Genomic DNA, 70,993 nt, shown 5'->3' with positions numbered 1-70,993 from the left:
TGGTGTCAGAGGGTCATCCATTGGCGTCTAATGGCCATCAGAAGGCCCAAAAACATGATCCTCAGCTGGCGTCCAACGGTCCTCAGCTGACGTCAAGAGGCCCTCAAAAGGCCTCAAAGGCCCCTCGACTGCTCAAAGGGCCCTTAGAAGGCCTCAATGGGAACTCAAGAGACGTTAAACGGCCCTCAAAAGGCTTGAAAGGGCCCTCTGCTGATGGCAAAGGGCTCGCACCTGAGTCAATAAGAGCCTTGTCAAAAAACGGACCTGAGAAACCTTGCCGGCCCTTCTGCGGGATTCCTACACTTACCTGAGTGACCCCCGTTTACTGAGGGGCCCTGGTTATTGATGGGGTTCCTCGTTACTTAAGGGGCGCCTGGTTACCAGAGGGGCCCATGGTTACCTGGTGGGCCCCTGATCAATTGAAAACCCCTGGTCATCTGAAACACCCCTGATTACCTAAAAGGCCCCTAATCGCTTGGATTCAGTGACATAGCAAGGGAGCGAGGGGGTACAGTAGGTCTACTAAAAAAGTCCCCCGCTCCAGAGGCGGCCGGCCGGCCGAACCCCCGGATTCCAGCCCCGACTCTATTGCGCAGGCCGCGGCAGTGACACGGGTCAGGTCGCGGCGCCCGGCGAGTGGGTCAGTTGGCGGCGGCCGGCCGTGGAGTGAGGACGCCGTGTGTGGGGCGCAGCGATGCCGCAGTGCAGAGGAGGGGAAGATAGTGACTGCACGATGCCGGAAATGATGCCCTTGTGATCTAAATTAAACACCTGCACTGCAGTGCATATCCTCCCTTGCCCCATTCCTGTTATGTATATCATAATCCTTCAATAATCCGTAATGACCATTCAACGCAAGCAAGCAAACAAAACAACCCGTTTAGCGGCGACATCATCTCGGATAAAAAAGCGACAGTGATGATTAGAATTGACTTAGCGCGAGGGCAAATCGAGGGGTATATATGTAGAATATGCCGAGTATTTTATTCCCATCTAGCAAATTAGGATTGCGGATCTTGTCCAACAAGTCAGCGGCCGTTCTAGACACAGATAAATACTTTGTTTTCGGTCGCATCATTATCTGCAATAATTCGAAACGAGGTTTAACCCTCGCCGGCCGAGAAAAAAGGGTGGCTACCGCCACCTTGTATTTTTTTTTTTGTGGTAGCTCAAAGCACACTGATGATGGAAGGCTGACATTTCACATGCCTTACATTTGATTCAAGCCGTATCATTTGAAATCAACCACGTTTTCATGTCAGGTCACTTAACCCGCGCGGGGCTGGGGTCTCCAGCCGAAGCCGGTCCCGTAGCTCAGTTGGTGGAGCGTTGGACTCCGCGTGGTGAGAGCACGCGTTCCCGGTTACAACAGTCCGGGTTCGAAGCGCGACGGGCGCTTGACATTTATGGGCCTCCTGACAGGTATGGTTGCGGTTGGTGGCAGGCCGTAACCAGACGAAGTCAGCGAGGGGACCGGCCGTGCGCGGCTATGTGCGCACGTTAAACTTTGGACTCTAAATTCTGCCATAGAACTGGAATTGCGCGATCGGAGGGTAGAGGGCAGGGTCACCGCAACAAGCTTCGCTTAGCGGTGGCTCTGTCCTTGTGAATCCTTCCTAGCAAAAGGTTCGGACTAAATTTATAAAAAAAGGCGCGGGGCTGGGGGGGGGGGTTAATTTTACCCCCCTGTTATCTCCCGAACTAATGGTCCGATTTGGAAAATTCAAACGCCAATCGAAAGATCTCATCACGAACAACTAAAAACATGTACTTAATTTAATGTTTGAGGTCAAGATCAAGGTCAGGTCAAGGGTACAAATTGCAAGTTCCTAGAGTATCGGCCTTGCACCGTAGTTGCCGAAGAATGGAGTCATGGACTGAGACTGATTGCCCAAAACATGTTCTTAGGCGACCAAGACAATATTCGCTGCATACAATATCATTCAGAGGTCAAGGTCAAGGTCAGGTCAGGTCAGGTCACCAAAAGCAAAATATAGAAAAGGGCATATGCGACACATGTTTTATGGGTCATTTTACTCATAGAATTCAATAGGCACACTCAATAAGTGATATGGACCACCTCTGGATGAATTTCAGGTCGAGGTCAGGTCAAGGTCAGGTCAAGTGAGGTCAAATTTTGAAGTTGGTTGTTAAGGCCTAAAAAGGTGTCTATCTGATGCAGTTTTTCACGGCGAATCGAATGGTGCTATTTTTGTTTCCGTACGAGGTCTAGAACTTCCAAAAAAATCATTTTTTTAATTTGTGTGTGTCGTGACGTCATACAATTTTGAATAAATCCCACATTTTTGAACCGATTCTTCTGAAAATTGGTATGTAGGTTCACATAGACCACTTCTGACATATATTCCGGTTTTTTGGATACACTCAAAATTTTGAATTTTATAATTATTTTCCCAAAAAAAATCAGTTTTTTGAAAAAATTTGGGCCAAAATCCAAAATTTTCAAAAAGCCGACATAGCCATTTGATAGACAAAGTAGAATTACGTATAACCTTTTTGTTACGTCTTGATTCCTTTAAAAATGAAGATGTTAGCGGCGTTTGAAATTTTGCCGTTTTTGAGGCGAAAATGGCGAACATGACGTCACTAAAACGTCAATTTCTCAAAAAATTCCGACGGATTTCGCTCAAATTTTCAAGGAACGTGTCCAATTGATGTAAGAAAAGGTACTGAAAGTTTGGCGGCGCTGCGCGCCGCCGTTTTCGAGATATTGCAAAAATTCGCGAGGGGGGGGGGTAAAATTTACCCCCCAGCCCCGCGCGGGTTAACTATGACGTCTTAAGTAAACCTCTTTAGACTCCACGGTTGTCGGTTATAAAATAATGCAAATCCGTAATGCACTTAGTCTCATATAAGCATACTGGGAAAATATGGAAACTGTTAATTTGGCGTCGGAAATGACCTAAAACTGTACCTCAAGCACATGAAATCGTGACTTCATACAACAATCTTGGCAAGGTTTAAAGGGACCCACCCTCCCACCTTAACATTAGATTTTAGTTGAGATAGCCAAAATGGGGTCCCTGGCTCACAATTACCGGTTTCGGCACTCACAACATCGAGAAATGGCTTAACCCGCGAGTTGCTGGGGGGGGGGCGTTAAACACCCCCACTTTTTTCGCCGGGCCATAGCATCAAAACGGCGCGCCGCAGGCGTGCCAAACTTTGGGTACCTGTAGGGAATTGATTGATGTTTATTGTGACAAAGTTTCAAAAAAATCGGTCTGAAAATTTTTGAGATATCGAGGTTTTAGTGACGTCATGATTTCTGAGTTTTCGACCAAAAACGGTATATGTTCAAAAAATCATATAAAATCACAGAATAGACATACAGACATGCCGTAAACGCCATTAGACTGCCAATACCATGATCAATCAAATGGCTATCTTCGATTATTGATTATCGTTCCGCTTTTTTCATAATCTTGAACTGAATCTTGGCAATTTTTCGTGACTACTTTACGACCATGATACATGAATTTATTAAATTGAACTTTTTGAGCCAAACACGTACACATATGATAAAATGAATGTCACCATCGTGTTCTGCGCCCCAAATTACCTATAAAACATGTGTCACAGGCTGCGAATATCAGTTTTGATTTTCGGGGATATGTGCCTACCCGGTTGACCTGACCTTGACCCTGACCTATGCTTGACTGACCCCTACATGGAGCTGACACTCTTGTAGGACTTATAAGATGGATTGTGCACCGTTTTGACAGAGTTTATGGCGAGAGGCGCCCATTGCGAAGTCCTGAAGTCCATGCTACTGAAAGCCCGATTTCAGGTGTTTGACCTGACCTTGACCCGACCTGTGACCTCAAAATTCAACTTTAAAGTACTCATCTGAAGCGTCTCGTCGCGTTCTTTCGTTTTCCGCCTCGTGCGTTTCGCTGCGCCTATTGGTTCTCGAGTTATCGGCTGGGGGCGTTTAACGCCCCCCCCCCAGCAAACGGTGGGTGGCGAAATACCCCAGCAACTGCCGGGTTAAATCGGAAATATTGAATTTCAAAATTGCAGCATTTTGATTCAGAGGGGTTAATGCATAGAAATACCCCTCTGAATGTGTGACGTCAGCGCAGATATCTAACGATTTTTAAATGTTTGACTAAAACGTTTTGTAGCACGCGGTGGTATATGTTGCTTTGCGCGCAACAAGTGCCGCACTTTCAAATAAAGTCGCTAGGAACAGCGGAGATTCCAAAAAGTAAACAAAAGTAAAAGTCTAATATCTTGAAAACCGGTGGATATTTTTCGATGAAATTTGGTAGATATTCGTTTCCACTCTTTCTGAACCGAGCGACATCAATTTCATGCCAATTCATTAACTTTTTTGAAGGTGGGAGGGTCCCTTTAATGCTTCACTTTTGCATTGTTCACCTTGCGTGACGGAGTGCTCGTCAATAGGAGTGCTTCGTCAATAACTCCCGATCAAAATGAGCTAGCCAGTCGGGTCAGCCATCAATGGACTCTGCAAGACTTGCCGAATCAAATGTTATGCAACATGTCCTCCTTTCAACAGCTTCGTGACCTGTGTTGCCCTAACATGACATTGACCTAAACATCCTAAATTGCTTCACCTAAGCAAAAAAGCACATAAATCGACGCGTCTGAGAACAGAAAACACGATTGTATCGAAATGACGATAATTCAACCATTTTTTGCGAAGTTTTTCACTAAAAACCAATCCAATGCCGTGGGGCCCTTGACCTGCCCTAAGAGGTCACTGATATTTTAAAATGGGGTAACAGTCGCTGCGTCACGTAACGACGCAAACGCTCGTTTTTTTCCGCGAGGCTCTAGCAGTTAGCTCAATTATAGGAGCTAAACATGGGGTTGGGGAATCACTCCCTTCTCACTCACTATTTGGCCGGGATAGTGTTCGCAATTATTGTTAAAATCTAGCATTTTAAGATTTCAAATGACCCATTTGTTTCCGCCCAAGTCTTTCAATTGAAGGTCATAACACCAGGTCACGTCAAGTGACCTTACCTCAAGGAAAGTTCCTGTGCTCATCATATCTAAATGCATCGACTAACCGATCGCTTTAGAACCTTCAGCGATTTTAATGGGCAACAGTATATGTATTTGAAACGTTTACTTTGCAAGTTTAACATTGCTGACAGAAATATGTTTCAACGCTAACTTGAGACATTGTAACAAATAGTAAGAAAATTAACCTCACTCTCATTCTATCTAAAAGTAAATTCCGGATTCGAAATAAAACAAACTTTTTGAGAAGCTTTCGGCATTGCGCCATCATCAGCTCTCTGATGATGGCGCAATGCCGAAAGCTTCTCAAAAAGTTTGTTTTATTTCGAATCCGGAATTTACTTTTAGATAGAATGAGAGTGAGGTTAATTTTCTTACTATTTGCTGACAGAAAGGTCGAGTCAATTTTGAGATCGCTAAAGTCAATGGGAGAAAGTTGAACTGCGCTTTTTTTGACGGAACGCATAATAAACACTCTGAAGTCTGAAAACATGTGGTGCCTGATGAGATACAACACTGAATGAGAAAATTGTTTGTTTTGTTGGGAGCCATCTTTTTCGGTCTGAGAAGGCCCTTGCAGAGCTATGACATAACTATGCTCTGGTGTAGAAATTTGGTTGTGCGAGCCAGCGAAAGTGATCTGCGGAAGCGTGACTGTTCCCGTGGGACGATTGCCCTGTCGGGGCGTTCCAGTCGTCTCCCCAACGGTCACCCGAAGAGGATTATGTGTCCTGGAATGGATCCGACATCAACTACTGGTTGGCTGGTGGGGTGACCTCCAGTCCAGAGAGGGAAGCATGAAGACTAGGGGCGATGCGGATTGGTTTTTCCTGAGGATAGCGAGGACGGAAGGAATCTAGCACCCTTGACCCTTCCTTATACTGAATGTATCTCAGGCTGTTAAATCTCCTAAGCGTTTTTTTTCTCGACATCGTCAAGGTGTCATTAATAAAAATATGAAATCCGGGAGGATAAATTAAATATAGAAATTGTGGCCAACAGAACATTATCAATTGCGTTCAACATACTCGTAAGCATGATCACACACCCAGCTTACACGTGAGCCATGTAATAAATATTTTTGATAGACATGCTTAAGTTATGAAATCATCTAAAGTGTTTGTAAAGTTCCACGATACGGATCTAATATCCTGCTATGCATCATGACCATTTCTGGTCAGGTCATGTCTTTGAACATCGGCCAAATTATTCAAATGACCTTTAAAGATCAACTTTTGATTCATTCAAAGCGTTTTGATAAGAGGAACACGAGGCTGGTAAAATTAATTTCATGCAAGTTTTAAGCTAAACACTTTTAAATGTTTGTGGAAAAGCAATTGGTTTTCTCATAGGTAGACTGCCACCATAGACATAGGTAGACTGCCACCTTTTTTCCACAAAACGGTTTTCACTAGAGCTGAGCCACCTATGTCCCAGACTGAAGTCGGTTTTCCGAAATTCGAACCCGTTTGCGAGAAATCGGAGACCAAAGTTCAGTTTGATGCCATTTTTTTAGTCCAAGAAAACCGACATCTCTACTGTTTATCGATAACTTTGAAACATGAATTTTCTTATCTTTTGGTAAATATATGTCAAAACTTTGATTGTTTCGAGATCAGAGAAGAATTTTGGAGAGTCAAAATAAAAGTTAAACTTATATATTCAGTAGTTCATTTTTTCCAAAAAAGTGTGGGAAATGGGGTTTAACATGGGCCAGACCCATTCCAAATGAGTCATGATTTTTAAATGTTTTACGAACTTAAATGCAAAATAAATTAAACATGGCCAATTTCTTATGAAATCATATATATTAGTAAATCATAAAATACCTTACTTTTTCAAATAAAATGTAATAATCTTATGACCTTGAAGTCTAGTGATGTGTAAACATTGTCGCTAGACATTAACCGATTGATAATTGTATGATAATCGACAATTTTTTTCGCGATTCACGTGATGCTACTTTGTCAGGTGAATTCTAAAATTTTGTTTTGTCCAGGGAATAAATCATAGGCCGATCTGAGAAAACTTTTTGAAGGTGGCAGTCTTCCTTTAAAGATCAACTTTTGATTCATTCGAAGCGTTTCGATGAGAGGAACACGAGGCTGGTAAAATTAATTTCATGCAAGTTTAGCTTGAAACTTTTAGTGTCTCTGGAAAAGCAATTGGTTTTCTCATAATACCGATGATGGCAGTTGCTGTTATTTACGTGCTTAGCCGTTGACCTTAATTAAATCTGACAATATTATTCAGACATAGCGGTTAACGAGCTGCTTGTTGTGTTAGGTTAGGCTCTTTCGGTCACTTTCAGAGTGGTAAGGATGACAGGAATTAGGGGGAGACAGGGGGCCAGGGCGGGAGTCCTGGGCCTCATGCTCCACTGGGGCCGAGCCCATCACGTGGGCGGTGTTTCACGGCCCCTCGCTGCAGCACGCTGCGCTGCGCTGCCATGCATTGTTGCGGCGGTTGATATGAATTCGGCTCCACGCTAGCGTTATGAGCTTCCGAGTGTGTTGATGCATCCATGGAAATTGGAAACCCGATGCACCGGTGCGCGCAACGCACCCTGTCCAAGCAAAATTTTATCATCGATGACCTCTGGTGACATGATCTTTTGCTCTGACCGATCTAAAATTGGCTGAAGTATCTTTTCTTCTTTTTGCTACTTTTGACGCTACTTCAAATACCACTTAAATGCCCAAAGCTGAGTTATAAGAATGATGCTCAATCCCCATTTCCACTCCAACAGGGCTTGAGAGTCTAACCCCGCGTTCGATGTCTCCCGGACGGCGAAGATTCTATGCCGTCCGGGCCCAAAATGCCGTTCGATGTCGCACGGACGGCAAAGATTCTACGTGACGTCACGTAGAATCTTTGCCGTCCGCGCAGAATCTTTTGAGCGTACTACGGTGGGCAGAGAGGCAATGATGGCGCGTATTTCAAAAGCAGCGCAGCAGCTGTTTACAGAAGTTGTTGACATTTGTGCGCGGTCTCTATGGAAACGTAAACTTGGGCCTTTTTCGAAACTAACGCCCATTGCGTAAGTGCCGCACAAAATGGTCGTTCTCGTCGTCCGACTGTGTGCTTCATCGAACGCAAAATAGAATATTCTGCGTAGAATGTTCTTCGTCCGAGGAGACATCGAACGCGGCCTAGGCATTCCTGTGGGGCACGGGCTAACAATGACTATCTCATAATCATTGTGGCCATGAACATCTACTGCCATTCATTAACACCGGTTTCGCTGCGCTGAGCGGTGGCCGTCCCGTTTGTTGGATTCTACAGCTGGCTGGCGGAAAGCGTTACGGCCGCCCGTCCACCGCCCGCGGGCCGGACCGAGCGGTCCCGCTGACCCTACCTGACCTGATACCGGCGCGATATGGGACGGGCAGACGGGGGTTCGGCTCAGCGAAGGCAGCGCCCACTGGTGCTGGGGACTTTTTTAATAGACCTACTGTACGTGCCCGTTCTCGGGTTTAGGGTTCCTTCGAAACCGAGGGGCCCCATGCGGCGCCAGTTGGTAGCAGAGGGTTCGCGCTGGCCGCACTTCAACTCGGAAGGACACCACAGGGCTTGTGGGGGCACGTTATTGGCTCCTATGTAGCCACAATTATCTTCATAAAGGCCCAATGCCGGTTTCTGAGAGACCTCGCCGGCCGCTCAGGGCCCTAGTGACGGCCAACGAGGGATTGGCTGCTATGGCTCCACATCCGTCTGTGATAGACACACAGTCCACACCAGTGTTTCTAAAGGCACCCACAACGGCAACTGCGAGGCCCCTTGCCCCACCTCCAAGGGACCCCCACCAGCGCATCTTACGGGCCTACATCGGCGGCTCTGAGAGTCCCCACACCGACGCCTCTGAGGGCCACGTACCAGTGACTCTGAGGGCCTCTTACCAGCCTCCGAGTGTCCTTGCCAGCCTATGACGGGCGACTTTCCACTTGCAGGCCATTTTGCAGGGCCACACACATGCCAATGATGGCCCCACCAGTGTCTCTAAGCCTTAAGACCCCGCAACGGCGCCTGTGAGGACCCAACACCCGCGCATCTGACGGCCTTTCACTGTCACCTCTGAGCGCGCCACACACCGGTGACTCTGAGGAGCTCGCTCGCTCGTAAAATACCATGTAAATTAGGCATTAGTGTACATTATGCACACTCCTCGGGCATAAATGATACTTTTGCTTGCCGATTTTCCACATTTTCTCATGCAAAGACCGTTTTAACCCTCGCCCGTAAACGGCGATCTGCCACCTTCGCCCATGCAGGGGGGGGGGGGGTTGGTGCGACCCCCCCCCTTGGCGTTTGAAAACGGAGCGTCGTAGAGCTTAGCGGAAAAGACCAACGGATTGCTCTCGCCGAGATCTCGCGATTGGTGGTATATTTCTTGGTCCTAGGTCAACATTTGACCTACTTTTGACCGGTCAAAGGTCAAATTTTCGGAAAAATAGACTTTTTTCAACTTTCAGCGGCGATTGCGGCAAAACGGTGGGAGATATCGACCTGAAACCTTCACTATCGTGTTCCTTGATCAATTCTCTATCGTTTGGTATGTATTTCGTTTTCCTAGCTCTAAAAATGGCGCGTTGGGAGCGCCGGAAGTCGGCAAGGTCACAGTCGGCGGCAGAAATTCGAAAAATCAAAATTTAAATTGTTGAAATCTGATTGTATTTTTGGATTTGGGAGGTCCATTTGATCCCTATAGAAGCTAATGTTGCTGCATATTCCCATTGAGGTGACAAGAATTAGCAAAATAGTGGTTCGGGCGCTTTTCAAAAATAGTACCGGACGCTGTTCCTCTTGTGACGTCATAGCTCCGTGACCTGACCTGACCCGGTCAAGTTTCTTATACGATATGATAGCCAATACTTGCCCCAACATGCATGGGAAGTTTCATCACGATCCATCAACCGATCTCCGTACCACCGGCAGGAAACCTCGGGCGTTAGCACTCAGTTTGTGAAAATCCGGCCGGAGGCTGTTCCCTTTGTGACGTCATAACTCCGTGACCTGACATGACCCGGTCAATTTTTTTTTTATCAAAAGATGCGCAAGGCTTGCCCCATAAGGTACCCAAAATTTGGCGGCGCTGCGCGCCGCCGTTTTTGCACTATTTCCGAAAAACCTCAGGGGGGGGGGGGTTGCACCAACCCCCCCCCCTACATGGGCGAGGGTTAAAGAGACCCGTCTGCCAGTGAGACTGGACCCACCGTGCCTTCCTCCTCCCATCGAAAGGTCCTGGATACATCCTTGCCTGAGCTGACCCAGGGCCCCCGGGTGACTCGCGGGCCCGGGGTCCGCGAAAAAAACATGCTAAAAAACATGCTAGCGTAAAAATATATGTTTTGAAAATTAAGCTGGTACCGAAATAATTGTTTTACCTACCATGCATCGACAAACCAATTGCTCAAGCTTCAAACCAACAGAAATACAGCCCCGCGGGCCGTATTTTTTTTTTTTTTGGGGGGGGGGCCTTCGGCATGGGGGGCCCAGTTCGAAGGTCGTGCCCCCCCCATTCAAAAATCCTGTGTGCGCGCCTGACTAGCCCTATGTAAACGGGGCTAGTGATTCTCCTAACAATTTGATAGCAAGAAGCTTGGATAGGTAGTTCTCGAAAAAACGTTAAGGGGGTCGCATCGACCCCCCCCCCTTGCCAGGGCGAGGGTTAAAATTGGGTATCATCGGCTTCCTCTCGTGACGGGCAACACGCTCGTTTTTTCCGCAAGCTCTAGCTTCAGGCCGGCCAAACGCGAGGGGGGTCGTACCTCCCCCCTTGTGCCGTCGAAAGACGCAAAACGGCCTGTGCCGGCGAGGGTTAACCCGGCCGGGCCTTACGAGATGATTCTAAAGCACCCAAAATTTTTGAACTCAGGTCAATTTTCAAGGTCAGAGGTCAAGGTCAAAGACAAAAACCGGCACATGTGTAGTGATCTCAAAGTATGCGTTCTGGAGGACGGCAGGATGCATAAAACCGGTAAAATTAAGAGTCAAACGAAAGAAGAGAGTCTGAGGATTCCAAAAATGTACTCAACATCAAAGGTTAAGTTCAAGGTCATGCGCAAAATTGACCTCAAACTTTGCACTTTTTCATACATCTTGCCTGCTAATTTCCAAGATGTTTTGAAATGTTTTGAGGCTTATCAGCTCCCTATTTGTGGTTCATCTTACGATACAAGGCTGCTCAAAGGTCAAGGTCACAGAAGAGTGTCCTTGCTAGAGGCTATTTCACTGATTCAAGTTAGCAATAATAAATAAGGAAATTTTGCCATCTGGAGGCTCTAAATGAAGACTTAGAGGAAAATAGATGCCAGATTCGTGATCAGCGGGAACGAATCCATCATAAACGACCTTGCATGTATCAAGGTCAACCAAAGTTCATTCGAGGTCACGTGATGTCAACATAAAACTTGAACCTTTTCCAAACAAGATATAGACCATTCGACGAGGCTTGACAAGGCGAGTGCGATAGTACCATTGCCTATCTAGGATCATTTTTGCCGAAGTTATTTGCGAAAAAAACTAAAACCACAGCTTGGGGTCGTTGAACTGACCTCTGACCTCCGGTCACCAAAACTATTTTTCCATTTTCCTCTAGGCCAAACGCTACACAACTGTGCTTGCAATTTGTCTTTATCTCTAAAACTCTATTTTCAGCAGCTATTTGAAGTTTGCGTCTGTGACGCCGAAGTTTGCCGTGCAGGGGTCTAGAAAAATCGACCCTGTGACGTCATCAATGGGGCAAGATCCAATTTTTTTTACTTCAGAAGATGTCAAATTGATGGGAAAAAGGTACTGAAAGTTTCACTTTCCTATCCCTAAGAGTTCGGGAGCTATCGCAAATATTCACCGGGGGGGGGGCGAAAAACGCCCCCCCCGGGCCCGCGAGGGTTAATGGTCTAAACACATTCGAACCTCGCATGTGAATCTGTCATTTTACATGTCTCCATCAAAAGTTATTGTTGAAAAACTCCCGGTGACCCTGTATGACCTAACATGGCCTTGGCTTTTGAGTGACCGCCGGCCATCAACTACAACCTGTCCATTGCATATGGGTAGAACATTCATGTTTCTGTATAAATATCTTCACCTTGATCAGCAAAAGGATAGCTTCCGCACGTAAAGAGTCGACGACAAAACTCAATTTGCTACCTAGTGCCTGAGGCTGTATATGTACATAATTACATCTGATACGGCACTGGTTCACCGATTGTTCATGTGAATAAAATTCGATATACACGTTTTTCATCGTGTCACGTGTTACCGTAATTACTTGGTGAAAGTTAAAGCCAATCGTTCAGACGGTGTAGCTGTGGCGAACTACACCCTTGAGGCGAACTAGCCTTCTCTTCTTGAGGTGAATCAATTGATGTGAACTGGTGACCTGACCTTAGATGGCCTGGTTCTGAATATCACCACGATTGACACGCGGAAAGATACCTAAAGTAGAAAATATATAGGTAGTTAGTAAGATGTGGCAGAAAAGAGCCGCTAGCTCATGCTATTTTAGAAATATTCCAGAAATCCTGATATAGGGGGGGGGGAGTAAAAAAATTGCTTCCCGCGGGTCAGCTGGCATCTGCGTGTACGAACAGTTTCTCGTAACAATTTGATGTTGGAACGGCACATTTCTTATTACGTTACAATTCATATAAACGGCCATTTCCTTTTCTACAGGTCATCCTACAGTGGAACGAAAGATTGGAACGGTTTATCCACGAACAGCGAACCCCTCTGCAACCATCACCAGGTCCGGTTCAACCTTTTGTGTAGAATATGTCAAAAGTGACTGTCGCCTGGTCTGCTCACCTTCCCAGGAACCCGGGATGGTCCTGAGCCATTCGCTCAACCTTTAGCTTTGTTTCGTCAGCCGTGTGTTTTCTGCTTTGTCACATATATGATTCACCGGTGTTCAACTGTCATTAGTTCGTGTGTTTCACCTTCTGTCGTCACACAATTGTTAAATGTTGGCTGGGAGGTGTCGCATGTATGTATTTTACGTGCTTCGCATGTGGATAGAGAGAACCTCACGTATGTATGTATACTTAGGTAGGTATACGCATACAAATATGGTTCCCTCTCGTATGTGAGAAGTTAGCTGTTACAGGTTAAAAGAATCAAAGTAAGCTGGCTCATTGTTGTAATTATATTGTGGCAACAATCTAAAAACACCAGAACTGTTAAAACCTTTTAAAATGATACAGCTAAAAAAGACGAATTACTCGATCAAGGTGCTTCCAGCATCCCCAACTAATCGACGATAAACAGACAACGGTCATGTTAACTCGTAACCTATCGGCTTTTTGTCACCCACTCGACCACTTGGCCAAACGACATTGAAGCCTACGACGGATCGTTCACATGTGCAGCAAAAAGAACACTCTTCAGCTTTTTGTGATAGACAAATGCAAAGAACGGTCTGTTCACAATGAAAGGTAGTGATGCAGACTTTGTCATCAGCACAACACCAGCAGCCGCCGCAGTTGTTCCCTCCTCGTTCACTTCGATCATTGCCTTCTGAATGATATCTTTCACATAAATTCTTTCTCGAGACATGCCACTAAAGTCAGCCGAGGATTTAAAGATCTTCTTGATTCCGAGTTCAATGTAATATTGAGGCATTTTGTATTTTGCCTCTACTTTGAAACGTGGCATTATGACTGTCTGTTCTCTTTTGCGAAGCTGCCCATATATCTTCCCTATATCTAGCGAAGAGAGCGCACTTTGGAGACCCTTTACAGCAGCCAAGGTTCGTTGGTGAGGCTGCACAACGATCAGCGAGTAGTCTTGGTCTTTATAGGGCAGAGCAACAGCTTGATAGTCCCTGAAGTATCCGGCGAGCACCTCTGTCTTCAGTTCCATCATTGTTACGGCCCTTTCACCGTTAGGTGTCAGAAAGTTCATTTTGTCGGCCGTTTTGAAGCGATACAACCACGTTCCTTTGAAATAGATAGCTCCAAAAAGTACCATGACCACGTTTTCGAGATCCTTCGGGGTAACTAGATCCTTGATATTTCCCTGAGTTTTCTCAGATGCAAGATCGTTTATCTCTTTCGCTGCCGCGACCGTGTCGCGCGGAAGAACCTTTGGCCGCGATCCGAAGTAGTTTAGCAGTAAGCCCGTGTAAGATGGTTTGACGCTGAAGCTGCTGAGGTGGTAGATCCTGTTGAACACAGAAGTGGTGACGCCCGTTTTGGCATTCCCTAACTGCTGCAGTGCGCTTTTGTACGCAGCCATGTGCTGCGAAGACATCCCCAGGGTTGTTGACATCTGGCGACAAACAGAAAGATGGAATATGACTGCGTGGTAACGTTTTAGCACACTTTTATGATAACTAATGCGTCGACTTTTCTCGATAAACGTATACCTTGCAAGTAAACATTCAACCGTACGCAATAATGCTTTGATGTTATTTATTTTAATTTGCCCTTAGCTAAAATTTGATGAGCCTTACAAATTCATATATAAGGTGGTGGTACTGGTATCACTCGGCTTCCATGAAACCATCCGTTTATGATATAAAGGAAATCCAAAAAATAAGGTTGACCGAAACAGGTAACGAGTCCTGCCATCCTCTCACCTCATTCCTCGTGCTGCCTCTGGCGCCCAGCCAGACCTGCGACATGAGCATGGACATGAGGAAGGGCGACGTGACGTGGTTGGCCAGCGGCTGGTCGGTGACCATCTTCTGGAGCAGTGCCATGTCGGACCGGGTCGGCAGCGAGCCGGTGGTAGTGTCGAACAGACATGACCCGCTCAGCAGACATAGGATGATGCCCGGACCTGGCAGATAGAGACGAGGTGTAGCTCGGGTCATGTGCGCAGAATGCACACACGCAACGAGCCATGACATAAATCACAATGCTACAATCACTCATCTCTGAAATCCGATGTAAGTTTCTGCAGCCTTTTCCCCTGCAGAAAACGTGACATATAGGGATGCTCAATTATTGGCTGTCTAGAAATTATATATTTCATGTTTAGAGTGCATATTACATAAGGAATTTATGCCTGTTTTTGTGCCATTTAGGTATGTACCTACATTCTGAAATGATCGAAAGTCATTCATAGCTGGTGCCGATAAAACATTTTAAATGTCTAGGGCAAGCAATGTATTGTTAAATGGCGATGCTTGTTACTTCGATGAGCGCTCAAACATGCCAGCAGCTAGCCATATACCAATGCGTCTTTTGGATAAAATCCCAGACTGAGCCGGTATTCCCCTACCCTGCCCGGATAAAATGCACAGTCCTATACGCTAACCCTTTTCGCAACGGAACTTTGAAAGCCATCGGGCTTAGAGCATTCCTTACCTGGACCCACCGAAGCTGGCATGGTGACGACTGACGATGCGACCGAGCGTGTGTTTGGGGTTTCTCCTTGTGGCCGAATGCGACTTTGTCTGGGTTTAGATGACTGTAAATACAGGTTTGACATTCCAATTACCAGGTCGACATGGATGGGTGGGGCCACTTGCAATGTTTTCTGGTTTATTTTAGCTGTTTTGGTTAAAATTGTATAATTTTATCGGTTTACATGTTACGTCGTCCAAAGTTGCTATACCATTTAGTATTTGATGCTTATGTTATGCGGTTATTTCATAAGACAACATAATTTTTAAACGTGTTTCTCGCGTCAAAATCAATTGTTGTATGAAGAGATAAGAGAAAATGCTCCCCAATAGTTGATAAATCGACTTACGTGTGGACCTCACCTCACAGCACAGTCACTGTCCGCCCTCTGACGGTGTACTGCCCTCTACAGCCGTGGTCGTCGAGCGGTACTGTTACGGCAGAGTGCAAAACCCCAACCTTTCGTCAGCATTGGAGGGGGCGAGGGAGCGAGTAAAAGGTCTGTCGGTCATCGGAATTCCCCGGATTGACAGACTGGCTAGTCAGTAGTCACTGGCTGACCGAGTTTTGACTCATTCATGAATAAGTTTTTTAACCGTCAGTTTGACAGCTTAGAAAACAGGATCCGGTGTGCAAGAAAGTCAAAAGCACTCGGTTTATGTTTGAGGGATGTGGACAAATAAAGTGCTCTCAAATAAAGTGCTCAGAATTTAAAGATCTGCCTACGACGGCCTACGCTCCCTCTCGGGGACCGCACTACATGCTGTGCTGTCTGGTTTCGTTCCGCGGACCTTGCACACATTAACAAGGGGCTACATTCCACTCTCTCAACTAGCATTTGGTATGTTTGGGTCCCATGCAACCTACAATCTCGCCAGCCAGCGGCGTATTTAGAAAATCGCGAAGGGGGGGGGGGGCAAGGGTTTGGAGGGCGCCACCTCACCCAAGGAGGGCGCCATACGGTCGCGAGATAAAAAATCGCTCAGTGGGGGTTGGGGGGTTGGGAGGCGTTTTTTACCATGCCACCAGTTTCTTTTTTTGCGTAACCTCGTATAGGTCGTGCTGCATTGATTTTGCATCGTGTGTATTCTTTATACTCCAGGTCACAAAAGGTCAAGTGTTCTTGAAATGCTGCGCCGAAGGCGCGCGAAATTTTTGAAAACAACCTTTTCCTCCGCTTTTTAGGCACGCCTTTTATACGATCACTGTTCAAAGCTCCTCTCGCTCTTTTACCAACTTTGAAGGTGTAAAAAATACCTAAGATTTGGTCGGGCCGCTGCCACACAAACTGTACAGAAAGCTTGGCTCATGGGTGTCGATGTATAAAAGTTTATTGGCGGTGGCATATCTACGCACCAGATCACCGTATCGGATTGATACCGGAGCGCGAGATGCGTAAACATCATCCAAATTACCTCAGACCAGCCTTCATAGCCTTCTCACAGATGCATACATTGTACCCACATAACCAGTTTCAATCACCGAAACTTCAGATGCCTGCTGTTGCGCCCGAACCTGTTGACAATACTTAACCCGCGCCCCACTGGGGGGGGGGGGGCTATTTATAGCCCCCCCCTCCCGTTTTTCTGCAATAACTTCCAAACCGCTTGACGTATCGACGCCAAACTTTCAGTACCTTCGGCTGCATCAATTTGACACCTTGTGTCAAAATTTGAACTTCGTACCTACCATAGGTCGGCCGGAAATGACGTCAGAGTGACGTCATGTTCGGCCGATTTCGACGCAAAACATTGAACCACGGCAATCGCTCCCAAGAGCTGAGTTTTTAAGCTAGATCCAATTTCTTTGCATGAGAGGACTCAGAATAGACTGCGCTATCAAACTGCTATCTCGGATTTTCGAAATTTTGAAAATTTCGAAAATTTTATATAATAAAATTCAAAATTTATATTTTTACATTTTTTTCAAAAACTTTTTGACTTTTCGAAAAAACCGGAATATATATGATAGAACGCATTATTATGACTAACTCTAGCAAGTTTTAGCTAAATATCTTCAAAAATGGCCAAGTTATACGCATTATTGCAAAAAATTAACAATTATTAATTTTTCAAATCAATTTTTCAGCACGAATTTGACATCGTACGCCAATATAAATAGCACCATCGTGTTCCTGAGCTCAAACTAACTGCATCCAATAGACACCTTTTTTGTTGAAAAATTTTAACTTCAAAATTTGACCTTTTTTGACCTGAAAGTGACCTGACCTCAACTAAATTTGACTCAAAATGACCTCGAATGACACAGACGACATCAAATTCGAAATGTTTGGCCTAAATGGACCATAAAACATGTGTCACGTGACCGACGGATGATATAATATTTTCGTGACCTGTGATGACCTGACCTTGACCTGAAAATCAAAGTACAAGTTTGGTACCCTCAGAGTATCTAGAACATCTGCTCACGAGTGTGTGAACCAAAAATGAGCCTGATCTGACTTGTAAGACGGCGGCCAGAGCCCAAAAAGTGAAGAAGCCAAAATGCTAATAATTTTTACTTTGACCTGACCTGTGACGTCATCGGTGACCTCGAGGTCAATGAAATTAGGTTTCGCTCGACAGTTTTTCCGGGGCTATCAGACGCCGTTTGAATTTTGACGATCGGCCCAGTAGTTTCGGAGTTAGGAGGGGGGGCTATGAATAGCCCCCCCCCCCCCCAGTAGGGCGTGTTATACGCAGACCCCAGTGGGGCGCGGGTTAATCGTAATCCATATAGATGCCATGATGCACGTAAAGTAGGATCAATCCGTTAAGACCAAAGACGTGTTTTATGCATCGTAGAGCGTAGATAGTTTTGGTAGGTATAGATACTTCATTCATTGTGCTGAATGCACGTTCATTTGTGGCAGTTTTCACAGGCAAGACATCAACTATGTGCAATAGAACGACTAAGTTGAAAAACATGCCAAAGGAGTAAATAAATGATAGGAGGGCAGCGATCAACGGATGTTGCCAATAGGTAGAAGGGCTGCGATCCACAGGAGGGCACTAATAGGTAGAAGAGCCCCGATCAACATCCCGAGTTTCGACAGTAGGGCACCGATAGGTAGGAAGTTGGCGAGCAGCAGGAGGGCGCCAATGGATAGAAGGGCAGCGATCAACAGGAGGGCACCAATAGGTAGGAGGGCGCCGATCAACAATCAACAGGAGGGCGCCACCAGGTAAGAGGGTGGCGAGGAACAGGAGAGCACCAATAGGAGGGTGGCGATCAACAAGAGGTCGCCAATAGGTGGGAGGGCGGTCATCAACTGGAAGTCGCCAATGAGCGGAAGGGTGACGATTAAAATGGGGGTGGCAATGGTGAGGAGGGCGCCTTTGCTCAAGAGGATGACACGAACAGGAGGGCGTCTGTGCGGAGGACGCTGGTCAACAGGAAGGTGCCAGTGGATAGGAGGGCGGTGATCAACAGGAGGGTGCCAGTGGTTAGGAGGGCGGCGATCTACACGAGGGCGCCAATAGGAGAAGGGCCCCGATTAACATTCAACAGGAAGGACTAGGGAACCAATAGGTAGGAGGGCGGCACTGAACAAGAGGGTGCCAAAAGGGAGAAAGGCGGCCTTCAAAATTTCACATGAGGGCTCAATAGGTAGGAGAGCGCCAATAATTATGAGGACGCCGATCAGCAGAAGGGCGGTAATGTGTAGCAGGGTGGTGACCTACAGGAGGGCGCCTTCGGGTGAGAGGGCGCTTATTTACAGGACAGCGGCTTACATAGGCGACCACCGTTACGCTTAGAGAGCTACAGCCTACAAATGTGGTTGGAGGGCGCCCGAGGGAGCCCTCCAACCGTATTTGGAGGGCGTATTTGGAATGGGCGTCCTCCGAGGGCGCCCTCCATCCGTATTTTCCCTGTAAACACATTCGCGATTGGAGGGCGCCCTCCAGTCGCGATTGTTTTTCGATTCGATTATATCACAATTGCATTTGCGATTGGAGGGCGCCTTCGGCGCCCTCCAATCGCAAAGGGCGCCTTCGGCGCCCAAGGGGGGGCCATGGCCCAGTGGCCCCCCCCCCTGCCTACGCCCCTGTCGCCAGCCCACCACATTTACCAATGCACCGTGCGCTGAGCAGTGTGCCCTGTGTACACGATGCACGTTGCTTAGCTCGTGCTGCCCTCTGCCAGTGGGTGTGTAGCGCCACCTGTGAATGACATTGAAACGCCAACAAAACGGGGCACTTATGCCCTGAAAGACTTCATGGAACATCGAGGACATGGGGTATCTAAGTGTGACAGAGAAGGGATGCCTTACCGTTAGTCTGGTGAGGATAACAGAGAGCATCCATCTGTAGAAATCCAATCGTACTGAAATCCGTGAACGTCTGTAAAATACGAGTCGCGTAGTGACTAGTGTTTTTGGTGCACCTTTTCAAACATCTTTTCTGTAGGTACGGTTGATAAAAATAGGTCATAGTTCAACTAAGTTTAAGTCACCAAGACCCACAAAATGACCCTAAACGTAAGATATAGGTACTATCGATTTGTATGACCTCAAAAGGTCATTAAAAGCCAAGAAGGTGATTTTGAAGGTCAGATCAGATTGAGCATACCTATAGCTAATCGAAGGTCATTTTTTTCGATTCAGACATTCTTCGAAAAATTGACTAACAGATATTGATTTTTTTTGCTTCTTCTTCTTTAGCTAGAACATTGCAAGAACAACATTCGACACCATACGGGTAGGCATGAGGTATCGTTGCATATGTCATCGTCTCCCTTCTGTTCTATTTCGAAACACATGGAGGCGAAAGTTGGCATTTTTATGGAGAGTGCACCGGTTGTAACTCATCATGCTGTATACAATTTGTTTATACCATTCGATAGTCTTCCCCGTTTTCAAGCTTATTGCTTGGTCTTAGTCAGGTCACTGAAGGCTCTTTGTGACGAGTTGTCCATCCTCCATCGGAAATCATGTCCGTCTTCATTTCCGCCTCCGTCTTCATACCCCGTGATCAAATCACTGGTTTATACGGGGGAGGGGGGCATTTGGGGCAAATGTCCCCCCTACATATAGCCCAGAATAGACGAAAATTTTCGTTTTTCCCAGAAGAAAACGAAATCTCAACCACTTTTATCGGGGGTTTATTTCAAATGGCACGGCAGTGCGTAAAGAATCGGTCAGATAAGCTTTTTGGAATTTTGGGAAACTTTTTTTCGGGTATGCCACCCGCAGCGTCCTCGACCGGCTGTCTGTACTAACGAATAGTGTTTGTCTAATGAAGAAACAACCTGCGGTTAGCCACCAATGGATCAATTCACTATGGGGTAATATAAGTATAGGATTAGGGATCATGCAATCATCCCCACAGTTGATAGAACGTGAAAACATATCGAATCTGTTGAATTATCCAAATAATGTGCTTTTCTGCGATCAAATAAACAGATAAACAACTTAGGTATCCAGACAGCTCGCATAAAATGCTCAATGCTCATCTTTATAATGGGTGCTGTGCACAATGAGCTAGTGACACGCAGACTGCATTCAATATTTATTCCGCTGGGCTTCGATCTCATAGTTAATTTATGACTAATTTATGAGTTATGACATCGCTATATTCAATTTTGAATGATTTCATGTTGCATTTAAACATCAACCGTTAAAAAATGAAGAGATGGCGGAACAAGATGGCGGCCGTCCGGACATCGATTGGCCAGTGCGGTGGCCGGTCCAGTCTAGTGGCGCAGAAAAACGACCGGCCGGCTGGCGACGGCGACCGAGAGCGGGCACCGACGGTCGTCGACAGTCGACTGACCGGTCCGGCAGCTTAAAATGGCCGCCGACTGACCGGTCCGAGTCCTACAGCAAAATGGCCGGTATCACAGCACCAAAGTGATTCAGATACGGACAGGGATGAGCCTTCCTCAGCATTTGTTAACCAGTCCAATGGATTATATACCCTTATTCTAAGAAAATTATGGAATCGTGATGTAAAATTGAAATGAATAGGTTAACTTGACTTTTAAAATGTATCCTCTAGAAACGATCTTGGACTGTTGGAAGTGTGGCTGCCCAGCTATGCACGTTCTTATTGAAATACACTAACGGCCATTGCCTTTTCTTTTGCTCAGTTTCCGTCTCGTGAACCTTATCAATGCGTTGCATTAGCATGGCGAACTGTGAAGGATGCAAGGCCCTATATAGAAGGTATGCTCATTAGGCCAAAGCAGCGATTTCCGTGACGTCACAGGTACGAAGCGTCGGACGGCTGTAATGCAATCCTATGGAAAATGACCCAACTTTAGGGCTCTCCCACATAGCTGCCAGACTCGACACCAAGGTAAAAATCGTATCATATAAAAGCTCAAATCAAGACGAACAAGAAACCTATCTGACGTTTTTACGTATTACTACCGGCTTAGACACTATTCAAGTATATTCAGAGCTCTGCATTAGCTCACTTTTTCTGCCGTCAATGCCACTACAAATGCCTATAGTCGGTGCACGTGCGCTTGTCGAGCGGGGACCACCAGTCGGGCGATTCGGAGCTGCCGCCCAATCAGAACGCCGCAATGCCGTGACGTCATTGGTCGCACACGACACGTTACGGAGATAGGGATGAGACAGCCCTGTGAAGGATGCAACACCAAGTAGGCATGGTGAAATGTGGAATCCCTGTAGGAACTGAAGACCAAGCGTTCCTCTCCCCGGCCGGTTTTCGACATTTGGGTCATCCGTCAGGGAGCGTCCTCAAATTACGCGCCCGTCCTGTTATTGATGGGTGTTTTATGCAGGCCCCGGTCGCTGAGCGCTGGCCGCGCGCCGCCAACGTCGCCGCCGCGCCGATATTGCCGCAGCGTCAGATGACAAATACGCCGCAGGGACGCCCACCGTCCGCGTCCAGCCGACGGCGGCCAGGCGTCAGTAATGCGGAGGGATATGGCGCTGTCATTTACAGTCCACGGAAAGGTCTGAGGGAAGGAGTGGAACACCCGTCGTAAGGAAGATGCGGGGAAATGCAGGCATTGAGGTCAAAAGTTGCATAATGCGTAGGTACAGCCCTCTGCAAACTGCGTGGTAGGTATTCTTTTTTCGACAAAAAAGAGAATAACGCGAATACCATGCTATCGGTCACTCGAAAATCGTAACAGCAAGACGCGTGAGACTCCGTACCTTAGGTTGGCATCATCACCGTATTCATTATCCATCTAGTTCGGCAACAAAACCCAAAAGTTTATATTTGCCCCCAAAACAACCTTTTGCATTTTGTTGCCACACAAGGCGTATAGTTTGTTTATTGATAGACCTAATCGAAGGAGTGGAGCATGGCGCATCTATGTGCAATGAGTTCCGACCGACTGATAGCTTAGCCTTTGAGCTATTATCGGTTTTGTCGAAAAAAGAATACCTACCACGCAGTCTGCTGAGGGCTGTACGCTAGGCGGAAAGTTGCAGGCTTGGAGTGTGTTGAAAATTCAAGAATTAGTTTGAATCTAAAAGGCACAGGTGGATAGTTATGATATATCTACCTACGTAGGTACTCTGCGGCCAACATCGCGGTTTTATTAGCCGATGGATTGGCTATATATCTTCATCCTGACACCCACAGGTTCCGGTTCGTGACTGCAAAAATATCCAATGTCATTCGTTTTTAATTAAGATCGCCAAACAGCTGTGCCTTATATACTTTGTCATGCCGTTCCCTCTCCTGACGTCATACGTTGAGCGACGCACCTGCTGGGGCGCTGCCTTTCGTTACCACAAGTGTGCCCTCACCACGGCCAGTGGCGTCCGCTCGTGTATCGCGCAGAGGCCAGTGACAGCTCGTCAGAGTCGTACTTCACCGACAGGCGAGAGGGTGTGTCAAGACACATCATCTAAGACATCATGAGACTCAGCGCTATCACCATTGTATTCCTGTGTAGCAGTACGTTGGCCGCACCATCGCCCAGTCTCTACTCAGCGTCCAGCAGCTCCTGTCGCTGCGGTATCGTCCGGAGCAGCTCGTCCAACAGGATCGTGGGTGGCAGAGAGACGGACCCGCAGGATCTGCCGTGGCAGGCGGCGCTGATGTGGCGAGGTCACGGCTGGGCCGGCTGCGGAGCGACCGTGATCGGCAGGCGACTCGTGCTCACCGCTGCACACTGCACCAGCGGGAAGACCGCCGACCGGCTCGCTGTGATGGTGCGGTCTGACCGCGTCTTCAACCCGGACGCGGAGTCGCTGCGGTTCGACGTCACAGAGATCATTCAGCACAGTGGCTACAGCGAGGTCCACAACGGTAATGACTTCTCCCTGCTTCGTCTCTCAGAGCCCATCGAGTTCCCTGCCGACGGTTCTATCGCGCCCGCCTGCCTACCAGCACCCGGAGACACGTATCTCAGCGCGAACGCAACAGTCAGTGGATACGGCATGCTCAGCTGGAAGGGTGAGTTGTCCGTCACTCTGCGCTCTGCGCACGTGTCTGTCATCTCGAACGCCGCCTGCGAAAGGGCCTATCCTGGTAGCATCAAAGACTCGATGTTGTGTGCTGACGGCGCCGGAGAGCGAGATGCGTGCCAAGGGGACAGCGGAGGGCCACTAGTCGCCGAGAGGAACGGCAGGTTCAGCCTGATCGGCGTGGTCTCCTGGGGTAAGGAGTGTGCCGAGCCTGACTACCCGGGGGTATACGCCAGAGTCACCGAGGCGCTTGACTGGATCAGAGAGAACGCCTCGGATGATGATTTCTGTGATTAAATTCAGCAGTTGAAGTAGATAAAAAGTATTTTTCGCCCATTTTTTAAAGTAAGATTTTCATCGATTACATAGATGATAGACTTTAAACAAAATGAATGCTTTTAAGAAAACTCGAGAAAATTTTTGAAAGTATACTGAATTGAGGAAGAGAAGGGCGACCAAACTATGTCTAAATTGATATTCATCTGTGAAACAATACAAATACACTATCAAACATCCCTGGACTGCTTTGTAGCCGCATTCTTAATGACGCTGTTTACAATGAAAACAAACGGTGGGTTTGCATTTTTTATTGCCGTGCTTTCCATTTACATGTTCCCTACATTTACGTTTCTCATCTTTAGAGAGGACGTAAATTCAACGTGTTGCTTTTACTTCATCTATTGGAAACTCAAGTATGTGAATGAACTTCAAACTTGGTGAGCTATTTACAAACTGCATCTAGCACATATTCTATAAGTAATTGAGAGTTAAAATGAACACTCTTCTACCGAACACCCGCAAATGCTCCTTACAGAACACTTCTAGTGAGCAGCCTCCTAAAGTCAACACGTAGGCACTCAACTCCAAGTAAAAACCACATTCACATGCGTGCGCATTTTTGGTTATCGGCAAAGTGACCTTAAAGCTGATGAGTTCCTAATACTGCGTGCGAACGTTGTACTTTGTCAGCACACACTCCAATACTAACTCTCCTTGGTGCGGTATCGGGCACTGGACTCGCTGTCACCACACTCCCCAATGTTCCCGACGAATCCTATTCACACATTCTTTGCACACATGACGTGGAACGAGCGACAACCTTCCTGCGTCAGGACTCTGACGTCATACTGTTCGCCTATGAATCACAGTGTAGTCATTGTTCTCGCTCTGCCATATTTCCCGCACAAACGTACACACTTGTGACATCACAGAACACCATCGTCATGGATAGGGTTGTAAGAACATTACCGAAGCACGCGCACAAGCGTCCCCAATAACGCCACCTAATCACACTGTAAACACTGTTCTCGTTCTTGTTCTCATGACTGGCCAGGAAGCACTGACGGCATGAACGAGGCCTTGCTGGCTTTGCTGACAACACACTTCCGCATGTGCTTCTCGAGGGTGGACGCGACTGAGAAGGGCATGCCGCAGAATCGACACTGGAACACGTCCTTGCCCATGCGGCCGTGGGTCTTCATATGCCGAGTGAGCTTGCTGCTCTGTGCGCAGGCGTAGTTGCACATCCGACAGCGGTAGGGCTTCTCACCCGTGTGAGACCGCTTGTGGACGGTGAGATTGGAGCCGTTCTTGAAGACCTTTCCGCAGTACTCGCAGGTGTCACGTCTCTGGCGGCGGGTCAGGCCGAGGGTAGCTGCGGCGACCGAGGGCGGCTTCAGGCCGAATGGCTCCGTAGTGGTGGGCGGTTTCAAGCTGTCCTGTCGAGTGGGAATCTTGTAACCATCCAGGCTACCCGGAAGCTTATAGGCGTCTAGACCGGTGGGCAATTTGTATGCGTCCACCCCACCGGGGAGTTTGAACGAGTCCAGTGACCCAGGTCGGAACCCGCTCAGCCCCAGCTCGGCCGAGGCAGCCAGCGCACTCTCTGCCGCCTTGGCGTGGCGTAGTAAAGCAGGAGGAAGGGACGGAGGCAGACCCAGAGGACTGGGGAGAGGCAGCGGTGGGAGCCACATTCCGCGCAACGGTCCCGCCTCCAGCTCCTGGCGAAGTCGGCGCGCTTGCTCCAAGGTACTGATGCTGGGAGAGGAAACAGACGGCATCGGTACCGAAGATGGATGTAGGGGTAGAGAGGTAGCAACGTTATGGGAAGAGGTCTTGTCCGTGGCATTCTCCTTGCCTGATTCTTGTAGTGCTTGACGATAAGCATCCCGGTATGCATTGATGCTCGATAGACCAAACTTGTCCATCAGTTCACCGACCAGCGAAGGCTTTGCTGCGGTCGGCGGTGCTGGCGCAGGAGAGGGCGTCTTTCTCGTAGTTGTTCGTCGAGTAGACAGGTCCTCCGGCTGATCCTCTGGAGCATCAACGTCCTGTTCACCCGACTCTCGCTCGTCCTTCGCACGCTCCTCAGCTTCTTCCTCGTCCAGGGTGCTTGCATCCTCACGAAGCTCTTCGGCAGCGGCAGCAGCTGCTGCCGCGCGATCCAGCTCGTTTAAATGCGTCTTCATGTGTCGCTTCAGTTTGCTGCTCTGTGTGCAGGCGTGGCTGCAGATGCGGCATCGGTACGGCTTCTCACCGGTGTGGATACGACGGTGGACAACAAGATTGCTTTGAAAACGGAACTCTTTGTGGCAGAACTCGCAGGCTCTGGGACGATCACGGGACGTGGCGGGACTGGTTGTGACAGCCGACAGATTTGTGGGTGGAGACGACTGCCGCGCCCTCTTCATGAGAGGCTCAGCATCGGTGCTTAGAGAGTCACTTGACGGCGGCTGCAGGGTACGAGAGATGTCCTCAGTGAGGGAGTTAAAGCGGAACCTTTCTGAAAGGATGTTCTCCACTCGGAAGTCGCGGCTCGTCGGTCGGACTGGAACAGGGATGGGTGAAGGACGGCTGCTGAGGTCGGATTGGAGGCGAGGTGGTGAGGTAGCCTCCCGAACGATCGGCTGCGGCTCGTCCACGGATGGAAACGAAGTAACGTGCTCTGCTGAATCTTCCCCAGGAGCGGAGGCGTTGCCACCACGTGGGAAGACGGCGCCCTCGGACGAGCAGGCCTGAGCGGCGGGTGGCGGACTCGGAGACTCTGACCTGGAGTCGCATTCAGGGGAGATTGAGCTTTGGGCCGGTGATGAGACTGATATGGAGGGAGAACAGGGTCCTGGTAACGGAGAGCAGGGCTTCGGGGCGTCATCCGATGGCGACGGAGATCCTTCTGTCCGTGACGGCACTTCATCGGACATTTTCTCAGTGCTTGTTGCTGGTGCAGGAGACGATGTTGTTGAACGATGGAGGTTGGTGGCGTTATCCTCGTAGATTTTGACTTGATGCCGCTCCTGAACATGTCGCACCAGTGCCCAGGCCGAACTGTGCGGTTCCTTGCACGTGAAGCATACGTAGCTCCAAGGACCTGAAACGAAGAGAAGCCTGACGTAAGCATAATGTCGAGGCATCATTCGATAGCTGTAACCATTGAAATTAAGTGCTTAGCGAAGTATAACGGCCCTGTCACTTTGAAACCACGCTACAGCTGTTTAATATGTATTCGTGTTCGGGTAAGCGATTGTAGGTTTACTCTTCTGATATTTTGGCTCTCACAGAAGCAGACACTAATGTGGGGTAGTGACCCACTCCAACTCAACCACTTTGTCAATTCTGCCGTGTCGTCTGCCATTTCACCGCCTTGGCTTCCCGCGGGCAGGCGTTATATTAATAATTTAGTCCCGGCTTCTCGCTCGCGGACAAAGTTATCGTCCCTCTGGAGCTGGTACGGTGCGACACGGCACACAGTGCCATTAGGAGGCTGTCGCCGCCGTCACACCGGAACTGTCGCAGGTCGCAGCGTGCGTGGTGGGGTCATTGGGGGCAAGCTAGTAGTGATGTTTGAATTTGTGACCATAAGTTGGCGTAAAAGTACAGATGCCAGCTCCGCAATACCATAGCACTCATCTATCATGTGAATTTTAAAAGGTCCATATCTTTTCCTGGACATAGCTAGCTCTATTTCTAATGTGCTTCCCACCAATGGCTATCCTGTCTGTGTTCCACAATCGTGGCTGACAGTCAAATCCACCACCTAGCTAGCAATGTAGCACAGTGAGAGATAACAATAACAATTTGCCAACAGCCTGAGACACCAGAACAGGCCCACACAACGGGGCAGACACGTTGCCCTGACCACCGCCGAATCCGCCACGACAGAGTCTCGTCATATGACATCGACCAAACGGTCGGACGGTGGAGCATCCCACACTGATTATTCGATCAAACGGGGACGAGGTCCGACATATAGCACGCGAACAGCCCCTCGACGATATGTCGGAGCTGCTTCACCGCGGCAGTTTTTGCTTATGTCTGCCAGTGGAAACCGTCTGACCCTGTGCAAGCTGTGCATATATTTAGGGCAGATCAAAGAGAACAGGCATGGTATGAAACTGGCTATAGTCTGTTCCATATCAAGCTTGCAGTTGGAGTTTCTTCGGCAGATCGCTCCTCCGCTCAAGAATTTGCGTCTTAAAATGTAAGAGCTGTATATATAGAAATCGCGCACTGCTTTCAGCAGGGCATTTCGGCTGCAAACTTGAAACGGAACAGAGTATAGTAGAATAACTTGTTATGAACAGTAGACTCGGAATATTGTACGCCATGGGAAAGTAAAAACGGTCAGGAAATTCATAAACAATAAACAATGTAGGGAACTCGCCTTAACACTCCAATTGATGCTAGTAATATTGCCGACCGGCAAACATGATCCAGACACCAGTTGATACTTTTCATGGCCGTTCATGAACGTTGTTCTTCATTACCTCAACGGTTGACTGAATGGCTTTTAATGCTATGGTAATAACCTGACATATCGCTTTCAGTGTCACATATCGATCAAAAACACATACCATCACCATTTCCACACCTAGGGTTTACCATTTTAGCACGAAGGTAATCGCTCAGAAGCGCCAGTTTTTTAGCACCTCGCGGAAATCTCTGCTCGTTTTGTGGTCTGCCTCTCGCCTGGACTAGGGATCATATAAACACAAAGCAGCGGGCGGAGGCGCCGACATTGACGGATGAAGGTGGTCGGACACGGTCGACCTGGTGGCCACACAGGGTCAGCTGCGGGCCATCAATCAGGGTCTCGGCGGCGCCCCGGTGTGCCCCAACCTTGGTGTGAGACGCCACTGACGTGTGCCGCCCCCACACGGCACGACCTGAGGAGCGAGCGGCCGACAGAATCACGACGGCTGGTGGAAGTGCGTGAGCTGTAGGCTGAGTGAGCTGCGTGAGCTGTGAGCTCTGAGCTGCGTGAGCTGCTTGCGCTGTGAGCTGTGTGAGATAGGAGATGCGTGAGCTGTGGACTACGTGAACTGTGAACTAACTACGTGAGCTGTGAACTACGTGAGCTGGTATTCAGTTTAGGTACCTTCGTTTTTGCTTCGCATCATGTCACTAGCAGTTTTCATCACACATTTATGCTGATGCACTTGTTAATTGCTTTATCATATCTCGAACACATCGCCATGTAACGTATGGCTGCTATTCTATTCAGCGGCAGCCACCGGCAGACATTTATGGACTAACAACCTTAATTTATAAGTCCAATTTCATCATGACAGTCGGTTCTATTGATTCTCATGGTCATAGCGGCGAAAAATATCGCTCCCGTCCACGAAAGGCTCTTCACCGCTCTAACAAACTCGCATGTCCCGTCGGTGGCATGACGCACGACCGGACAGTCATGTCATCCCGGCCGCAGCAAACCCCTGCCCCCCCCCCCTCCCCAGCGGCTCAGGTGCGGCGGCACGGCGCGCCACCGCCGGAAGCGACTGGCGCGGTCACCGACGGCCACTTCCGGCCGGACCGGGCGCCGGACGTGGCTCTATTGGCTCGTCGACGACTGGCGGAAGTGGCACCGCCACCGGTGACACGACCGGTCATAGAACGCGGTTGGCGCCGCTGGACCTCATGACAGGCATGGGCAGATCGGCGACCGGCGAGCGCTGCGGACGGCGCTGCAGTGACACGGGTTGGATAATGTCGGGGTGGCCCCGGTCAGATCAGTCCATCAGCCAGTCTGTCGGTCATTCAGCTTGTCTGTCTTGTCGTTCCTTCGGTTTGTCGGTTTGCCCTGTCCGTCAAAATATTAATTCATCCGCCTATCCGTGAATTCGTCCACTCATCCGCCCGCCTTTTCGTCCGTACATTCTTGGCTTCGTTCGTCCGTCCCACCCCACTGAGAAAAAATTTTACCACCCTATGGAAACTAACTCTTTTATTCAGGATAAGACTCATGTCATACTCAGGTAAACTAACGTATTTACCAACGATGCCTTAGTTCGTTCGTAGCTCCTGCGATGGTGTGAGGCTATACTCATCGATGCTTGGTATTTATGCTCAGGATCATGAGTATGTGGTTAGTAATCTAGCCGTGAGTATGCTTCCAGCTCGCTGATTGGTTGAGCCGATGTGGCACCGCCGCGCACGTTTCGCGCGCGTCTGCCATTATTTCAGTTGAATTCCGTTGCTTGGTGGTGAAAGTGCGTCGCTCGCGTGTGCAGCATTTTATGGACTTGGTGTGCAGAAACTGAAACTCGGATTCCGAGGCCAATAGTAAGTATGTTCATATACTTACCTTATTAATATTTATTATTGATCAATGACCACAAGCGCAATTGTGTGTCGCGAGGAACTAGGCATAATGTACCGTGAGAGATGAGGGAGATGTGAGAGCACATCTCCGAAGAGAGATGTGCCCTAATGATAGGTAATTAGTGAAGATTTGTGCTTTGTATGTGTTATTTTAATAATGGAATGCGTATTTGATGATAGTCAATGCTTTTGTTCTATGAAAAGTTTTGATGATTAAATACGTGAAAATATTATGTAAATATTTTATCCGCTGGGTTCCTCTGGGTTGTGTTGGATATATTAAGGTAGGGAAATAGTTTTTTTCAAAAAAAAAATTCAGTGTCAAAAAATGTGTCATTAAAATATACCGACTGTATGTCTCCTTTCACAGTTTCTTTTGGATATACCATCGCACTGCATACTGCCAGGGCTGGTGCCGGTGCAGACGCTCGCCTCGATCGACGCCGGATGCTCGCCGCCGGGTGGCTTCAGAATGTGAAGTCTGCCTGCTCCTGTTCGATAGGTACGGAGATCTATAGCTCATCTTAACAGGTTCCTAAAAAGTTACTAATTTTTTTCTACTTCTTTCTGTATCTTGCGATCACAGTGTCAGTATATAAGATATAATTAATAATTATGCCATCTGCATAATTTACCACGACATGCTTTGTCAAAAGAAAAACACTAGCCGTTTTCACGACGGGTTATTTGGCGAATGCACCTAATTTGACCAATCATGCACCAAATCTTTTTTAACAAATATCTTTATATAATGAGTGTTTTCGATATACCTATCTCCAGAAGCGCTGCGCCGATCGTCACCAAATCCGATACAAAGCCGATCGTATTTCTTTTCTTCATTAAAATATAGAAAATAATATTTTTTATAAAAAGGTTTTATTTTTTTCTGATCATTTTGAGCATAGAAAATCATAAATCCATTGAAAAAAAAACTAATTCCGTGAAAGTGAACTATTCCCTTTAACCCGCGCCCGGCTGGGGGTCCTGGATTTCCACGCCCTGCTGGGGGGGGGGTGTTTCAACACCCCCCCCCCTTGTAACTCGGCTCCTGGGTCACGTAGCGATACGCGAAAGGCGGCGTTCGAAAGAGCGTCAAAAATTATGACGAAATCACTTCGGTCAATGTTTTGGTCAGGTCAAAGGTCAGGTCACCAGAGGTCATTGAAGGCAAAATTTCGCCGATTGCCAGGTCGAATGTCGAAAATTTCCAAGAAGCCAACGCATAACTCGGGAACCAATAAAGCTACAGCGCCGCAGAAAAGCGCATTCGATAGCCCTATTAACGCCCTTTCTGAGTAATTCTCTTAGATTTCACCTGACGTTAACGGTTTTGCCTGCAGGGGGCAAAAACTGCAAAAATAGCCGATTTTTTTCGGAAATAGTTTTTCTGCAATAAGTTTTGACCCAAGCCCTCTACGAGCTTACTTTTACCGGCATCGTGTTCCTCTCGTCAAGACGCATCGAATGAACTATACCTTGACCTTGAAAGGTCAACTTGAAAATTTGACCTCAGGTCAAGGTCATGACCTGACCGGAAAGGGTCATGTTGCATAGCAGTCGATCCGTATCGTCGAGCTGAACACATCTAAGGCATTTTCATTGCTCTAGCATACCTCTATCAAAAGTTATTTGCGAAAAACTGTTAGATAGCATTCGTGACCTAAGATGACCTCAGGGCATAAATAAGGGTCACGGACACCATTTTCATGTTCAGTGTGTCTAAACCATTTGTAATTCGGTGCTTGGGAGTGTTTATAATGTCTTTCGTCCAAAAGAGGCGCATTTCAATTTTCTCCCATTGACTTATAATGCGGAGGTCGCAAAATTGACCTGACCTTAGGTCATCGATATCAAAATTCTGAGATAAACATTTTGTACATGCTATTGCTCTTAGCAATCGCTGAAAGTTTCAAAGCGATCGGTCACTCGGTGTAGCTATGACAGACATTGAAACTTTTTATGAGGTGAGGTCACTTCAAGTGACCTGGTGACCTGAGCTTGAATGACCTTGGTCTGAAATTTTCACAACATGTGTAGAATTGATGTATGATAAGGTGTACCAAAAACGGCGGCGCTCCGCGCCGCCGTTTTTGAGATATTCGCGAAAAACCACAAGGGGGGGGGGTGTTCAAACACCCCCCCAGCAGGGCGCGGGTTAACACACCTCGCCGATGTCTTCTGAAGTTTTCGCTTTATTTCTTAACAGCTTATTGTTTTCGGTCCATAGGTAAAGTTTCGGAGACACTGATGCGTCTTCTGGAAACTGCAGTCTCAAGGATGGCGACGGAGAAAGTGGGCCCATGGTTTTCCATGCCCTCGCGCTACTGAGCCAGAATACCAGCACCCTTCGAGCAGCAGTGCGCCGATCTCGCGGTAGGAGGTGGTTCAAAAACTAAGCGATCTCGCGCAGTGTTTGCGATCTATGGGAGTGTTTCATTGTTGTTTTTTTTTACGGACCTCTTTTAGTGTTGTGTTGAACGGATTACGCCTACGCCCAGTACCCGGCTCTTGAATTGCATGTTGGCAGAGATGTCGTATGATGGGTTTTTGTAATAAACTTCAGTGTTTTTCCTCGTGTTTGTCACGTCTGCAAAGCGTAAGGTTAACGAACGCATTTTTGGTTTCATGCGTTGGCATCCGCGTTAGTAACACCCATCTTAAATGGGTTAGTATTATCATTATTAAGAGTTGGTTATCGTTAGTATTAGCCTGAGTAAGTGTGTGGTCCGCCTTGGTAATACTGTGGGTAGCGTCTGAGTAGAAACTCAAACCTGAGTACTTAGGTGGTGAGTTTTGACAACTCACCCGGAATACTCACGTTATGTATGAGTCACATTAGTGTTAACATGAGTATCTCCTGAGTACCAAGGAGTAGTTACCAAGGGAACCTGAGTAGTTGCCGTCGTGAGTTTTGACAACTCAGTTTGGGGTGGTAACGTGAGTATTTTTTTCTTTCAGTGCCGTTCTCCCCTCTGTCTCCGTCTGTTTTTTCTCCCTCCATCACACTCGTCGCCAGGACGGCAGAGCGGTCGCAGGTTCTCTCTTTGTGGTCACGGGTTGCGAGCTGCGGCGGTCCGTTAATCACATGGTCACTGTGCGTGACTTCCGCCGGTCACCTGTAGCGGTAGCCGTCCTCAGAAGTTGTTCTGGTTCATGGTTTGGCCATGATCGATAGTTTCTCGCAAGCAGCTCGCGACGCAGTGTTTCTAAAGATCGGAGACGTCGGTGAGTTATTGTCGCGCTCCACCGTTTCAGGTTGGCGCATGGCTGGTTGAGATGGTATTAGCTAGTGTCAAACTGCGGGTAAATGATGATCGATTAAATGTGTCTGACGAGTGACACAGTTTGCGGTAAAATAATTTATGTTATGCTTAGTCCCCAAATCGAATGGGCATTCCATTCACTGGATAACTAGGTACACAAGTGGATAAAACAATAGCTAGTGATATATCACTTGTGTACCTAGTTAACCCGCGCCCCGTAGGGGGGGGGGGGGCGAAACGGCCCCCCTGTCCTTTTCGGTCGATATCTCCTAAACGGCTGGAGATATCGCCACCAAACTTTCAGGACCCCTCCGGGCATCAATTTTACACATTGTGACTAAAAATTTTTTCCAGAGGCTATGATAGGTTGGCCACAAATGACGTCAGAGTGACGTCATGTTCTGTCATTTTCGACCGAAAAAAGACCTTCGCGAGAAGACCTGTCAGGACTACAGCTTTGAAGATACAGAAAAATGATCCAAAATAAAAGGTGTAGAATTGACAGGGCTACAAAACTCCTATCTCGAATTTTTGAAGTTTTTGAGTTTTGACCCCCGAAAATCAAAAAAACATTTTTTTGGATATATTCGCCAAAAAATCCAAAAAGTTTTTTGAGTTTCGAAAAAACCGGAATATATGTGATAGTGCCTACCGTCTTCTATCTACATACTAAATTTCAGATCGATACCTCGTTTTTTGGCCAAGTTATAGCGAAAAAACTGTTCAAAAATGATGACGTCAAATTTTCAAACTCAATTTTTGGCAATTCTAGAACTCGTAGAGCAAAACGAAGACCACCATTAGACTCCCCGTGACGAGCTGCATCGAATCGATACCCATTTTATGCAAAAATATCAACTTTGAAATTTGACCTAATTTGACCTGACCTTGACCTGACCTTCACAAAAACGTGACCTAGGCTGGCCCCAAAGGCTGCCTAACCCACATAATCGCATTTGTCATGTAAAATGGACCATAAAACATGTATCACACGACACATTCATATTGTGACCCCCGGTGACCTGACCTCGCTGTGACCTGACCTGGTATCAGTGACCTCAGATAGCAAAGTATGTGTTTGGCGAACAATATACCATCGATGGTTTTCAATAAATTACCAATTTACTCGCTTTCACAGCACATTTCTTGAATTGCCTGTGAACGGTGAAGATCTGACCTTTGACCTGACCTGTGACGTCATCGGTTTGACCTAGGTCAATGAAATTTGGTCACAAGGTAGTTCCCGGGTGGGGCTATCGAACGCCGTTTGAATTTTGAAAATCGGCCGGTAACTTTCCGAGATCTTAGGGGGGCCGAAACGGCCCCCCCCCCCTACGGATGGTACGGTCCGCCGGTAGCCCTACGGGGCGCGGGTTAACCAGTGAATGGAATGCCCGTTTTTGTTTTGTTTTGTTGGGTTAGGCCCTTTCGGTCAATTGTGACCATTTCAGAGCCGGGAGGATGATAGGATATAGGGGGAGACATTGGTCTGGCAGGCACCCTAGTGAGTCGCCGGGGCTGAGCCCGTCCAGAGGACAGGCCACCCAGCCCCAAGGCACTCACTGCACCCGGCTACTGGGTGCGCTCCCTCGGGAGCAGCGGTGCCGCTCCAAGGGAGCAGCCCGCATGAGATAAAGTTGCCTGTCCAGCCCGGAGGAGGGTTGCGGCGTGGAGGAGAAGGATTTCAGTATCCTGAGGATAGAAGCACGGAACGGTGGAATGCCCCATTCGATTGTTTATCTTATGATTAAAGCCTGGGCCTATTTGAAGCACGTTTACCATACGCAGTTAACTGTGGAAAATATGAGCTATTGCCTATTGGTGTAAGTTGGCATTTGATATTGCAAAGGGACTTTATCAGCTAGTATAACTTCTCTCACCTGATTCATTGGTGTTGGCGCCGACATCGACGACCGAGCTTTTCCTCCTCTCCTCTTCCCTCTCTTCACTCTTGGTTCCCTCTTTCTTCTCCGACGAAGATCCACTGGATGCAGTGGACGGCGTCGGTGACTGCTCCCTGCACTCCGAGTTCTCTCGGTCTCGGACAGATGGTGTTAGGTGCCGCAGCAGACTGGCCGCCAGGCGGCGCTGTGCCTCAAGGTCATCGCCTCCCTCTGCCCCGGGCAGTGCCAGGCGGGTCAGGTGCTGGTCTGGGGCAACGCTGGGGTCGGCAGAACAGCTGAGCGCCCACTGCTGGATTAGCCGGATGAAGTCTGGCAGGTCGAAGTCGCGCTGGCAGACGCGGCAGGTCATGGCGTCTTTGGTGGGCTCCGAATCTGCGGAAGAAGAGAACAAAAAGTAAACACCAAGTTTCACCTACGAGGGTTTTTGATCAGCACGCAGTGACTTGCACATTTTTGTCTGACAAAATTACGTAGTTGCACCAAGCACCTCCAATCTTACACGAACCACATATGACTCAACAGCCCGAGATGACTCATCTGCGCGAAATGAGCAAACATCCAGCGGGGCTCATCTCTGGCAGTTTCCCCGTCCGCGGTCGGACTCCCGACCGCGGCGGCCATCACAATCGCGAGGACAACAGCGCAGCGGCACTGGCCTTGATCCGCCAGTGAGCGATGAATGGTGCTCGGCGCGGCGGTCTGAATCACAGAGCGCCGCGCCGACACGCACACCCGTCACCGACATCGCTGCCCACACCACCGGCAAATGACCGGTCGCAGCGGCCCACCTGGGCTCAGCCCGCACCGCACGATGAGATGTTTTTCACTCTGATTCTGCAGCGGGCGGGCGCAGTCGTCGACTCTCAAGGACCATTGACACCCTGCAATTTCCTCTAGAGCTGGCGGGGCGCCGGACGCGAGAGAGGAAACGCCTGGTCGAAGTCAGAAAACGACACCTATACTTTGAGACGGGATTAGAGGGAGATCGTGCAGGCTAGGCTGAAAGAAATTGCAAGGAGGCTGCGGATAAAATGATAGGGATAAGATGGAGGAAGGAGCATGCCTGAAGAAAGTTTATTGTGAAGTTTGATTCAAGCAGCACCGCAGAAGCTCTTCTCTCTTATCAGCAGCGAGTACGCAACACGAAAATGTTCCCAAAAGAGCCACGTTTCACCAGCGACTTTGACAGGTTATGTCGCAACTATAGGTCATGTTAAGCTCATCAGAATTGGTATTGTTTCTTCACATGGCTGAAAGCCAGTATAATATTTGCACCATCTTTTGCAAGCGCCATTTATGTCTGTTATCAACCGAAACTACGCCAAGCGAGCTATTATTGCCATAAGCGTTCCGCTAACTGGAGCTGCCCTGCGGCGTGTGCATGGTAGCGTGACAATGAATGGACCACTGTGGACCAGCGAATTAATTACAGGACGCCCTCTCGACCCATGGGTATCGTCCTATAGATAATCACTACCCACAACGTCCACTTCAGATCAGGGTATCCATTACGAAAAGCGGTCATCGTGAAGCGAGCTGCTATTTATACAATTGGTTGCAGGTTGTCACACATCAGAGGACCGCATCAACATCGCGTGTCGCCCCCGCGAGGCTGCCGGCCGCGCTGGGCGGACGGGGCCGGGCGGCGGGGGGGGGGGCAGCCGCCTACCACCCGCACACGACACAAACCAATCACCGTCCACTGGGGGCGGGGGGGGGGGTGCACGGATGGTGCACCGCGCCCGGCCGTGCACGAACGTGTAATGATACCAACTGTCTGCAGGAAATGAACGGGTCGTTGGACTCGAACCGGCCGGCGCGGCGGTGGGGATCACGCAGCATAGTGCAGAGTGCAGTCGGCATCGGCAGTGACGTCAGATGTTGATAGTGACGTCATGATAATAATGAGGGATGAGGCATGTCCAGTGAACTGATGTGATGTCGTTTGTTGCGCGGTGATGGGTCCCAGGCGGCTGCTGTGCTTTGCGGCACAGCATGCTTACAGGCGTCTACCAGTAATGCCATCTAGGGAGGAGTATTGCAACTAAGTAGCGTATAGCTCGCACGGCCATAACTTTCGGCAAGTTTAGTGTAGAGATCAGATTAGATATTTTGATAACCACTATATTTACTTTATTATGATAGTGCTACACAGCTAATTACATCAATTATATCATTGATATTACAAAATGTGACTTCATTTTATGGGTGTTGCGAAAACGGCGTTCACCATTGCCGACACTGCGGATTTTTATATTCATTTGCTATAATGGCAGTCTGGGCAGTCAGCCATGTTATGAATAAGAGCCACTGTACAGAGCTTCGTGGGGTGACTCGTGACGTCACCCATCGCGCGGTCAGCTGACCACGAAGTCCCGTCAGCTGACCACCGCGTGCGGTCAGGTCAGGTGACCGCTCAGAGCGGACGGTCCGCAAAGTCCGGCTGTCGTGCTCTGCGGGCGATAGCTGCTGGAGCTCTCTTTTTTAGCTTAGCACCATACAGTGTCTGCAAAATTGTTTGAAAATAAAATGACTTTGGAATCACATGAAGTTTTATATTTGCAGTTTACTTATGACCGTCATTTGAAGACAAAAGCAGCACCAGCATAATTCCTTTATGTTTCCACACACAGACTTCTCTATATATAGAGAAGTCTGTGTTCCACACTAACCATTTTGCAATAATTCGCAGTCAATCAATCTACCACTGCTATAAAAAAATAGCACCACTTCATTACACTATCAGTGTTTCCATTCCGCCCATTCCACGGTCGTTGCCCACCCCTCGAATACCGTTTAAATTCGCCTAGTAACGGACCATTTCACGAACACCTGTACCCCATGTCCCGCACCCCTCCCCAGTACTTCCGGTCAGTAAACACACATGTTACCCCTGACCCATGGCTAGCCGCCCCCCCCCCCCCCCCAGAGCGGTGCTGTGCAAACGGGCGAGGCGAGTGCACTGTGCAGCTTTTGGTGGAAAATGATGATACAAACGCAAATGGGTGCGGAATGCTGAATGGAGAAAAACGAGGCATTACATTGTTTTACATAGGTTTCATTTATGAGACAAAGGGTGCAGTCTATGTTTAACAGCGTTCCTAAGACAGAAAGACTATTAACAAGGAAGCATCTGCATTAGGTAAATACCTTTTATTTGATTGTCATCAAACAATTTTTTAAAGAGCAATTGAGCATTTCTTACTGATATTTAAATAGTTAAACACAAAATTAAAAGCCTTTTTTAAATTAATGAAATTTAAAAATTTAAACTTTAAAAATTAATGATAAATCGTGTCTTTATCACCCCCCCCCCTACTAAAGGCAATTAATAAATGTATCGTTTTGTTTTTCCTTCACTTTACCCGATGCGACGAGCTGTTCCGTATCTTGAGCTATTTCCACCTCGATCCACTGCACCGTCCGACGCACATTGCAGTTTGCACACTACTCCCATCTCACTGTTTGCGGTGCACCGCTCTGCAGTCATGCGCTGGCCGGTCACGTCCCGGCGTTCCCCAAACTGACGTCACAGATCACGTGACCTGACCTGACTGGACTCGCCGCAGGAAGCAGTCATCATGACACTGGTGTTGTGACTAGGACGCTGTAGGTCACTGTGGCAGTGTTCCACTAGACGCTGCTACCACGCTGCTATCGCATTTCGCGAGCTGACGTCACGTTTGTGACGGAATGCGAGTGGAACTCTAGTTTGGAGTGATGCATTCTTGGCGTAGTCCAGATTTATGGACCGCAAAAAGATACATGCGTTTTGCAAATACCTATATTACAAATATTTAAATTGTTAGACCTAAACTTTTTTATTTCAATATTGGGCACGAGAAAACAGATGACATGAGGTAAGAAAATGTCATATCTAAATAATTTTCGCACCTACATACAAGAAAAGATTAAAGTACAGTCGAAGAAGGAGGGCCGTAAATTTATGCTGATTTTCAAGTTGTCATGTGGACAGGCACATTCAGCCTTTCCCGATCTCACCAGGGCCCGACCGCCGGCGTTGGGCTCCTATACGATCCCCTCCCCATGCCATATGGCCCCGTCGCCGGTCGGGCGCACAAAGCCGGCCTTCTTTACACCAAACGGCCGCCGCCGCGATAAAGCTGGCCGGCAATATTTCACCGGGCCGCCGGCCAGACCCGCCTTCCGGGCTGGGCGGGGCGTCCGGGGGTCGGGGTGGGGGCGGGGGCAGGGGGCGGGGTTTCCCGGACCGGATCCCCCAACCCTGCCCCCTTCCTTCTCCAGGGAGCGGGCCAGGGTGTAAGGCGGGGACATAAATCAGAAGAGAGCGTATGAAGCGAGCCGCGCCGCCCCAGGGTCCAGGTGCGACGCCGCAGGGCAGCCTTTTTATCCCCGGCGTACGCCAATCTGTCCGTGGCAGCGCAGCGTTTGTGACGCGCGTTTGGGGCGATTGTGGCGCAGCGGCGCGCTATTGAGAGTCTCTGAGAGGCGGGGCTCTGGTCACAGGGACAGCTGACCGGGGTCCATTGAGGAATTCTCGTTTTTTGGTGAGCCAGCCATGCCGCCCGCCCCCGGGATGAGGCAGGACAGAGGAGCGCGAGCCTCGGAAATGTTATCGTGGAATCAGGCCATGTGGATAGCTGGCCAGCTGCCTGTTAGAGCGTGTAACCAAGTTGCAGCACGGTATGTGGTTAACTCAGAGCTAAATGTCCGTGGTCTTTAGACCATTAAATTAAATGCCAACAGAAATATGATAGTTGACACTATCTAAATCATTTATCGAAGGCAAATAGGCCGTTAGTATGCTCAGATATCTGCGGAGACGTAAAATAGTTGAGTGTTCTAAAATAAATAAGCAATGAAAATAAATTCATGCACCCGAATTTAAAAACACACTGTTAAACACAGCCTGCCCACCATTTCATCAGCCGTCTTGTATTACAGATGGAGCTAACAGCATATTTTGGTCAGCACTCAGCCGGCCGTGCCAGCGTCGTGACACGGCAGCCGTCACTGTCACCGCACGAGACACACCATCTCGCCGCGGTGACCGCTAAACAATGCCAGGCCCCAGCGGCCGCCGGACGCGGTCACTCGGCCCTCTCGGCCGCGGCGGGCAGAGCCATTATTTGCCGCGGGTGATTGCCGCTGCCCTTTGAAGAGACATTCCACAACAGATGAGCTGCAGACTGAGGCGAAAGGTGACACTTGCTCCGTGTCACTGGCATTGGTGAACGAATGATATGGAACACAGCCAGGGGCACTGAACTTAGATCACAAAGAGCTGCTGCAGGATAGCTGTAAGTGCGGGGCTCCAAAGCTCGGAAAGATCCACATACGCACACGTACCGCGCATCTGCTATTACAATCGCTGCAATTGTGCGCCGGCACACACGCAGTTGGGTGGAAAACATCCTTTCTGCTGCGCCGCTGCCGCCGCCGTCGCTCGGCGCTGTTTTCTGGTCGGTAATGGGGCAGAGATACGGATCGTTGACGCAATTGATGCTGCTACGCCGAAAGGCGGCGGCGGCGTAAGCGGCGCGGCGCGACGCGGTGGCGCGGGCAGGCCACCGTTTGAGGTCAGCGATAAAACTGGCCATTAGGGCTGGCGGTGCGCCGCTGTTTAACAGGCCGACACAAACAGCCCGCGCCCGGTGACCCGAGAGATGACCTTACACGTGATCAATAGGTCGGCGCGCGCCCCGCTGGGTCTCATTTGACACCTCCCAGCTTTCCCCTAACGCCGCCCCTCGAGGTCGAACTGACCCGAGGACGGGAGCGGACTCGGAAGTCGGAGCGCTAATCGATTCATCGTGACTCTGAATAGAGTCTTACTCTTATTCGAGTCGCACGAGTTTACGTGGTGATCATGATCACGTTAAAGCAGTGCCAGATGACTCAGGAAGAGCTATGAACGAATTGACAACAGAAACAAATGGAACCGTTAATTGCACCGCACCTGAGTGCACCGGCCACCGGGCTGTTCTTTTCAACCTCATCTGCTTGTTACGAGTCGACGAAAGACGAAACTCCATTCAAAACATCGGCATTGTGAACCCCTGCGGGTCTTCGGCAGTAAAATCCAAGCCATTACCGCGGCTTTCATCGGAGCTATCACAGCGAATTATCATAACTTCCCACCTCTGACTAGATAGAGTTCTGCACGGCTGCAATTTTCCACAGCCTAGCCGCCCCGCAGCCGTGGCTCCACAGCCACAGCCGCCCACAGCCGTGGCAAACTGTGGGCAGCCAGCCGTCAGCCGGCCGTGGATACTTTCAATGAAATGCAACCATAATAAGTTGTTTTTAGTTGAAACATATAGCCAAAAGCACATTGCAATGGGCTATAGATTCTCAAGCTCATGAAGCATCATAGGTTAAGTGGTTGTGTATCTGGCTTTAGGCCGAAGGCCTGAAGTCTGATGCGCGACGCATGCCTACACAAGGCCTTGCAAGGGGTTAAGAAAGATGGGTAGGTACCTAGGTACCTACATCAACAGAAAGCATAAACAACGAACCAGAATAGAAGCACTAGCAGTGTAGACATCTAATGCCAAATCCTGAAGCATGGTTGTGGGACAGAACAACAGACCCTGATGCTTTTCATTATCAATGTTAGGTATGGAAAATGAAACTCAAGTTGATGGACTGTCAAACAGTGATTGTCTATCAAAACTCTTGCTTCTTTCTTACCTTGCATATTTTCTGGGGCGTGATATGCCAGACTTGAAGCAGCCTTCTGGGCAAGTCTCAAACTAATTTGATATGCAAGGCATCAAAACACTAGTGAGCATCCAAGAAAGAAAAACATTCTTCTATTTTGATTTTTCCAAATAATGATCTTCGCTCAAATCCCCAAGGACGTGCGAGCCACAATTACCTCCTTTTAATCAAAAATTTTACTTGAGTTTTTAATGACGTCAATAGCAAAGAAGTGGCAATAAATTGTTTTGTGTCACTATAAACAGCCATAAAAATTATAATTAATAAATAGTAATGCTATACAGTCAAAAAGTTGCTCTTGAATAAAGATTAAGTATCAGATATTTACATTTTCAGAAGAAGACGTCATTTTATTAGTAAAGTCAACAGCTCGCGTAAGAAATATTGTGTTCAGGGTTTTCACCGTCATGTGAATTACGTGTTCATGGTTTTCACCATCATGTGAATTAACCGTAAGTAAGGTTCATGTTCACTTATAATCTAAATTCCATTGGCTTCGTTGATCAGCATTTTCTGTTAGCGGTCACTCACACACCAGTTAGAACATAAAGCGCCAGTTTTATATTATGTAACTTGCTGGACTTGCCGAAAATCCAGAAATACATCTAAGAGTTATTTTAGATAATATTTTATGAAGCCTTTACCTGCCCTTACCTAGGCGTGATTTCTTTTTCTATTACCTGAAAGAATTATTGAATGCTCGTCTTCAATAGCTGTAAGGTGCTCTCCTAATGACCAGGTGAGATTGATTTGAGAGGGATGTGACAATGCAACATGCTGCATTTTCTGAAACTGTCAAGCTCTTGATGATGAAGGAACAATTGGTACCTATAATTAGTATTCTGTACCAGAGTGCAAACTCCCCTACAACAAATGGTAAAACCATTACAGGTTTTGAAAGGCTTCACCACTTTCAATGTTGCCAGGCATCCTTTGCATGATTTTTACAGGCTAGACTGCTTATCAGAATGTGAGATTAAGGATTTAAAATTTTATATTGGAGTACTTAAGATTGAGGTTGAAATCTCACAGCCGTGGCCACAGCCGTAGCCGTGTTCTTGGAGATATTTGCAGCCGCCCCGGCCCACAGCCGTGGGGCTGCAGCCAGCCGCGGCTGCAGCCGGCCAGTGCAGACCTCTACCTCTGACCTCCCATTTCTCCCCGCGACCTCGGTAGCTGAGGAAAGCACTGGCCCATCCCGGCCACCACCTTCCCAGCATTTCCCACCCTTGAAACCAGCTCATCAGCTGAGAGCTCTGACGGCGGTATCAGTGGCGCCGCGGCGGCAGACACGGCGCCGGCGACACTCGGAGACAGTAATGGCGCACCCGTCCGTCGTGAATCACGCGCGGCGTACGATCTTTGTGGCGCAGGGCGCGCTGTGTGACACAAAGCGGCCATTGTGCGCCGCTAATGTCTCTGTTTGTCTCTGTTTGTCACCGCGGTAGCACCCAGTGGCCGACGGTAGCGCGACTCGGAGACAGGACGGTACACGGCGCGACCTACGACCGACGGCGCAGGAGATATGGGAGACCGGAGTTCCCCAGAGATTGATGACGGTCTGAGGTAGGCTGACATGTGAGCTGACCCATTACACCGCAATTCAGGCAGCTTGCGGATTGCAGATTGCAATATGTAATAGATCAACACAAAATAGTGTCGAATAATATGCTTGTCGGAATGCTTCGCTGGTAAATATCTTTTTTTTAAAGAATATTTGTGGCTGTGAATTGTCTAATAGAGCTATATTAATTTGTTTTGTTGGATGCATTCACTGGCATCTCATAACAAATTTCATATATAAATTTATGTTTTAAAAAGACTGACATCATTCTCAATGGCAGCAGGCCCCTGACCCTCACATCCTCAGGGTCAGGTCAGGTCAAAGTTTCTCAGGAGGGATCCCACAGACTGCCGCGGGGCTTTCAGGCGCTGGGTGGAGACTGGGGGTTCAGCGCGGTGCCATGCAGAGTTTACGAGTGTGCCCCGCCCGGCCCCTATGTCCAATTAAGCCGTGAGGTCACCCGAAGGTCCAGCGGCAGCGGCAGCGGCCGGGGTCAATCCCACGCCGAAGGGGTGCACTCACACAATGAGCACTTCACTGGCCGCTGTTATGACGATGATATCTCGGTGTTTCTCGTTAGACTCAGCCACATACGGAGAGCCGGCGGCGGCGGGTTACGACAGAGCGCGTGCGCCGCCAGACGCCAGCCCGCTGAGTTCCCCGCGCACAGACTCGCCCACTCTCCATTTGACCACGAGCTGCGCGCGGCTAGAGTTCGGAGAGCAGCAGGAGGTCCGGTCGAAGCAGATTTAACGGCCAACTCAACCCTGACTGGTGACCGTGGCCGGTGCACAAACAACACATTGACGCCCACTCAGCGTAGCGCGCGCCGCTGCCCCGGGCTGGCGTTAGAGCCCGACATCGCCTTTTCCTGCTGTGCACCGCCCTCGCCTCTTTCCGCAGCTTGCCGGCCGGCCTGCGTGAGCCGGTCATCTATTGGGACTGTCAAGGTCAAACGTCGGGTCACGCTTGAGGCGCCGCGCTGGTGGCCAGGGTCAAACAGGGTAAAAACTGACCTCAAAGTCTCGCCGCCAGACTTATCGGTGCTCGCTTTTCTGGTTTAGTCCGAAGAGAGAGAGAGAGAGAGAGAGAGAGAGGAGAGAGAGAGAGAGGAGAGAGAGAGAGAGAGAGAGAGAGAGAGAGAGAGAGAGAGAGAGAGAGAGAGAGAGAGAGAGAGAGAGAGAGAGAGAGAGAGAGAGAGAGAGAGAGAGAGAGAGAGAGAGAGAGAGAGAGAGAGAGAGAGAGAGAGAGAGAGAGAGAGAGAGAGAGAGAGAGAGAGAGAGAGACCGCGGTCCGGCCGGCCCTGAGCGTGAGCGATCGGACGATCGGCCGCGGGGCAGAGACGAGCAGTGCCGTCACGGTCGAGTTGTGATGGTGGCAGCAGCGGCGACAGGCCGATTACGGACCGGTGCTGGCCCGTGACATGCGAGCCATCATCGGGTGCCGTCGAAGCCACCGGGGCGCGGTCGGGGGGGGGGGGGGGGGGGGGGTTACCGAAGGTTCGGGACAGGGACAGCCAGTCAGCCGTGAGGCTGTCAATGGTGGTGGTGGTGGTGGTGGGCCGGGGGGGGGGGGGGATGGTATGCGGGACTGGGGGAGGGGATGTCATAATATTGTGATGTGTAGCTGAACAACCATTGTTGTGGTTTGGTGCGTGTTGCCATGTTACTAGGGTAATTTTATTCAAAGAATGAATTCAGCATGCCTTTGTTTGCACGTGCAATGTCTAGTGATCCAAAAGATTAGGTTCATTTTAATTATAGAAACTGCAAAGTTTTATAAAGGTTTATGCTCAATCTATTACTTTTCTTGAACGTGCCTTCAGTCCAATGACTAACAAGACACATATGCTACCAGTTCACCTGAAAACTTAGCCGGCGACCCCGGAACAACTGTCCAACAGAATCAGCTCAAACCCAGAGTGCCGGGACGACGCGAAAGCTGCGGGAGCAAAGGGCAAATGTCGGACCGTGCCCGGCAGTGCAGAGCACATCCCCACTCGAGTGGCTGAAACGCCCGAAACGACCGGACGCGGGCCGTGTCATGGATATTGTACGACACGCTTTCTACGCCGGTGGAAGTGGGCGCCGCGCCGGCGTAATTAAGGCGGCGTCGGTCCGATTGCGTGACCAAAAGTGACACGTACCTGACCCGCCCTGGCAGCAGATTTCGCGGTGCAACAGCTGCATCCCTGCAACAGCAGACAGACAGACACGGTTAGAATATCTTGGAACAGCAGCGAATTGAACAAAAATTACTGCTGTTAGTTAAAAGGCAATTTTTCTTTTTATGAATAATTTCCGACAAATGTCCTCGTCATTTTTTTAACACTATTACACCTCAAACATGTCTTATACAATGGCTTCACTAATACAGTCATAAGAATCGAAACTCCATTTGCCTAAACCGCTGCGAAGTTTGACCACCGCGGCGATACGGCGCGGCGGTGCCAGGCGTCCGGTCGCACTTTCTATACACGTGACGACAAAACCGTCGCCTGTGACCCGTTGACCCCTGGCCACCCAGGGTGCACTGATGACCGGATAGGGCCAGCGGCGGTGGCGTCGGCCGGCGGACGCCGCCGTTTCGTTTCTCCACCGCCACCGGTCACAGGAGGTCACGTGCGGCGCCTCAGGTCACCAGAGCTCACCAGGGGTTACGGCACAATGACGGGCTCGGTAGCGCCGGAAGGTGACGCCAGCGGTGTGAGATTGAGGCACGTGTCGCATTGGGCCACCGTCGGCCGGCGAGGGCGAGAGGTCAGCAGGAAACCGCCGCCGGCCCGCCACCGAGCGCCGACCGAACGCGATGGCTTGGGAAACCGTCAGCCGCGAGCGCCGCCCAGTCGACGGGCCGACATTTGAATGGAATCGAGGCAAGATGATATCGCTTGAGTAAGCGACATAGCTGTTTGCCTGGTGGTAAGGTGCGTTTGAGCTGCCATGAGCGATCATGCTAAGGTAGCTTAATTAGACGATCAGCTGACTTCGTCACCTGCGGTGACCATGGATCAAGGGAGCTCTCGCCCTCCCCTTCCCCGCGCACCTCAAGTGTAGCTCGCCCTTCCAACGATCACGAAGCCCCGGAATCTAGAGACCGGGGGCCCTGTGGCCCAATTTCACGCGTCCGGACGCCGTGAGCCTTCACCAAGGCCATCTGCGGCTGTCGGCGGGCCTTCGAGCCACCGCACCCTGACCCGGGCAGGCCGCAGTGGTTCGGCCAGCCGGCCCGGCCCGGCCACACATTGCCGGGAGACGGCGCCCGGTGGGAGGTGGCGCTGGGGAGTCACTGAAGCTAACTGCACATTCCATGTCCTCCAACACCAACAGGGAAATGCCGGGATTCCAATGGGGTAACACCAGACAATCCTAAAACACTACCGGAAATAAGTCGGCAAGGATCGGTGAGCGCGGTGGTCAGGGAACTGCGGATCGTAAGACCTCAAGGTGCATGTTTCGACATTTTTTTCTTCAATGAATGTGAGTTGCATTATCGATATAGCACTACCCAAAATTTTCATCTATTTCAGTGAGCACCTCCCATCAACTTGGCCCCGTCCCGCCAACTCCCCATGCGCTGTCGTTACAATCAGTGCCGTTACGCCTGCCGTTGTCGCCGCCTCCCCTAACGAGTAACGACCGACCGCTCCCGCGGCGGAGGCGCGTCCCTCGGCTCCCAGCGCGGTCTGAGTTGACCCCAGGGTGAGGAGCGTCCGGCGGGCCGACGGGGGCGCCTGCTCAGCTTTCTCCGCGGGCCAGGGCCGGCGCCGCTCCCACGCCCGGGCCCCGGGGCCATGGGAGCGGCACGGGCGCCGCCGGTCGCCCCGCTGACCCCGGCGCCCCTCCCCACGACCCTCCCCGCAGGACGCGCACCAGACCCAGAGGGGAAAGAAGCGTCATGAATCGTGGTGGCTCAACTGTGGTGAGAAACATAAAAATGCACAACGTGCGTCTTAGGTAGGGTGGGATTGTGTGCGTGTGTAACTGTTTGGTGCTCATTCTTTTGGCATGACAGCTGGTTGTGAAACAATTGGCCAGCTGCTCCGTGCGTGGCATTCACTTGTTTCAATTAGGTGAAACCCGGGCGAGGCTTGATCAGATACCCTGCTATTGAACTGGCGAGACCGCCCATGGTAGTGGACCGAGGTGACATAATAATAGAGCTGACCTGACAACTGTCATCGACAACCACCAGTAGCGTTTCAGGTGTCCCAGGTCACCGCAAGGTCATGTGGGCCCATTCATCGCCCAGCACCTAGATATTATCGCGCTCGGAAACGAAACAATGGAATGCTGCCCCTGGGCACGGCCGACGGCGCATTAATTCCTCACCGAAAAACGTTCACCCAATTACAGTTCCGAACGACCGGCTTCTTTTCGCATGACGTACGCGAGAACAGTTTGAACCGTAGTGTGACAAACCTCAAACCCAAGCTCGGTGAGCCGTTTCGCTGGCTCCTCCAGCCGCGGCACCTGGCGTGTGCCACATATTTGGAGCGCGCCTGCCGAGCCTGACGGTGCCAGAGGTCAGCCGGGCCTCCACGAAGGTCATCGCCAGCGGGCGGTACGGTTTCCATAATCCGCCCATCTCATTTTCACCGACCACGGACGGCCGTCACGGCCAGGCCACGCCTTCGCTGGGTGGTCACAGCCGCCGCATACGGAAAATTGTTACCTAAATTTTAAAGGAATTCTTCATAGAGGCAACAATGGCTGGACCGCTGGACGCTTTGAACGAAACCTTTTATTGGCACACTGGCACGGATAATTCTACTAGCCTCAGCCCTTGCTTCGGGTTGAACCACAACACAAGTCTTTGCCCGAAACTCCAAGAATGTTGCGCAAGAGGGGATCAATTTCCAGCCCCACCTTACTTCTCGACCCTGGCATCGGCCGGCTGAGACCGTCGGTCTCCGGTTCACCAGCTGTTGAACGTGCCTCCTGATCGGCCGGCGGTCAGCCCTGCTCTAACGACGTCCGGTGGACCAGTTCGGGTACCGCGCTGTGTCCTCCACGACCCGGACAGCACCCGACGACCTGAGGCACCGCTATGCGGTCACCCGAGACCCACCAGTGGGGTTTCAGTTTCGTCATACAAACAGACATCATTACAGGTGGCCGCGTGCTGGCCCTCGACGACATTACGGATGGGCTGTGGGAGCTTCGAGCAGACTGCTGGTGGGTGCGGAAAAGGATAATTGGGCACGTGATGACTCTATACTTGGCTATGTGGCAGGTCTGAATTTAAACAGGTAACCAAACAAAGTCAAAGGGTTATTTATTTGTAAACACAGTCACTCACAGACTAGCAAGAACATGTGTAGGTATAACTATAAATTTAGTCCCTCTTATTTTAGTTTACGTAGCTCGTTAGAAAAATCGATGTTCTTTTAATTTATTAAGTTTTTCGATGAAAGGTTTAAGGCCACGTATATTTTCTAAATTTATGTTTTGACAGTGCTTGTCACCTTCACCGGCCTCGCTGCATTCTTTCACAAGCATTCTCGCTTCAGTACCTAACCAACTCACGCATCGCTCCAGCCCATCCGTCGCCGGGGGTCATACCCCACCGGGTCAGTCGGGCCCATCCTACGCCGCGGGCGCCCGGCCTCGCCACCCCTGACCTCGCCCCCCCCCCCCCTGCGGTGACCCTCGGGGCGGCCGGCCGATCGGAACAGCTGACAACAAACACTCAAGGTCACGCCTCTTCGTGCCGTGCGCCGTCTGTCGCACGCGCCGCAGCGGAGCTGGAGCTAATGAGAGCTGTGGCAGCCCTCGGCGGGGAGGGGTGGAGGGAGGGGAGACGGCTGCCACGACCGTGAAGAGCCGTCTGAGGATAAACAGTCGGATTGGATCGTAGTGGAGCCTCCACCGTGGAGGGCTGGATAAGACAGGACTAGCAAACAACTTCTCTGTGGGAAGAGCAGGGGCTGAGTTAGAGATATGTATTGGAGGAATGCATGATTTGCATGATAAATGCATGATTTGAAGAGGAAAAAATACCGCAGTGAACTGACACAAAAACCATAAGTGGTGACCACCAATGACTAAAATACATTTCATCTCAAACGAGAGTTGTCCAAAGCCAGACAGGTTACGAAGATGGGACCATAAGATTCGATACAGCGTCTATCCAGACTCACCCGAGATGCTGGCGATATGTCGTTTAGTGTGGCTGACAGGGGGCTGGCCGGGTCTCAGCTGGAGTTCGCCTGTCCGCCCCTGCCGACATCTGGCTACCTAGCACCAGTCTGTCTGCTCCCCCCCCCCCCCCGAACCCCCTCGAACGGTCACCGGTGCCCACAAAAACGACCGGTGAACCGTACTGAATGAAGCGCTTGGACGCGGGCACCACGATCCGTACAATGGGGATGATTGAGCCCAGTGACCCGAGTGACCCTGACCGGGGAGCGGGGCATTCAGGCGACGCGGTCAGAATCTGACCCTGACTGACCCCTGGCCACCCACTGAACGATAACCGCCTCAGGCGCGAGCAGCGTGACCGTCGAGGGACCTCGGGTGACATCTAAGTGACCCCGATGTGACCTCTGAGGACCCGGAGGTTATCTCTAGGTGACTATTGCGTGGATCGTCTTCAAGGATGCGCCTATTTACCCGTAAAGCGATCGGTGATCGAAACGGAAGGGGCGCGGTGCCGTTTTACATAGGAAGTCTAGACACAACCCATGACGAAGTGCCGTCTGAAGAATTTATATAGGACTTAGGAGCACCAGTATAACTGCTGACATCTGCACCATCCGATCTGGTGCTCCTGCTGTGACCTCCCACTATTTGATATCGGACCTCCCGCCGTCCCAATATACCGACCAGATCCGTCCGCCCGCCTGCCCGCCCTATTGATCACACGCAATGGTCCTATTGGTTGCAACTATGCAGGCTTGCGCAAGCGGCGGCGGGGCGGCTGAATCCGGGAGCCACAGCGTGCCGGCGGACTTCTGCCTGAGTAAACAGGATAAACAGCTCTGCGGAGCGCCGCGGGGGCGGCTGGGGAGGGGTCACGGCTCCGGGGACGGGGAGGGGGAGGAGGGATCGAACAGGAGTGGTTGGCGCTTGTGCTGCCTGGAGCCTGTTACCTGGTACACTCCGTGGATGTTTGTGCCACAACTGGACAAGGTAAATGCGGTAGTTTTGGAAATAAATCGACCATTGCGGACGAGACTGTGAATAAATGAGCAAACAGGCCACTCGCTTACCGCATTGGCTGGCGGCCGACGCAGGTAGGCAGGCCAGACGCAGCAGCGCCGGTCTGCGCCACGGCTGAGCGGCCTGTTAACGACCTGCCGCGACTCAGCTTTGGCAGCCGAGGGCGCCTGGTCTATGTCAATGACGTCATTAATGCGCAGCCCTCACTTCAGGGCAGCTGAAGAAGCCGGCCACTAAAACGGACATTAACTTTTTCAGACGTTTCTGTCAGACGAATACCTATTGGTCGTTTTCATTTGTAGGAGTTAATTTAGATGACATCGGCTTGGTCATTTTTCAGTGTAAGTTTTTGTTCTAAATTCATTCACCAGCGGCATATCAAATCAATTTAGCCTGGGGGCAGTTTGGTGCAGTTTGGCTCTCTCTAATCGGAACTATAATGCGAAAAACTATCACCCGATGATTTGATTAGCCCTATTGTGATTTATGGTTTTTATTCGTCACATTTAGAGAAAATATCGCGGTGAAAACATATGTAAGATATTGTGGCCGATCACGTTCTCTCCCGCCGCAAGAATCGCTAAAAGAAATCAGACTCAGTGTATGAATAAAAAATCGTAATAATTAGGCAGCTGCAACAACTTGTGTCACATCATCTCAGCCGCAGCGTAACTCAGTAAGGACGGTCTGGTTCAATGTTAATTCCTAAAGCCCATTCACCGGTTAGAGCTAGCCAGTCACGAGACACCCAAATAGCTCGTCCAGCAGCAAAGACTCGTTGAAAAACGGCCGTCCAGCAGGCCATACCTTTTGTGGCCGGTTTGTTCGTTACCAGCCACAAAAGCGACCCCAGTAAGACATTTAGTCGTTCCGTGTCCCCTCAGCTGCATTGTGAAGTTGGTCAGCCCTTCGCTCGGGGCTAGCGTGTCACTCTTGGTGAGTGTCATAACTCAGCGGCAGAGACCCGTGAATGGGCGGTGGAGTGGACCAAAGGGGAGCGCCCCGGGAAGTTGCCGAATTGAGGCCATTTGTGGGGTTTTCTGAGTTGTGGTTATGCGCTGAGTGATGGTGGATGGCCGAGTGGTCAGCATAACTAAGAGGTGGTTGTTACTAGTTGAGTGAAGCCTGGACATCAACTGCTTCCTAGCACGATAGTGATAGTGACTTTTTACTAGCAATGTTCTAATCACCTTGAAAATAGCATAGTTCTCAGTGACCCCAGAATTTCACAATGGCATGGGCCGTGGCAAAAAGAGCTGAATGCTGAGAAACAAGCTGCACTTTACCACACGCATACAAATTTGTTTCCCAATCAAGCTGATCTATTTCTTCCCCGGCTAAATCTCTTCCCGGGCTAAAATTATATCAATGAATTATCTAAGAACCAACCAATTCAGAGAGAAAATATAAATCCTTCTTCCACGGTTTTACATTCATAATCACGCCGTACGGAGGGAAGCTGGAACTCACATCTGTCCACTGCCCAGTATGGTTACACATCGCTCATGGTTTGGCCTTGGAAGGCAGCGAACCACTCTGGAGCCTCGGGCATCCGCATCACTCTCGGCTCATCCTATTCATCAGTGTACGCATTTTTCATGGCGACCACAATGACACCGGTGTGGCGCCGCCGCCGAGGCCGGGTGGCCGAAACCTAGCCTTGCAGGCCAGGTTAGACGGTAAATAGCAGGGTTGTGCTCGACTCAAAAGAAATTGCCGACTCGACTCATCATTCAACTTCAGAATGCCCTGACTCAACTCTGACTCAAACAAGGAGCTGATTTTTTCCCTTGACTCGACTCATGACTCAAGCGGCTCAATCATCAATGAAAATATGAGTTGACTCAAACTTGACTCAAATTTTTTGTTGAGTTGTTGAGCGGGGGGGGGGGTGAAAAAAAAAACCGGCAGCAGGACCAGTTAAGCGGGGGAGAATGAAAAACTTATACTATATATTGTTTCTAGAAAGTTTAGTCAGCTGACTCATGCTCCTAAATGTTTTTGACTCAACTCAATGTCAAAAGTTATTTTACTGACTCAACTCTGACTCAACTCAACACCTTAATATTTTTGTCCGACTCAACTCTGACTCAACTCAACAGCTCAACATTTTATCCGACTCGACTCAAATCTGACTCATTTGAGTCAGAGTTGAGTCAAATTTCTGACTCGACTCATGAGTCAAGCACAACCCTGGTAAATAGACAACATTACAGAACAGGAGTTAGAAGATCACTTACCACTAGGGCAGGTTATCAGGTTGTGCTGCCTTAGTGCAGTGTGAAAACAGTGAATCGGAATAGGAGTTGGAGGATATCAACGAATTGATTTAGGCTTGTCACTCGTCACTCGTCAGCTTTGCAACTTGCAAGGAACTGCGCCACGGCAAGATCCAAGGCAAGGAGAATAGCTGAGCTGAGCTGTGCTGAGCTGGGCTGGGCTGTACTGGGCTGGTTCGATAGAATCAGGCGCGCTGACCATTTGTCTCTAGTTTGTCCCTGTTTGTGACCGCAAATCGTCTCGGCAGTCACAAATTGTCATCTCCTTACCAGTTACCATCGGCTATGGGGACAAACTCCCGTTTGAGTAATGACACTGTCCTTTGTCTCGGCAATCTTCCAGCTCCCTTGGGACATAGGTGAGGCATCCTGAGGCAGTGGCTCGTCTCTGATGGACATAGAGGCCCGGCAGGTTCCAGTCCGGCCACCGGGAGGGCAGTAATGGAAAGCGAGGAGCGATTTGTCGGACAATTAGTGGCTGGTGTTGGCTGAAGGCTGATTAGAGCAGGTCATCACCGCCTCTGGAAAGGAGCAAAGTGATTCCGTGGTGGTTTAGAAATGGGGGTAATGGCCTTTGGAGAGTAGAATGGCGGAAACTCTATGGATGCGTTCAGGATCGAACCTAACGTGCAGGTGCTCTCCATCGATTAGACTGTAACAGAACTTCATGTCACTGGCACCCAACAGAAAACTAGCGACATAAGTTGGTTTATTTTTAAGTTTCAAAGAAAGAAAAGCATGATTAATTTTTGTTACAATGATGCCTTTATCTGCCATACTCTCGCACAGTCGCAGGGGAGTGCGTGACACCAACGGATTAACACGTTCAGTCCGGAGACCACCCACTGTCCGCCGTTTTTCACCGAGCTTATCCAAACCCTGAATGCCCCGCAACCCAAAACCGGTCGTTGAGTCCATGATTGACTGACCATTGGCCGCATTCATCTCACCAACAATACTCCACCGCCACGGTTACCATTTCCTAAACTCGCGCTGCCACCGGGGTCGGTTAAACGGGGGGCGGGTGCAGTCGGCTGGCCGCGACCGAAGACTAGATTTATCGCTTCTGTCTCCTCCCCCCTGCCGCGGCGACTAATGTGACAATTAGGCGAGGGTGATTGAAACGCAGTGACGCGGGTCGCCCCTGCCGGCGTGCACGCGTCTGGCGGGGGCAGGAGGCAGGTGGACCGAGAGGTATGCCATGGTTCTGGCCGTCCCTGGGGATAGATTTTCGTCTGTGAGCGTCTCAAAGGGGATATTTCTGGGGGCGGGTGCATGACGGGGCGTGGGAGAGAGAGAGAGAGAGAGAGAGAGAGAGAGAGAGAGAGAGAGAGAGAGAGAGAGAGAGAGAGAGAGAGAGAGACAGAGAGAGAGAGAGAGAGAGAGAGAGAGACAGAGAGAGAGAGAGAGGGAGAGAGAGAGGGAAGAGAAGAGGAGAGGAGAGGAGAAGATAGAAAAGAGGGGAAGAGAGGAGAGCATAAAAAGCACCATCCATCAATTCAGAGCCAGCCAAACTAAAGCAATCAATGAGCCAAACCAAACCGGACCAAGTGGGCCTATCGGAGAGCCAGCTAGATCCAACTGACCAGCACGGCGGGCCGCCTACGATCTAAAAACCGACCCTCACTGGGGGTGAGGACGTGAAAGCTGCACTGCGACCTCAGCGGTGGTCGGGCGGGGCCGAGGTCTTCCGGACCGACCGGCCAGGATGTCCTGTGTGCAGTGTGGTCGGTACGCCGACCGGATGAGTGAAAACGGGCGAGTGACGCCCGATGGGCACCGTACTGACACGATAAAGTGAGAGGATTTCCGACCGCACTGGTCAGAACCTGGTTACTGCATTGATGGCGCTAAGGGGCACTGCAAGTTACTACTGCATGGTGAATAGCAAGCGTATGGATGAATGAAGTACCTAGTTAGAAATGCGTGCAATGCGGGAATTTCCGTCCATTCGATTCCGATCTTTTTACTTTTCTACAAGAAACTTGAGAAACGAAAAACGCAGTTGTTGCAAATCTTTTGGACAGCTCTATTGCTGAAATAAGTGACAAAATCTTACAAAAGCAGAAGCGGCTACATTTGCTTTTTACGCCCATAAGTCATAAGTTAACTATAAGCTCTTACAAGTTTATCTGCCTCATAGTGAGCCATTCTGACAGTTTCTAATTTCTATTTAAACGAATTGATTCGATTTACCCAGAGTGTCCAGATTCCCCACTGCACCCGGCAGCTGACGGACCCACCGCTCCCCTGTCATCCCAACCGCACCGCAACCACTCCCACGAGACAGCCCGTGTCCCTGTGTGTGTGTGCACTGTCCCCCGTCCCCCTCCGACCGGCGCGGCGGCGGCGGCGGCGGGCAGCAAAAACAGTCGACACCGGTGCCCATTGAGCTGCGTTTTTACCGACGACAAAGCCTCCGAGCGGGGAAGGAAGGGGAGCAGCCGCAGCCGTTCCCCTCACGGTTCCGCCGGCCGCGAGAAAGGGGTGGCGCCGCGCGAGACGCATCCGGATAAATAGCATAGCGCACCGGTCATTGGCACCCACCACCACCGGGCAGGGGTGGGGGAGGACGAGAGGGGCGATCGTCCGCTAAAAACCGTCGACGGAGATAGCCGGCGGTGAGAAAAACGGCTGTGATTGGAGGGACGAGCGGAAGGGTGGTGGACGGGACACCTGGCCGCATTCGTCACGGGAAGAGTGACAGGCTGCGCGATGAAACTGCATTGTCCGAGAGAAACAGCGATGTCGGGCGACGATCAGTGAGGTAGATGCTCGAGGGAAGGGATAAAACATCCTCAATTTCACTGATTTATATAACAAAATATAAATTTGGACAGTGGGTCAACAACGACTTTCATTCATACCTATATTTGATACTTATTTATTTTAAATCGGATAAAAAACACGATATCGCAAGTCATCTTCCCGAGCCCATTGTCTCTTTTCACCGCACGTGCCAGCATCAATCTAGGGGGAGAGAGGGAGGGGCAACGTCCGCTGAGGCTCGATCGAGCCATGGACGTCTGTTCCATGGGTCGGCAGCCCGGCTGGCCAACGGTGGTGGGTCGTTTATCCCGATTGAGCCCCGGATGATGGAGTGGTTGCCGTGAAGCGGCTGTAACTAGCGACAGGGCAGCGCCGCGCGACGGGACGTAGCGGGACGCGACGGGACGCGACGGGACGTGGGACGGAGCGGTGGGAGGGAAGGAGCGATGGGATGATGGGACAGATGAAAATGGGTGTGAGGGAGAATTAGGATGCTGGAAAAATTGTAATGGCGTGCAGTGGCATATGACGAAGTGGGATTAGAGAAGTGGAATAAGAAGCAAAAAAGATAAGCTGGACAGCATGGAATGGCCAATGGCTTGCAACTAGTTCGTCCACGTATAATTTTCATCAAAACTCAAATTTCTTAGCTTTTTCGTTGGCAGCTATAGGTCCATCAGCATTGAATTCGGGCTAGAAGTGACATCGTTCAAAGAAACCGCAGGGATGATGCATTTGAGTCGGACAACTGTTGAGGAATGAGGACAGTGCGTCCGAGAGGACGATCTCCGAGGACCCCTGCAGCGATCGGCCGACCCACACGCCTGATGACGTCACCGTTCTGCGGTGCGCGATTGAAGTGTGCTCAGGCGGAAGGCTTTGAAGTGCCGCCCACAATGGCTGCTAGGGTTTACAGGGGCGGCTGGTGTGAGGGCGGCAACGGACGGGCAAAAGGGGAGATTGCAACATGCTCGGCTGGATGTGATAGGGGAGGATTTGAAACTGGAGGATTAACACCGAAAAACATTCCAAACAAGTAGAAACCCTCAGTTGAAAACATAATTTCATAAACCTACCTACATATTTATCAAACAGGTATCTGACAACGTAGAAGACTGTTGGGTATGCAAAACATTTGAATGTAAGCGAAAAATAAGGAATACAATCTATGGAAACCTAAGGCCACCATCCCATGTCACTCTTCTGCAGATAATTGAACGTAATGGTCCGATTTAAAGAGCAATTAATGGCTCGACTACGACAAAGGGCGGCACCGAAATTTACTGGCTCGTTCAAAGAGTGGAGGTTCAACAGAGCATAACGCGTCAGCTCAAAAGCATAGTCTGTTGTTGAGTTCCTTTTATATTTCCGCATGATCCAGTATATCTACGATAAGGACTCGTGAACAAACGTCACATGATCACAACGTCCATGACCGCTTCCACAGAGTTCACCAAAGTATTTGCTGGACCGAGGCATTATCAACGTTATGAAAGATAAAGCTGATAGAATGGAGTATGTTTGAAAGATACTTAGTTAGCACTGTGTTGGAAAATACCAAGCAATAAGTAGTTAGCTGTCAGTTGTGACTGCGCGAATCATGTCTAACCGCCTTTTGTGACTGTGGGAAATCAATGCCACACATCAGTGCTCTCTTATGTACATTCCATTTTTGCAACACTTTTTTTGCAGAGCCGTTCAGAGCCGAGCGGCATGATATGCACAATGACATCCATAGTGCACCAAAGATTAGGGTCCGCAGCGCTGCAACACATATTTCCACCTATCTGAAATTGCCAGACTGGATGGCCGCTGTCGGAAAATGTCCAACAAGCCATACTTTGCATGAATTCTCACCCCTAATTCTCACCAGTGCAAAGCCAACAGACCACATTTAAAAAGAAAGGTGACAAAATGCTTAAATGAAATTGGCGTGGCGAATATTATTAATTGATGTCATGAGTCAAAGTGATCGGTAACTTGAAAGCCATGAACTTTTCTGATTTTGCTTATATAACGACTCAATAGCCGAATAACTAAATGACACTTATATAACGCACAATGTAAACGTCACCAATGTCCACTCGGTAACACCGGATCGACTCATTGCTGTCATCGAACGGCACAGGACAGGGTACATACATTTATTAATTCTACTCACCAGCCTTCCAACGAGCTAGCCAAATTGCGACTCTCGTCACACACAGGCGGCTGATCGCCTGTTCTTATTTTCTTTTCTTTTTTCGTTTAGGCTATATCTTGGAATGTTTATAGCCCCACCTAACGTACACCTGTCGAACATATTTCTGAGAACAGGCCCGTAGACTAGCACAGCACCCTCGGCCGGTTAGCGGGAGAGGCAGACAGAGCAGTAGTGGTCTGCCATGGAGTGACAGCGACAGCAGTCTGGGCAGCACCCGTGTCACTCCTAGTGACGAATGGGACACGACAAATGCGGAGGGATGGTTGGGACTTGAGACGCAGGGGAGACGAAACTGTGAACGCGGCATTTGCAGCCGAATATCATTGGCGAGACATTTTTCGCGAGCTTTGCAAATCAACGCACAATGCCGACAGGTAGTCAATTTCAGACGAAATGCAAAGTGCAAGGCATCAATCACCACAAAGCCTGCACTACCGCCGAGTACCCTTGTAGGGAACGATTTTTGTTCTGCAAATACTTTTTTCACACACAAGATCCAATGATCCAGCCAGCGTGTCTGTAAAGACGTGCAGCTTCTTCACTCACCTCTGTCCGGCTGGATATCCTGGACGATCCGCACCGACGGCGGCATCTTCACCCTCATCCTGACGTCACACGGGGGTCGATGATGACGTCACGCTCTGTACTGAGTGACAGTGACCTCAGGTCAGGTCAGTCCGGGTCACTTCAGATCCACCTGAGTGGTGGTTTGTTCGCGATGGCTGGAAGTCCGTCACGAATGAAGAAGTCCGGAATCACGTGATTCTAATTCCAGTCGACCACTGGTCACTCGGTGGGTGACCTCGAGTGACCTCTGCCCAGTGCACCTCTGACCACTGGTCACCAGTGGTCAGCGCCGGTCAGTCTCAGTTGGTCAGCTCCTGGACAGCTCCTGGTCGGCCTCTGGACGGCTCCAGGCGCGTGCTGCTCGCCACACAGCACGGCGGCGACTGGCTGCGACGGCAGCGGCGCCGGACGCGACGGGCCGGGCCGGCCGGCGGCCAGCGCAGCCAGCCAGCGGCCACCGGGGCTGGCCGGCCGGCCAACCAGCGGCCAGCAGCGGCGCTACCTCCCCCCCCCCTCCGCCCCCAGCAGCCGGCGGCAACCGTCAGCAGGCAGGTCGGGGTGATAGAAGCATGTGGAAAACGACTAATACTTGCAATCTATGGTAGAAACGCTCAACAGCGCATACAACATGCAAAGCGCATGCTGCATAACCTTAGAGTTTGATAAGTTTTTTTTTTCCATTTTGCTTTGCTGAAAAATGGCAGCAGATAATTCAGTTCGCATTGGAGCACCCGCCCATGATGTGCGCATGCTGTTTCGTGTGTCATGCGAATTTATAACGTCTGAAATGAATGTCTTTCTCAATCATCTATCGCTGTTGCCTGTTAGCTATGTAGTTATAGCAATCACTCGCATGCTGATTGGAATTTATCGTTCTAACTCATCAGGCTAGTTCACTGTAGGCGTATGAAAACATTGATGGCATTTGACGGATTATTTATGCTTCAATTCACGACATTTCGTCTAGTGTCTGATGTTAAATCTGGCCAGTAGTCGCTGCAAATGCTTGAATATAAATGCAAATAAGTTAAATAAAACTGCAAAAAAAAATGAAGGAAGTTCCACGTACCTACATCTTAAATTTATCACTTAGTTTCTTCCGACTGTTATTGCGAATTTTGTGCAACTAGCTGAAAGAACATGAAAATCTTTGTACCAGCATGTGAATTTTGAAAGCAAGTGCAGCTGAACTTTTTAACCGAAAGTTTTTAACCGCAAATGTCCATTTATATATTCATTTTTTTACTGTCACCGTCCGAGCGCTTGCCCCACCCCAAAAATATATGTCATTACAAAGTGCGTGTCAGTTCCCGTCGATCCTGGGGGGTGGTACGGGCGGTGTCCTCCCGTCCTTCCTTGTCCTATCCCATCGCGTCCCATCTCGCCCCACATCCCGTTCCATGCCGCTCCTGGCTTCATTCACCACCGCTCTCCATTGTGAGTCCAACTGCCGCATTGGACACCGTCCGCTGCTGGGATGACGGTGCAGGACACTATCATCCTCCCTCCGCCATCCGCCGTCCGCCGTCCGGCGACCAACAGCAACAGATGCCTGGCGCGGCCCATAGACGCGTCACCGGCGACCAGTGCGGTCACGGGTCAAAGCGTCGGCCGGCAGTGACCCGTGCGCCACAATACGCCACCGACGCGCCACAATACGCCACCGGCGCGCCAAAGAACGTCACCCAGATGACGGCCGGTCGTCGCTCATCGTACGACGGCCGGCTGGGGAGCGGGACAGCTGCTATAACGGCTGGACAGGGCGGATGAAGGACTGCATCGGGATCATCCTCAGTCACGTGACCATTGTGCGGTCAGTTGACGCCAACTACTAGTGCTAGCTACATACTTACTTGTCCTTACATGGGTGAGGTGAGAGGATGTGATATCCTCTTTGACAAGGCATGTGGTGTGGCATGGTACTTACATGATTAATTGTGTCATGAAAACATTATTTTTTCATATCATTTGTGGATTGTAATCGTTCAAGTCCCCAAAATAGATACAAAACAATGATTTAGTCGCGTGATAAGCAGAATAGATGATCATTGCTAGGACTAGGCCCTCGATTATACCAATTATTGCAGAAATTGGCACGGCGACAGTAATCCATCAGAGTCCACCGACCCTCACCCGGTGATGATCGCGACGGTCCACCGTTTCGGGGGCGCACGATGCATACTGCACAGTGCACACCAGGGGCGGATCCAGAAAATCTCCAAGGGAGGGGCCATTAGAAACCAGGAGGCCCCCCCCATAATCCCACCTGTTGGAGGCCCCATCTTCCCACTTGTTGGGCCCCCCCAAAAAAAAAACTGCGTCTATTGAACTTATCTAGCTGTTCAGGCAACATCTCAACATCTGTGCAGGCTTGGAGGCCCTCTGTGCAGGTTAGGAGGCCCTGTAAAAGTGGTCATCTCTGTGAGTATAAGAGACCTCCAAGTTATGAAAAGCTTTACCAATCTTCTAACAAAGAAGTCTTCTCAGCTAGTCTTCTAAGAAATAACTAAGTGGGTAGGTTAAAAAAAACTCATCGGATTTCGGCCACTTTATTTTCAGGAGGCCCCCTTTTCAGCTTTTTAACTTTTTAACTTTTTATTTTATTTTTGAAAAAAAATCGGCCAAGGGGGGGGCCATGGCCCCCATGGCCCCCCCTTGTATCCGCGCCTGGTGCACACTGCACTGCTGCGCGACCGCAGCGGCCGTTAGTCTGCCGTTACCCGGCTCCTAGCGGAACTGAGTGACCCCTATGGACCATGGGTCGGCGGGCGGGGCCGCACCCGCAGGACGCGAGATGCTGCCGTGTGCACCGGTGCATGTGCAGTGTGCAGCACGGTGTGCACTAGGCACAGGTGTGCACGCCGACCGGGGATGACTGATGACGGAAGGCAGCGGGCGGGACCGGAGATGTGACGGGTCGCATAACGGGCGGGGTCGCACGAGACTCGGGACGGTTGTTGGGCGTCGTGCATGGTGTGCATGACTGCATTAGTGCATGCAGTTTCACCAACTTGGTAAGTGGTTCGCTTGAAATCTTAGAACCATACTCAGATTCGAAAAACAGTTTCGGTATGTTGGGTGCTTTGAAGCATTTGCTGCTCGTTTGACGTTCTTGCAGCTTTTTCAGCGCTCCCTCCAAACATCCAGTTAGCCTTTGCCGAGGCTCTGACGAAACAGAGACACCTGACCTTGGTTTGGTGACCCGGTGCCCAGTGGGATCACAGGGGTCACCGGATGAGCGCCCCTCTCACCGCTGCAGAGGCCCCGCTCTCGATCGTCCGTCACAGTTCCCAGTCAGGCGCTGGTCAGGGCCGCCTCCGATTGGGATAATGATGGGAGAGCGGCCAGGAGTCTTCTCCCGGTGGACGGATGGGAACCATTGTTGAAATACGACTGGCGGTTTGGCCTGGTTGCAATGAGATGGGGGCTGTGGGTCGCGGTATGTTTCGTAGAGGGGGTTGAGGCTGATTATGCAGCGTAAAGAGCTGAGATGGAAGTGGCCATGGCCGAGGAATCCAGCACGCCCCATCATAATGCTCGCCTCACGCTGATTATTGTCCAATGTCTATCTTTCTGAGAATAGTGGAAGCAGTTTGCATTGCGATAAAACGTGCATATTTGTGTGACAATGCATTGGTCCGGAAAGCTTCTAAGAACTGTAAAGAGCAGCGGCTCAGCATTTCTTGACAAAATATGTCACGATCATAATGTCATAACGGATTATACCGGTTATGTTCTTTTAGGCTCATCACCAGCATTGTCCTTTTATTCTTCTTTGCTCACCTTATATCCAGCATATTTCCCGTTTCTGCGCTTCTCTAAAGGCCGCCCCACACTGGACCTCGCATGCGGGTTGCGAGTTTTTGGTTTTTGCGGTTTCTTCAAAATCACATAATACAATCTAAGCTGATTGACCCACACTACCATCTAACAATCGAGTCTGCGTGTTTTTAGCTTGCGAGCGACCTCGCATCGCATTCCTAAAGTTGATTTTGAGTCAACTTTAGATTTTCCTCGCTGCGAGGTCTGCGAGTTATGCGAGGTTTGCGGGTTTTTCGTTGGAGTCGAATTTTGATTCGTTGCGCCGGTATTGCGACTATATGTAAGTTTTTGAAGGTTTACCAGCTTCACTGCATTCATAAAGTTACCATATGTGAACGTTCTAATCACTCTATGAATAAGTTTTATGCCCGCAAACTCAAAACCCGCAATCCCGCAACCCGCATGCGAGTTTCAGTGTGGGACAGCCTTAACGCTGACCTCGTCGATACCGAGCATTTACGTCATCCAAAGCGCCACACGTCACACTCGCGTCGCGCCGCCGCGATGTTTTGACTCGCGACGTTACGAGCGTCGTTCTTCGAGTCGATGACGTGATATTGCGGCAATGTGTCACAGCTGGAGCTGGTCGAGTAGATAAGATTGTCATGTGGAACAGCGTGACCAGCGCGCTTGTGTTGTCCGAAAGCCTCAAAACTTGTCCATGGGATGTGTTATGATTTTAAGAGCAGCAAAAAGCTGAACATTTTATGCTTAACCTTATAATGTAGGCAAAATGGTACCCAAGAAACTAAATATTCTATAGGCTATTCAGATAAGATTTCCAAGCAACGTTATTACACTGAGAAAACAGTATCCCCATTTTCGGTCTCAGAGACCAGTTTTCGGGCTAATGTACCATATTCAAAACAGACAGCACATTTCGAGAATACTTTCTGAGCAACGCCACATGGGCTCATACGATCCCTGAAATCGGTATCATTGATCGCAGAAACAGAGCTCAGTCAGTACCCATTATCGGTGTCAAGCTCTAAAACTAGTCTCACTATGATACCAGTTTTCAGCCTGATCCCCATTTTCGAGCTCACCTGATTCCAGTTTGAGGGCTCAAATTGTGTGGTGAAGCCAATATTAGGGCTCACCTGATCTCGCTTTTCGGGGCTTTGGTAAAAACTGGATTGCGTCAGCTGGCTGGCCAGCTGGCGACGCACGAAAGGTATTTAATTTTAGATATAAGCGCGGTAGTAGGATGGACATAAATATTTCAAATGGCTTCAAATGAAAAATTGATTGGTAAATATTTATTCTTTTATATCTATAATCTAGCATTGATATGTAAGAAGCTCTGCTAGCGCCACCGTACGGCGCCAGCTGGCAAAAAATCCAGTTAATACCAGAGTCCGCTTTTCGTCCGATGCAGCCCCTCCTCCCCCCTCCCCCGTGTCCAGCAGCTGCGAATAAGACGAAGCCGCGGACAAACTTTTTATTTTTGCTCGGCCAGCCTAGCGCCAGTCTCGAGCGGTGGGACGGTTAACCCGGCAATTTTGGCCGGGATGCAAAAGTTACGTTAAACCGGTTTATGTTAACCCGGGAGCAAATAACAACGTGGGAGCCTATCTTAGGTGTGGCAAAGCTAACGGAGTAGGTACTTAGAAGGTACTGGAACCGAAAACACAACATTGGTTCATGTATTTATTAACATTCATACACACAGTCATACTTGTGCAAGGTGTCAGTGTTCGGTTGTGGGGTGTAATAGCCAGGGAAAAAGTTCTATGAACTGAAAAACCCGGCGCCTATTACTTCGCAACACGGTTGTGTATTCAATATGAACTGCAAGGAGTGCAGACGACATTGCCTGTGCTAACTTAACGTCTCACGGGCAGCGCCGCGCTCTGACACCTTGGTCCCAGGGTGCAGGGTCCCAGAAGCGGCGGCGTTTCTGACCGCAAATCGCCGGAGAGCCGGTCGACGCCGTTGAGGGGACTGAGCAGGCCGCTGCCAGCTCCACCTTCACGTCCGCGCGGCGCAGCTCGGTGTGCGGCGGCGGCTCATCGCGCGGGCCGCACCCGTCCGTCCGCTGCACGAGCCGCTTTTCGATCCGACAGCGCAACACCGGCACGCCATTGTGCTGGCTGAGCGGCGGCAGCGGCACGTAGGCAACAAAACAGTAGAAATCGATGGGCCTGGATCGGTGTTGCCAGCAACGCCGGCAGCGGCGCGGCGGGAGGCGCCAGTGCCGCCGTCGGGGACGTGTGCCCTTCGCTGCGCTCATTCGAGTTGGCCTGCCGGCCGCGCGGCGTAGTCCTTTTGACACGGTGCGAGAAGAGCCGGATGAAGGTGGACTTTTTATTGGCGTTGCTGGTGCTCACGCCGCCGGCGTCCAGTTTGGGCGGCAAGTCCGAGTACCAGGAGTCGGACAAGTCCCGCGCGAACGCCGCCAGCCGGTCGTCGTCACTGCTGGCGGCGGCCTGCCGACGGCGCTGCCTCAGAATCGGACGAGTCGGTGGTACTGAGCACCTCGCGGGACGGGTAGCTGGGAGTGGGCCGGCCGCGGCCCCTGCCAGGCCGCGCCACCTTCACCGGCGCAGCCGCCTTCAAACTGCCCTTGCTGGGCGGCGGGTTGGTCGGCGGAGGCGGCAGCGGTGCCTCGACGTCAGTCCGAGTCGCTGTCACTGGGCGGCCGCCGCGGAGACGGCTTCTGTTTGACCCGCAGCCGGCCTGGGCCGGCTCGGCGCCCTCGGCCGGCGGCGCGCGCCGTTTCGAGCGTTTCACCTTTTCACTGTTCCTCTCGCCTGGTCCTCAGCGTCGAGCGGCTCGGCGCTGTTCGGTTTCATGTGGCCCATGCTGCTGGGAAACTCGGGTGGGGACAGCTTTCTGACTGGAGTGCCGTCGAAGATGGAGGAGACGGGGGTGCTCGCAGAGTCCTTGCCCAATGCCCATGATAGAGCCGAGGCTCAACTGGACGCCCAGCTTAATCGGGCTATCGCCGCCCTCCTTCTATGGTGGATTCTTCGGCCCCCTACAGCCACTAGGGCCATCATATACTCCCAGATGGCGGCACCTAGGGGATGAGGGGGGGGGGGGGTGTCTGGGCCACTTGTCCACCTCGTGGCGTCGCCAGCGACGCCTGCGAGTCGGAGCAAATGATTTTGGGGTCTTCCTCGAAGGACGGGTGCTCCAGATGTTGCTTTGCCGTCTTGAGCGCCACCATCTCAGATCGGTAACTGGAGCAGATCCTCCCCGCCGCCTCCCGCAGTACCAATGTTGTACTGTCTGGGTGCTCGGTGAGAACCCCAGCGCCGCCTTCCTATTACTCCCCCGGTCGCAGACCCGTCGACCCAGGCCCACGTCGCACGCTGGGGGAGCGCTCCCAGGCACGCCTCCGCAGCTGCACTCCTCCTCGCTGTCGCGGACGCCCCGATCGGCAGCCGGTCCAGGTGGACCGTGACGCCGTCTGTTGGCGTCTACGGGGGCAGTCTCGTGGATAAGCGCGCCTCGGCGGGCAGCGCCACTCCAGTGGTCCCACACCGCTCCCCCGCGCTCTCTCCAGCCGGTCACTGACTTCAGTCACGGTTGGGGGGGGGGGCTTCCGCCACGACGCGGCGGGTCCTCCGACGGGAGGGAGAGCGCCTTCGCCAGTAGGCGCGATGCCAGCGCATCCCTCCTCATCTCTCCATCGGCACGACGCCCGCCTCTGCCCTCACGGCGAGTCTTGGAGCATGGAAATCGGGCAGCCAGTGATGACTCATGCCACCATCAGCATCTCCGCCTCCAGGACGCCAAGATGTGTGGCCGCAGCCGCAGGCAGCCACGCCGACCCCGCTGCCCGCATGCCCAAGTAGTCTCGAATCGCTGACACCTCTCCTGAAACAAGAGTGGTGTCGTAAACTTAAACCCCTTGCTGGCGCCCGTCAGCCGCGACAACACCGCCACTTCAATTTTTGTGACCCCGGAACTTCCGTCCCGAGCCTTATTTCACGGCACGATGCTACAGTGCGCTACACGTATTGTGGTATTCAGCTTCCATGGAAACATCAACTAATTTGGACGCTCAAACATGGGAGTCAGGAGTGGTTAAGGCCCAGAGCGTTCTGTCTGGTTTATAAAACCTTGGCCAGCAGATGTAAACGTGCTTTTTGTATAAGTGGCTTAATTTTGACGCAAAACGGCACTAACCTTCGGCGCAAATAATGCAGAAATTTCAGCGCAAATTGCAAAATAGCTTGCGCCGAACTTCGGCGCATGACGGCTTCACGGGCGTCCGGCGTACCATATGGATGTTTTCCAGTTTGGGCTGCAGGTTTTAGCTCTAGGTTTTAGACTGTAGGTTTTGGGTTGGGTTGGGGTGGGCTGGGCTGGGCTGGGCTGGGCTGGCTGGGGTGGTTGGGTTGGGTTGGATTAGGTTAGGTAAGTTTAGGTTAGTTTAGTTTAGGATAGATATGAGCAGTGTCCCAAAATTTGTCGATTTGGGTGGGAAATGACATCCAAATGAAAGTAATTTTCCACTCTCCCATCAAATTTTTTAGAGCAATATTCCACTCCTATGTTAACAAACAACAAGTATCTCTGCATATGGTATTCAATATCATATTGATTTGATACTGAGATTACAAGCTACTTGCTGCCACCTTTTGTGTGGAAATGTATGCTTTCAAACGGTTTTTATTCTGTTCTTTCCACTCGCACCTCTTTTTAGCCTTGCCTGTCCAGTAATTTTCCACTCTCATCCCCCTGTCTATTGAATGATTTTCCCCTCTGTCACCCAAGCTAAGATGTAATTTTGGGACGCTGGATATGAGTACCTATTTTTTGTAAGTTGAATTACTTTTTTCATTTTGTAGCATCATATGCCTTCCATCTTTGAACTGTCATATTCAAGCACCAGAATAAGTATGGACTTGAACCTTTTCCAGTCTGGATGCCTGTATGGAAGTTGTGCAAAATCATGCAGTTGAAGGTATTGTAACCACAAATAAGAGCTGATGACTCAAGTCTCAACTTGTCCATAATTGGTTATCTTGATGTATACTTGTAGACCCTTCCTCTTACTTGGCACACAGGCATGGTGTCACAGTGTTCTAAAATTGGATTTCAATTGGGTGTCCCCAAAAAAAAATCTGAAGACAAAATGAGATAGATTTAGTCTTTCCGCAAAACTGCATAATGCCATTTTTACCTCAGATTTTGTCAGAACCTTCACAGGATCTGAAATGAAATGATGTAGAGTAGATGCATCAACTGTCAAGTCATGCGTAACCTGGCAGCTGGCTGTTGAATCAAACTTTTGACATATTTTTTTTAGCAAAGATGAAAAAAAGCCACTTGTCATATTTTTAGGATGAAAATATTTTCCCCATCATGTGTGGTTATTCACCTAAAATTCTGAAACATGGAACACTGTGATACCAGCATTCCGCAGCATGTTAGCAGAAGCAGCAGCATGTTATAAGTATATGAAAGATCCAAATAGGTTGTAGGTTGGTAGGTATTGGTACTAAGTTTAACTTAATAGGTTAGTAGGCAAGGTTAGGATTAATTTTAGTTGAGCATCAAGATAACCAATTACGAACAAGTAACAAAATCCTTACCTACCCTTGAAAGCATTGCTTCAATCACATCATCACGAAGAACCAGACAAAAATTTTGCACATTCTTACACTATTTGACATCCTGAATCTGATATGATGCTTTCATGTGGCGCAAATACAAGAAAAACGAATAATCAAACCCGTGCGTATTCGTATCAACGGCGCCACAATTGTAGATCAGACCTTTTCTGAACAAATGCCACCGCAATTTTAATTGATAAGGGATTAAAATGGCATGAGCATCAACATCTTGATTTTTTCTAAAAGATAGCGATAACTGATAACTAATAACTTACCATTCATTTTGAAATCACGGCGGTAGGTACACCAACACATGGCACTGAAAACAGCAAAAGACGGAATGGCGGAATGTCGTATGGAGCCCTAAAACGCAGCCCGAATTGAGCCCGAAAAGGAAGACAACCTGAAGCCGCTTTCGGGGCTAATGTACTTTGAGCCCGAAAAGTGCGCCTAACTGATACCGATTTTAAAATCATACAGATTTGAGCCCTGTTTTGGCACTAATATGAGCCCTTATTCAAAAATGTTCTCAAAGTGTTTTCTGAGTGTACAGCTAGACGGATGTATGCCGTACTAATTCATCTATTTTCGGAACTAAGCCCTCGCAAGATGTCAAAACCAGTCCAGCCAATCAGTAGTGCGTCACAACAGCCGTCAGCCACTACAATATCTCGCTTGCACTGAAACCTCGCGTCAACACCGCTCTCCAGGACGGAAGCGGACCGCTGCGGCAGGCCGCCGAGCCGTCACCGGCGGTAAGGCGCGGTTCACGCACGTCCTCTGTTTGACCGGACGTCCGGCAAAGCGGCGTGTTTGATCTGGCCACGCTGACCGCCGGGCTTCCCATGATGACGTGACGCCATCAAGTGCGAAGTGTTTGTGTGTGTGTGTGTGTGGGGGGGGGGGGGTGTCGGTCTGTGGTGGGGAGCTGGTGGAGCGGTTCACACTGCAGCGGTGACACACCGGGAACGGTTTGTACCGGTGTGAAACTGGAAAGGGATCATAGAGGGATCAATGGAAAAGGATCAAGATTTCGGAGAAAATAGAGACAAGTGATGAAATGAAATTGCCGTTTAGCTTGTTTCTTCTGTGCCACTTGAACCAATTACCTACCAAAGCCGGAGTAACATTGCCATAGCGATGCAATACAAAGCTTGATCGAAAGTTGCAGTTAGCCCAACAGTATCACAAGTTTTAGTTAGGTATGACCTTCAGTATTCAAGTAAAAGCTGTTCTTTTCAGTTTTGGAAGACGAAGGGACCTTTCGCCCCCACCTTACCCATCTGCATCCGGTGCTCGAGGATGAGAAGCATGTGACACGCTCAACTAACGACCTAACTTCTCATGACACCCGTGACTGCATCTCCTTTGCTCGCCTAATGAGGCGACCCCACCCACGCAGGACGTCCACGCCGCCCCTATCTCCCCTCCGTCGGGCCTCTAGACCGGAATGTCCGGAGCTCGGTATCTGCAGTCCTTCCGATGACAAATCGGCGACGCCGCGTGTGACCCTCCCCGAAGAGAGATTGGCGAACCCCTTCCCCTGACCCTCCCTGGGAACATAGGACGGACGGTGGGAAGGGTCAAGAGTCCCGTGGTGGCGGATGGACTCCCACGAGACGATCATTGGGCTGAACATTGAGAAATGCGAACTATTGTGTTTGTTTCTTACATGTGCGTCCAAGCATAAAGTTTTACAAAAGCCTAATGTCCGTTCAGTCTAAGCTATAATGCATATATATGACATCCTGCCTATGGCACTGGCCGGGATTCGTGATCGGTAAAAACGATCACCTATCGTTTGCTTGTCACCTATATCTCTGCAATATCTGCAACACACGCGCATGTAGTCATTTCCTGACGGCCGCATCCGGTGCCCTGCGTGTGCAGTTGCACGCATCGCATTACGGCTTCTCAAGGCTGCGTTCCGAGATTGGTAGGTGCGTCACCAAAGTACCTTTTGGTAGGGTGGAGTGTTCTGTCGTGGAGTGCATAACTGCCCACGACAGGGTTCATGACAGGGCTCATTCTCATTGAATAAGGCATTAAGTAAAGTGGTTTTAGATCACGGAAGTTCGCAGTTACTGATGCTGGTAACCTTCCTAGTCGTTACTCATGACTCGACAAGCAGCTGCAACTATATAGTTTCTGTAAAAAAAGAAAAAAACGCATTTGAAAACAACCATTTGCCGAAGAGCACAGTCGTCAAACGACTTTACATACAAACTAAAATGAATAAATGAATGATAGGATTTATAAGCTAAATGGCAGTCCTATGACAGTCCGAGGTGACGGTCTGACGACTTCCCCGGCCTGCCCCCGGCGGCTGCCGTCAGATGACCACACGTTTTGTGATGGGGCTCTCGTTCCTAATGGACCGGGGAAGTGTCGACCGATTAGCATTTCATCTGAATTGTAGATGAGCCAGGCGGCGTATTACAATAACGGCAAGATTAGCCGAACCAACCTGTTACAGATGAGTGGGCAAAAAGGCCAGTAATGACTGAGCACCTCTATTTGCTGGAGAGAAGCGTTTTTCTGCAGGCGTTATCGACAGATCGCTGACAAATGAACAATTAGCCAATAACCACTGAGTGAATATCTAAATGAAGCTAACATACTTTTTGAGGAATCATTATACCACGAAAATAATAACAAAAATTAAAAGTTCAACTTGACTTTCTATCACCCAAAAAGTGGATATCACACTAAACGAAACCTCGATAATCTTCCAAACCGTAGTCATCGACGAATTTCAAAAGAAAAAAAGTTAATTAATCCCGAACCATGAGCTGGTCAAGATTTCAGATTATTGGGT

At 49.8% G+C, this 70,993-nt stretch overlaps 3 protein-coding genes and 1 long non-coding RNA gene across 5 annotated transcripts; 2 read left to right on the top strand and 2 right to left on the bottom strand.

Moving 5' to 3' along the window:
• Nucleotides 1–13,139: 13,139 nt before the first annotated feature.
• Nucleotides 13,140–15,773, bottom strand: LOC122367548 (serpin I2-like). Of its 2 annotated transcripts, none has more exons than XM_043340759.1 (4): nt 15,718–15,773; nt 15,330–15,432; nt 14,597–14,799; nt 13,140–14,286 (listed from the first exon to the last, which is right to left on the bottom strand). In XM_043340759.1, the coding sequence occupies exons 2-4, from the start codon at nt 15,349–15,351 to the stop codon at nt 13,360–13,362; spliced, it is 1,152 nt and encodes a 383-aa protein (XP_043196694.1). In that variant the 5' UTR covers nt 15,352–15,432; nt 15,718–15,773; the 3' UTR covers nt 13,140–13,359. The 2 variants fall into 2 exon arrangements, with proteins under 2 accessions (XP_043196694.1, XP_043196695.1); XM_043340760.1 differs by having other exon boundaries at nt 15,731–15,738.
• A 7,354-nt stretch (nt 15,774–23,127) lies between these two features.
• LOC122367563 (trypsin-1-like) lies at nt 23,128–24,282 on the top strand. The gene has a single exon (XM_043340790.1). It carries the CDS (start codon nt 23,215–23,217, stop codon nt 24,061–24,063), a length of 849 nt encoding a protein of 282 aa, XP_043196725.1. The 5' UTR covers nt 23,128–23,214; the 3' UTR covers nt 24,064–24,282.
• Nucleotides 24,283–24,319: 37 nt separating this feature from the next.
• Nucleotides 24,320–59,195, bottom strand: LOC122367562 (B-cell lymphoma/leukemia 11A-like). The gene is made up of 4 exons (XM_043340789.1): nt 58,763–59,195; nt 45,949–45,993; nt 35,510–35,905; nt 24,320–27,133 (listed from the first exon to the last, which is right to left on the bottom strand). Exons 1-4 carry the CDS (start codon nt 58,818–58,820, stop codon nt 25,086–25,088), a joined length of 2,547 nt encoding a protein of 848 aa, XP_043196724.1. The 5' UTR covers nt 58,821–59,195; the 3' UTR covers nt 24,320–25,085.
• LOC122367564 lies at nt 30,161–32,856 on the top strand. Its single transcript, XR_006254074.1, has 3 exons — nt 30,161–30,327; nt 30,737–30,868; nt 32,594–32,856. It is a non-coding gene; the product is annotated as an uncharacterized LOC122367564 (long non-coding RNA).
• Nucleotides 59,196–70,993: the final 11,798 nt, after the last annotated feature.

Source organism: Amphibalanus amphitrite, unplaced genomic scaffold, assembly GCF_019059575.1.
Source record: "Amphibalanus amphitrite isolate SeventyFive unplaced genomic scaffold, NRLGWU_Aamphi_draft 000877F_arrow, whole genome shotgun sequence".
Taxonomy (NCBI): domain Eukaryota; kingdom Metazoa; phylum Arthropoda; class Thecostraca; order Balanomorpha; family Balanidae; genus Amphibalanus; species Amphibalanus amphitrite.
Note: the sequence above shows the minus strand (reverse complement) of the source record. Positions and strands in the feature narration are given on the sequence as shown.

Excerpts from the sequence above, each read along its gene's own strand:
- LOC122367548 (XM_043340759.1), bottom strand. The coding sequence starts at position 15,351 with ATGCCAGCTTCGGTGGGTCCAG. Across the intron at positions 14,800-15,329 it reads GCCAGCTTCGGTGGGTCCAG|GTCCGGGCATCATCCTATGT; the intron begins GTAAGGAATGCT and ends TCTATCTGCCAG. Across the intron at positions 14,287-14,596 it reads GAGGCAGCACGAGGAATGAG|ATGTCAACAACCCTGGGGAT; the intron begins GTGAGAGGATGG and ends GTTTGTCGCCAG.
- LOC122367563 (XM_043340790.1), top strand. The coding sequence starts at position 23,215 with ATGAGACTCAGCGCTATCACCATTGTATTCCTGTGTAGCAGTACGTTG.
- LOC122367562 (XM_043340789.1), bottom strand. The coding sequence starts at position 58,820 with ATGAGGGTGAAGATGCCGCCGTCGGTGCGGATCGTCCAGGATATCCAG. Across the intron at positions 45,994-58,762 it reads GGATATCCAGCCGGACAGAG|GGATGCAGCTGTTGCACCGC; the intron begins GTGAGTGAAGAA and ends CTGCTGTTGCAG. Across the intron at positions 35,906-45,948 it reads CTGCTGCCAGGGCGGGTCAG|ATTCGGAGCCCACCAAAGAC; the intron begins GTACGTGTCACT and ends CTTCTTCCGCAG.